The sequence below is a fragment of the Aquarana catesbeiana genome, linkage group LG06, assembly GCF_042186555.1.
Source record: "Aquarana catesbeiana isolate 2022-GZ linkage group LG06, ASM4218655v1, whole genome shotgun sequence".
Classification (NCBI taxonomy): domain Eukaryota; kingdom Metazoa; phylum Chordata; class Amphibia; order Anura; family Ranidae; genus Aquarana; species Aquarana catesbeiana.
In genome coordinates, this window is record NC_133329.1 from 184965014 (window position 1) to 185037102 (window position 72089).

Here is a 72089-nt window from a genome sequence, read left to right on the forward strand (position 1 = left end):
ACCAGGGCCTCCTTCCCACAACCCTGGGCTTTGGTTGTGGGGGTCTGTGGGCTTATTAGAATCTGGAAGCCCCCTTTAACAAGGGGATCCCCAGATCCCGCCCCCCCATGTGAATAAGTATGGGGTACATTGTATCAAAAAAGTGTGTCAAACAGAAATAACACACACACAGTTTTTGACAATTCCTTTATTAAAAATAAAAGGTGGCACTGCCCTATGTGACGTCACCATCCCAGCATGCGGATTGGTGACATCCATGGGGGTTCCACTAGGTGAGTTTGCCAGGTGGCTCTGTCCCTTACCTATTTAAGAACTGTCAGATGGCGGAGCAAACAGGCAGGCGGTTAGCCTTCCTGACGGACGGAGATTTTTTTTTCCGGGTCCAGGGCAGTGCAGCGGGTGTCGTGATTGACGATGAATCTAAATCAGGGAACATTGTTTTTTTATTTTTAATCAAGAAGTTGTCAAAAACTGTGTGTGTTTTTTATTTCTTTTTGACATTTTTTTGGTGAATTGGTAGGGGTACTATTTGCCCCATACCTATTCACATGGGGGGTTCTGTGGGCCCCCTTGTTAAAGGGAGATTCCAGATTCCGATAAGCTTGTGGTAAGATAAGGTTGACGGTAAGAGGCCTTTGGGGGGATTTTGGCGGGACCCCACGCAGTTTTTTTTAAACATTTTTCTATTGCCGGCAATGGCTTGCAGCTGGAAAAATTTATATGTAAAGAATTTTTTATTTTTTTTAATATATATGTCCATTTTGCTACAGCAGGTTCTATACATGGTCCAGATGCACAATTTTACAGGCAGACTAAGGGGACGCCCCAGGCACTATATTTAAAGGAAATTAAAAAGTAAATGTGCCGCGCCGTATATACCTAAATAAATGTTAAGCTACCTATAAATAGTAATTATGATTCCATTCATCAAAGTGCTTTAATTCATAATCATAATATAATGTGATCTATAAACCAATTTGCAAAGTGCATCAGCTGCCTATGAGTTAAAATTGTGCCAATACTTAAATAAAATCGACACAATATCATTAAATATATGTAAACTTATAATAGTTCATGAAAGTGCAGTCCCATCCGTGGTGGTGAATCAATAGTGCTGTGCTTGCATGCTTCTCTATATCCATATGCTTTTCTAAAGAGATGTTTAGGTGCTTCATACATGTGCTTACAAGCTACACTCATCCTCCCCCATCAGATGTGTGCTCATCTGATAATATGTGACCTTACATTTAAGTTTGGTCATATATCGCTTTTTAGTCCTTCCAGGACTAGAGCAGCTGATGTCTGCTTCTCTTTCCCACGGCTGCCGCTATGTCTCCTCAGCTCATACAGTATAACCCGAACCATGCATATAAGGAAAGGAACACCAATTGTGTTTATATTGTAAAATACAATTGCTTTTATTCCTCCAAAAATACTACTGACATTAGTCGGATGCTCCAGTGCACCTCCTTTTTACAGCATTTAAAAATCTCTATATCCGTGACAGTGCATCAGCCTGTGACCAGTTTGTTTCAAGTTTGAAAACCATCGTCCTGTTGCCTCTCCCCTACATGTTACACCATAGGGACACGTGGCTTCCTTAGGGGGATTCCTATTTGCAAGCCTGACACTCTTTGAATTTATCTATGAGGATCTCTGCCATCTTTTTGGGATCCTTTTCTGTGATCACCCTCTGTCTCACAGTTCAGGATTCCTTACCACGGTCTCGGCCAATTAGTTGTACATGTGTATTGATCAATGAACAGAATATTGAGTAAGTGGCTTTGCACAGTCATGAATACACTATGTAATTAAAATTACATTAAAATAATATTAAAAAAATATAAAAAAGTAAAAAAAAAAAACTTTAAAAATTGGTGATCAATAACTTGCTTGAAAAGCCTGCATATTTAAAAATAATCTCCTTTTCGACCCCCTAGATTAACCACTTCCGGACCAGTCGCCACAGTTTTACTGTGGCAGGTTGGCTCAGCTGGGCAAATCAACGTTCCCTTACGGCAGCCGCCCCAATCGGATTAGCTTCAGATCCGATCAGTCTCCAGGCCCAGGCCAATGATTTCTGGCCTGGACCTGCTGATCAGTTCTAATGAATGAAATCCTTCCCTGCCTGTAAACACAGACAGGGAAAGTGATGTCATCTCCCTTTCTGGAATTCTTTTCCGTTCCAGGGAGAGGAGAGAGAGGACATCCAAACGTGAGTTACACCAACACTACACTGACACAGTACACAGTACACATAGGCACATATTTCATCCCCTGATCGCCCCCTCGGTTAACCCCTTCACTCCCTGTCACTGTGTCACCCAGTGCAGTGTTCGAATTTTTCTTTGATCACTGTACTGGTGTCATTTGTGACACTAATCAGCATTAGGCTACTTAGTAGTAGCCCCAGATAGGTCTAGGGACCCCCCTGTAATGAGCCCCTTGCTCGCTCGGTTCCACTCTCCCGACACTCCTCTGCAGCTATTGAATCAGATTGCAACGTCTGATGGTTCGGTCATCCCATGCTCCGGGACTAGAACTATAGCTCTGTGCCGTTCTAGTCCAGTTGTGATAGCTCAGAACAAACACCAGGCATGCTGTATGTAAGTTCAAACAGGAATCTCTTTTATTGCAAAATACATGCTTTTATACACTAAAAGTGGAGGTGCAGACCTCCTGCTCATATTACTCTAACAATACAGCTGTAACCTAATTAACCTAATTAACATGAGCTAATTAACTAATCCCTTTAGACAGCCTAGATAACTCAGACATGACCGTTAGGCCAGACTGGCCGTCTTGTAGTTCAGAAAATCCAATCAACATTATCACAATCAACATAGACTCTTCTTCACACAATAGCAGAGTTAATTAACACAAATAACAATGGGGATCTAATGACTCTTAGATCCCATAGTAGACTTATTTACAATACACATTTTAGCAGACAATAGAGAGACAGGTGTTGGAATTTACATCAGCATCTCCTAACAGTATCTGTCCCAGCATTATGAATCAGCCACTATTCCAATATGGCAAATCCAGGGTCCCCAGAGTCTGTGTGTCCTGGGGGACCAGGACCCGAATCCACAGTGATACCACCTGAAGGGTCCCCAGGCATACAGCTCACAAAGAGCACTGTTCCCCCAAATGCAAGGGCCCCCGATCGATCGGCAATAGGCTAGCATACAGTCCCCTCCAAAAGTCTCTTTCCCGGCTAGGTCTGTCACACCCCCTAACCCCCTAATAAAGTTTTAACCCCTTGTTCACCCCCTGTCACCAGTGATCACCGTATTAGTGTCACAGGTGACGCTGGTTAGCTAGTTATTTTTTTATCGCATCAGGGCACCCACCGTATATTACCTAATAAAAGGTTTATCCCCCTGGCGGGTGATATCAGTTAGGTTTTATTGTCAGTTAGGGTCTGTGTCGCCCCAGGCAGCATCAGATCAGTGCCAGTAGTGCTAACACCCACGCACGCACCATACACCTCCCATAGTAGTATAGTGTCAGAACGGATCAATATCTGATCTGATCAGATCTATACTAGAGTCCCCTGTAGTTTAGGGTTCCCAAAAATGCAGTGTTAGCAGGATCAGCCCAGATACCTGCTAGCATCTGCATTTAGCCCCATCCCTGTGAACACTAACAGCTTTTTTGGTAACGTTTGAAGCAGTCGCTGACAGTCAGATACTTTTTTTCTGTGAGTCTCACTAGTGTACCAGTAAATTTAGAGGCCAAAATGTCCAATTGAAGGTACACTAGTGAAGAGGCCTACACATTTCTGAGCCTGACAGATGAGAGTGAAGATGAAGTCATCCAACTGTCTGATTCTGGCTCAGAATACGAACCAGTAGACAGTAGTGGCACCCTGACAGATAGCTCTGATAATGGAGTAGTGGTCCCTGCCAAGGTCAGGCGTACCCAATCCCGTTCTTCTGCTGCTGTTGAGGTGCAAGGACCACAGGGCTTCCGTATGGAGTAGAGAGCCAGTACTAGTGCCGCTCATCCTTCTGGTGAACTGGCAAGCACCAGCGGCCTAGTACATCCAGCACTGCAGTAACACCTGGTGACGTGGCGAGTCCCATAAGTACAGTTCAAGCTGGTGATGTGGCTAGCACAACTAGTGTCCCACAGCCACCAAGAAGACAAAGACAGGCCCATTGAGCCCATAGTGCCCTTCCTGCTGCATTTGCTGATCTGAATTGGGAGCCCACCACTTCTGCAGCACCCATACTTCCCCCATTCACTGGCCAACCCGGAATTCAGGTGGAAACAGTTAATTTTACGTCACTTGATTTTTGTTCGCTGTCTCTATAGATCTGTTGTGGACCAAAGCAATTTGTATGCTGGTCAATTCATCGCCGCTAATCCCTAGTTGCCCCTTGCTAGAGATTGGAGACCTATTACGGTCTCCGAATCTAAGACCTTCCTTGGCCTATCCTTACTCATGGGCGTAATTAAAAAAAGTGAGTTGCGGTCATATTGGTCCACTGACTCATTCACCATATGCCAGTGTTCTCTGCCTCCATGACCAGGATATGATATGAACAGATCTTGCGGTTCATGCATTTCAATGTAAATGAACTCTGTCGTCCTCAAGGGGACCCTGGATACGATCGGCTCCACAAAATTCGGCCCCTCATAAAACACTTCAACCAGCAGCCTTGTTTACTCCAGATCAAGTTGTCTGCGTTGATGAGTCCCTGATTAAGTTTTCTGGCTGCTTGTTTATTAAACAGTATCTACCCAGCAAGCGTGCCAGATATGGGGTCAAGATGTATAAGCTCTGTGACAAGGCAACAGGCTATACATATAGTTTTATGGTTTACGAGGGAATAGATAGTCACGTGGAGCCGGAGAACTGCCCAGACTACATAGGGAGCGCTGGTAAGATTGTTTGGGACTTGGTGTCACCCTTATTCGTAAAGGGGTACCACTTGTACCTAGACAATTATTACACAAGCGTGCCACTTTTTAATCACTTTTTGATTGTGGAATTAGCACACGTGGCACCGTGCAATCTAATCACTGGGGCTTCCCCCAACGGCTTGTAGAACAATGATTTAGATGGGGGAGAGACCCTGCTTGAAATGTAATAATTTGTTAGCAGTGAAGTGGAGGGATACACGGAATGTTTTCGTTGTGTCCTCCTTCACGCAGATACGACAGTCCAAATTCCTACGGTGACTGGTGTTGTGGAGAGACCCCTCTCTGTCCACGAATACAACCTTAACATGGGTGGGGGGAGACCTCAGCGACCAGTTGTTGGTACCGTACCTAATTTCCCATAAGGCCAGACGCTGGTATAAAAAAGTGTCTGTATATTTATTCCAGTTGGCTCTGCTGAATGCTTTTGTGCTATACAAAGCTTCAGGATGAACTGGATCCTTCCTAAAATTCCAGGAAGAGCTCATCACAGCCCTTCTGTTTCCAGACGGTGCTGTGGCCCACCTTCTCAATGCAAATACAGTGAGCTGGCTGCATGAGAGGCATTTTCCGTATGTCCTCACTAGTACCCCTACCCAAGGAAACCACCAAAGAAGATGTTGTGTCTGCAGAAAACACAGATATAGGTGTGACACCCGCTTTTATTGTCCCTCCTGTCCTGACCATCCTTGTCTCTGCATTGGTGACTGTTTCAAACGCTACTACACACTAGTGGAGTATTAGCGAAGGGTACAGCATTGCAGTCATAGGGCACACTTACACAGGGTCTTGAAAGATGAGATGGCCATCACATTTTGGGAGACCCTAATTTGGAATGTTTACAGTTTATAAAAATGCAAAAAAAAGGAAAAAAAAAACACTTATCAAAAAAATAAAAAATAAAAATAAAAAAGACAAAGAGTTGTCATTTTATTTTTTATTTTCTCTCGATTGTTCTCTGTCTAAAGTTTGCTCTCTATTGTAATGTTTTATTTGTACTGTGTTTTATTGTATTTGCTTTGCAGGTACGGTATGTCTTACTGTTGTACTGTAATGTTACTTTGTTTATTGTTAACCATCATTTGCTTAGCAGATACACTATTCAGCTGCAGCACAGGTTTATTTATTCTGACAGCAACAGTGTTTGCTCCCACGATACATAAAGCCATGACTCCAGCGCTGTAGGAGTTGATTTTACCACCACAGTTAAAAAAAGAGCATATATGCTAAAGCATGGGGGCAGGGGTGGAGGGGCCATTCAGCTGCAGCACTGATTTATATATCTTGACAGCAACAGCGTTTGCTCTCACAATACGTAAATCAGCGACTCCAGCGCTGTAGGAAGTGATTTCACCACCACAGTTAAAAAAAGAAAATGATACATGTATGCCCATCATTAGAAGTGGGTGAATGAAGGGCAGTATTCTAATGGGCATACCCACCGATCAATCTCTTTTTTTCGTTCAGCCCACAGGCTGCATGAAAAAAGAACACCACAATATATGCCCAACAAGGACCAGCAACGTGCTGGTATGTTGCTGGACTTTAAATGGTTATACCAGAATGATGCCTGCAGGTTTATGGTTCAATAAGTTTTTATTGTTTTTCAACAAATATTTAAAACATAGAAAACTGAGAAAAAGTATAGACAATGCCAGTAGCCTGACATCAGGTCTCCCGGTATAAAAATACAATTTATACAAAAGTTAGAATAGTGCAATTGAGTAGACGTGCAAATGTCACATTGAATAAAGCTTTATATTAAACCCGTAAACGTGTGTCTATTGACTTGTAGGAGTTATTTACCCTGGTCCTGGGTGCCCCATTGGGAACCTTCTGCACCCAAGGGCTCAGGGAGTCTGGAGAGTTAAACTAGAACAAATAATTGTCAGAAGTAGTTTCTATAACAAGGTTCCATAAAATTTAACGTGTAAGGGGTAAAAAAAAACCCTATGGAGGAAGGGCAAACTTGTAGGGTGGATTGCATTGAAGGGAGATCATAGGAGACATAGAAAAAGAAGTTAAGAATAAGAGAAAAGCAGGGAAGAAGAAAAGTATAGGGTAGTTCATAGAAGGACAGTAGGGAGGGGGAGGGAGCGGGGAGACATCGAACCTCGGTCTATAAATATGACCATAGCCCCAGGCCGTGGTCTTGCGGAAAGGCCATTTATAGCGCTTAGGTGGAATTCGTCCCCACCTTGATAAGAGTTTATAATTTTTTTCCTACGTATAGCTCGAAATGGAGGTCTTATTCGTGAAAAGAAAGGCTTTACTCCACTCTGCCTCAGTTATTTCTTTCCCAACCTCCGCTGACCATTTTGTAGTATAGTTAGGTAGGACTCCGTGGGTATGCTCTAGGATTAGTTTGTATATAAGTGATAAGGTGTGTCGTGGAGTCTCAGGGAGTATGCATAGTTGTTCAAACCCTGTCAGGGGCCTATGATGTTGTTTAGAGTCATGGATTTTTTTGCAATAAGAATTCAGGTGTCTATGAGTGAGCCAAGTCACTCTGGAAGTAACATCTGTTGGGGTAGATGTGAAAATGCTTAAGGTGATGTCGACAAATGGCCATGCCGTGGGCCATAAGTCTCTATTGTAGTTGTCTATGGAGTGGGTTGAGTGGCCTTCCGGAAAATTCGGGTTGTCAAACAAAGGGGTGAAGGGGCTAGGTTCAGATGATAGTGAATAGTTATCTCTCCTACGGTACCAGACCACCAGGGCGTCCCTAGTAAGGGGGGACAATGTTGAAAGTGATTTAAACGACTGATCGTAGCCGCAGAGAAGCGCTCGTAGGTCATGTGTAGATAGATCTTGCTCCACGAACGTGGTAGCTTTGGTCATGGGGCGGGGGAACCACTCATGGATACGGGAAATAACCGCCGATGTATGATATAGCTCAAAGTCAGGTAGGCCTAACCCGCCTTTTGTAATAGGAGACCATAATGGTTTGTGTCTCAGCCTCGGGTGGCTACCCCTCCATACGAATCAAATAGCCATAGATCGAAGGGAGCGGAAGAAGGCCGAAGGGAGGGCGATGGGAAGGGCCTGGAATAAGTATAGTAGCTTGGGGAGTATATCCATTTTTAATGTGTTAATACGTCCTACCCAGGACACAGATAAGTCCAGTCGTTCTTCCGTCAGGTGTCTAAGTTTTTGGAGTAGAGGGCTAAAGTTCAGGGGATAAATATCCGAGGTTTGTTTCGGTATGGCCGTACCTAGATAAGAGATAGAGTTTGGTTGCCATTGAAATGAAAAGTTGGATTGGAGAGAAGAGAGTGTAGATTGTGATAGAGAAAGGTTTAGGGCCTCCGTTTTAGAGATGTTTAATTTGTAATTACTAAAATGACCGAATCTGTCTATCTCTGCCAGTATAGAGGGTATGGTAATGTGAGGTTTGGTTACGTACAGGAGTAGATTGTCTGCGTATAGGGAGAGTTTACAATGAGATGAGGGGGTCTGTATGCTCTGTACTTTAGGATTCGATCTGATGGCTTGGGCCAGATGTTCAATTTCCAGGGTAAACAGGAGAGGGGAGAGGGGACAATCCTGCCTGGTGCCATTAGTGATCGTAAATTTTTGTGATTGAGTACCATTTACTAGAACCGTGGCAGAGGGTGCGGAGTAGAGTGACATAATACATGTCAACATTCTCGGACCTAGACCTAGCTGGGAAAGTGTGGATTGGAGAAAAGACCAGCTGACCCTATCAAAGGCCTTCTCTGCATCACAAGAGAGGAGGCAGGCTGGTATATGATGGCGTTGAGCATAGGTGATTAAGTTTATGGTCTTGGTGGTGTTGTCTCTGGCCTCTCAACCAGGAACAAAACCTACCTGGTCTTTGTGTATTATTTTCGGTAGCAAAGGGGAGACACAGCGAGGATCTTAGCGTATAATTTTAGATCGATATTTAGAAGGGATATCGGTCTGTAATTGGGACAGGTGGACGGGTCTTTTCCGGATTTGGGAATGACTACAATTTGGGCTTGATGTATGGAAGAGGAAAGGGCGATGTTCTCATCAATTGCATTAAAAGCCTTCGCTCGCAATGGGGAGAGTTGTGGTGCAAAAAGTTTGTAAAAACGGGAAGAGAACCCATCTGGGCCTGGGCTCTTGCCATTTTTGAGATTTTTTTATGGTGGTTAGGAATTCCGTTTCAGACAGAGAGGCCTCCAAGATTCTCCGTATCAGATAATGGGAGAGGTGGAAGTGCCGTCTCCTGAATATAGGAGGGTAGGTCTTGCGAGGTAGGTATAGTTGACGGGGTCTGAGGGGTGAGATTGTATACGGTAGAGTAATACTGGCGGAATTCTTCGGCAATCGCCGAATTCTGCCTGATTTTACCTTTGGTGGGGGAGTTTATAAACGGGATAGGCCGTCTGGTTTGGCAGGGCTGGAGGGTATTTGCAAGGTGTCTGCCACATTTGTTAGCTTGGGAGTAATAAGTAAATCGGCCTTTGTCTCGGGCTATTAGAGATCTCTCAGCAAAGATAAGCAGGAGGTCTTTTCTCGCATTGGTGAGTTCTAGAAGAGTCGAGTTAATGGGGTTTTTTTTATGTGATTCTTCTAGGTTGGTAATGGTGGCGAGAAGTACGCATTTGAGTGCTTCCCATTTCGTAAACGGGTTAGTGGCATCTTGGGCATGGTCCAAAACAAAGTGTTTAATGGTCTGTGTAATGTCCTGAGAGCATACCGAGTCAGTTAATAGGTTATCGTTTAGTCTCCAAGAAGAGTTTCGATTATGTGTAGGAGTACGTCCTAAGCTCATGTGTATAGCGGCCTGGTCTGACCAAAGAGTGAGACCAATGGAAGCGGAAGGTGAAAAATCTAATAGAGATTGGAAAATAAAGAGGTAATCCAGTCTGCTGTAAGAGGTATGTGCGGGGGAATAAAAAGTGTAGTCCTTGGTATTAGGATTTAGCATCCTCCATACATCCACAAGGGATAAGTCAGATAGGAGTGTTCTCATTTTGGTCAGGGAGGTTGGGGAAATCGAGGACTTACCAGTCAAGATGAGGTATCAAGGTGGCATTAAGGTCCCCTCCTAGGATCATGTTGATTGTGCAGAATCTTTTCAAACGAGAGATCACAGAAGAGAGGAATTGTTGTTGGTTCTGGTTAGGAGAGTATACGTTAATAACAGTGTAAATTACATTCAGGTAAGACAATTTAATAAAGATATACCTGCCTAACGGGTCAATATAAGTATCAAGGACATCTGGAGTAAAAGATGTGTGGAATGCTATAGAGACCCCTTTAGATTTTGCAGAGGGATTGGTACTATGAAACCAAACGGGGTATTGTTTATGAAGGAATTGTGGGAGTTTATCTGATCTAAAATGGGTTTCTTGTAAGAGAAGGATTTGTGTCCGCAGTTTGTGAAAATGATATAGTATTTGCCGTCTCTTCTCTGGGACGTTGATACCCTTGCAGTTTAATGAGGAGACTTTTAAGGCGGTTTGTGCTGCCATATGAAAACAAATTTATTTGGCATATGTGAATAGACAAAGGGGAGGTTCGCTGTCTCAAAGGGATAGGTGGAGGGGAAGAAGGAGTGAGAGGAGGGACATTTAGTGGTGAAATGAAAGAAGAAAAGTAAGTGAAGTAATGAGAAAAGAAAAACAGAAGTGGAGAAGAGAGAACAAGGCTGGAACAGCCTCACTACTAGTGTTGTGAACAACATTTCAGCTAAAACCTCTAAGGGTGCTGAAGAACCTAAGTGGGGGAACAGCGGTCAATGCCATCTGTCTCAATGGAAAAGTCCGACTTGGACCGTTTATTCTTCTTCGCTTCTGCTATCCTGGTGCGGCTTTGAAGCCAGGGGTGGCTGCATGAAGTGGCCAATCTGGAATGGAGATCTGTGGCAGTTCAAAAGTTCCAAGGAACTTGGGGAGATCGCTTAGTATGCGAAACGTCGCCAACTTTCCTTCATGAGATGCAAACAGGTTAAAGGGGAAACCCCAGCGGTATTTGATCTGTTTTGCTTGGAGGGCTCCGGACAGGGGTTTTAGAGCCCGCTGCATGTCCAGAGTCAATTTGGAGATGTCAGGAAGAAGAGACACGGGGTGCCGTTGAAGTATATGGCTGATTGAGAATGTGCAGCTTGCATGATGGCGTCTTTAACCGCATAGAAGTGCACTCTGCAGATCACATCTCTGGGGTGTTCTAGGTTCGGGTTCTTGGGGCCAAGAGCTCTGTGGACTCGGTCGAGTTCCAGTGGGGCATCTTTATCTTTCTGGAGCAATTAGTTGAACATGGTAGTGACTGCCGGTACTAGGTCTTTGGTTTCAATAGATTCAGGGAGACCGCATATGCGTATGTTGTTACTTCTGGCTCTGTTTTCCTGGTCGTCCTGATGGTACAACAATTGCTGAATCTGGAGGGTGTGTTCGTGCAAAATAGTGTCATGCACTTGCAAGGTGGATGCAGTCTCCTCCATATTATGTTCCACCTCCTCAATTTTATTAGTGATATCCCTGCGCAGTTCAGTCATCTTTTGTTTATATGAGCGCTCTAAACATTGCACACAGGCCTCAAAATCATGTCTGGTAGGGAGTGCTTTAATGTATGCTTCCATGTCCCATTTACTATAGGATTTGTGGGATTCAGGGGAATGGCATGCAGAGCGGACCGATCCTGTTTCTGAATCAGGGGGAGACCGGTGTCTTTGTCTGGTCTTCATATGCGGTGTGGAGCGTTGAGTAACAGCTCCCTGTGAGGCAGCATGTGTGCCTGGGGTCCGGGCGGGCGTCATCTTGGACGGGGGGGCTGGAGCGATTGTGGCCCAAATGAGTAAAGAAATGGTCTATGTCCCCTTCTGGATGTGGATCGGGGGTTCGGTGCCTGTCTCCCCCACCGCTTCTCCCCATAACAGACCTGGATTGCGGTGCTGGGAAGTGCTGAGAGCTTCAAATGGTCTGGCGTGTGCAGGAGCTCCAGGAGAGAGCGTCTTACTCCTCCATGCGCCAAGCCATGCCCCATGCCTGCAGGTTTAGGAATCATCTTGGTATCATTCTTTTCAGCCAGCCGTCAGCTTTCATGTAAAAGCAATCCTAGTGGCTAATTCGCCTCTAGACTTCTTCTACAAGCAGTGGGAGGGAGCATCCCCCCTCCTGCCGTCTTCCATGGTTTTCTCTGGCTCTCCTGTCCCACCAGGGAACCCGAGAATGCAGCCGGTTGTTCCGTCAGCTGATCATAGAGCTGATTGGAGACCAGAACGGCTCCAAGCATCTCTATGGCCTAAGTAACCAGAAGCTACAAGCATTTCATGACTTAGGTTTCACCGGATATAAACAGTGCCATTGGGAAATTGGAAAAGCATTTTATCACACCGATCTTGGTGTGGTCAGATGCTTTGAGGGCAGAGGAGAGATCTAGGTTCTAATAGACCCCAATTTTTTCAAAAAAGAGTACCTGTCACTACCTATTGCTATCATAGGGATATTTACATTTCCTGAGATAACAATAAAAATGATTAAAAAGAAAATTAAGGAACAGTTTAAAAATAAAAAAAAGCAAAAATAAAAGCACCCCTGTCCCCCTGTGCTGACACGCAAAGGCGAATGCAAGCGTCGGTCTCGTGTTGTATGTAAACAACAATTTCAACATGCATGTGAGGTATCACCATGAATGTCAGATTGAGGGCAGTAATTTTAGCAGTAGACCTCCTCTGTAAATCTAAAGTGGTAACCTGTAAAGGCTTTTAAAAATGTATGTAGTTTGTCGCCGCTGCACGTTTGTGCACAATTTTAAAGCAGGTCATTTTTGGTATCCATGTACTCGGCATAAGATCATCTTTTTTATTTCATCAAACATTTGGGCAATATAGTGTGTTTTACTGCATTGAAATTCAGCAGTAGACCTCCTCTGTAAATCTAAAGTGGTAACCTGTAAAGGCTTTTAAAAATGTATGTAGTTTGTCGCCGCTGCACGTTTGTGCACAATTTTAAAGCAGGTCGTTTTTGGTATCCATGTACTCGGCATAAGATCATCTTTTTTATTTCATCAAACATTTGGGCAATATAGTGTGTTTTAGTGCATTAAAGTTCAAAAAAGTGTTTCTTTTTCCAAAAAAATTGCATTTGAAAAACAGATACTGTGCAGATACAGATACTTTTTTTTAATATTAGTATGGACTGATTTATTAACATCACTACATTGGCATACCGCCTTTGATGTGTAAGTGGTGAACACATTTTTTTTTTCATTTAAAGTTTTATTGAAATGAATAACATAGAATCACACTATACAATGCAAACTTCGTAGATGCAACTGCGTATTTTTCACTTAAACAATTTGTTCCAATAATTATATCTAACATGGGAAAATCAGTTGGCTTTAAGCTTTGGGTACTCCCAAATGTCAGTGTATTCCCATTTAAACTTTGTTTTAACAATAAATGCTGTATCAACCTATAGAAAAACTACGTAATCCATAGGGTATGAATAGTTTAGTGTTCGCTTTGAACATATATTATTGTCATTGTATGTTAAGTCTATTTTGAGTAATCCAAAGCAGAAATTTCTCATAACTTGGTGAGAAGTACAAATAGCATAAAGATAGTCCAGTGAGAGAAATGAAAGTAGAAGGTCAAGATAAAGAGGGGGGGAGACAGACATCACCCACCCAGGGTTGCAACGCTCTTTCTTTTGTGGATTAAATGGGAAAGTCTTGTGAGTATTTAAACATCAGCCACGGTTGTCACATTTTGTGGAATCGTTCAACATTGCCTTTCTCTTGAGCCAATGTATCCTCCATTTCATAAACTTCTCCAATTTTAGTCACCCAAGCGCCCACAGACGGGATCAAAGTCGTTTTCCAATGCATGGGTATTAAAGATTTAGCTGCATTAAGCAGATGTTTCGTTAATGAATGTTTGTAGCGCTTGAGAGAAAAATTGGATACGTGTAGAAGGCAGCATGCTGAAGTTAGTTCAATTTTAGTCTCAGTGATTTTTTTTATCAGGGTGCGTACTTCATTCCAAAATGGTTCAATTTTAGAGCAGTACCACCAGATATGAGCTAGTGAGCCCCTCTCTGAGAGACATCTCCAACATACATCTGAATTTTGTGTGTTCCATTTATGTAGTTTGACAGGTGAATTGTACCAGTATGTCAGTAGTTTGTAGTTTGTCTCCTGCATTTTTGTACTGATAGAGCATTTGTGAGCTAGTATACAAGCAAACCTCCATTGCCTGTCCGTTATCTCCACATCGAGCTCCTCCGACCACCTCCTCCTGTGTCCATTCGTTCCCTTCACTCTCATGCGGCTTAACCACAAATAGGCGACTGAGGTTGCCTTATCAAGTGGGTTCCCGTCACGGTAAACCGATTCCAGAGCTGTCAAGGGTCTATGCAATTGTTGAGGGTTCTTAAATTTGCCAAGGTAACTTCTTATCTGGAAATAGGTCCAATGTCTCATATGAGGCAGGTTTTTTTTCCCTCTTAAGGGTGGACCAGTCTCTGAATTTGTCTTCTGTGTAGCAGTCCCCAGCCAACAAGGGGACGTCTTGGGGTGACGTTTTGAGTGCCGGATTGTGCATACCTGGTATGAAGTCAGGATTGTCTGTTACTGGTGTCAGGGGACTAGGGGAGGTAGTAAGCTCTCCCTGTTTGGCCAATGTGTTAATAATTTTCAATGTCGTGCCAGTGATCAGATGTGTGCGGATGTTGTGAGGGTAGCTACTTTTGTTTGCCGAAGGTGAGTACTTAAGTGTAAGAGTAGCTATAGCTGACTCTAGGTTGACCCAGTCTTTTACTGAATCGTGACAGTGCCAGTCAATGACTCTGGCTATATGTGAGGCATAATAGTAATGTTGAAAATTTGGAAAATTAATTCCTCCTAGGTCTTTGGGTTTGGCCAGAGAAGTTAATTTGATTCTGGGTTTTTTGTGTTGCCAGAGAAACTTCGTGACTATCGAGTTGAGGTCTTTGAAAAATTTCTGCGGTATCTCAATCGGTAGTGAGCGGGTTAAGTACAAAAATTTGGGTAAAATAACCATCTTTACTATTGCCGCTCTACCAAACCATGAGAAGAACCTCTCGTTCCAACTAGTGAGGTCATCTTTACATGTTTTAAGGAAGGTCACAAAGTTTCTCTCTAAGGCAGATTGTATATTTGGCGTGAGCCATATCCCCAGGTATTTCAACTTAATCTTATCCCACCTGAATGCAGAGTTGGTTTGTGTCAAGGAGAGCAGCCTATCTGGCAGGGAAATGTTTAACGCTTCTGATTTTGTGTAGTTGATTTTTAAATTGGAGACAAAACCATATTGTGCAAACTCTTGCAACAGGTTGGGCAGCGTTATGGTTGGGTCAGTTAGGAAGAATAATAAATCGTCTGCGTACGCTGCTATCTTATATTCTCTGTCTGCAATCTGAAAGCCCTGAATTGCGCCGTTATTTTGAACTGTTCTAATGAAGGGTTCCAAAGTAAGGATAAATAGAAGGGGTGACAGGGGGCAGCCCTGTCTAGTCCCATTTTTTATGTGTACTTTTTCCGAAAGGATGCCATTAATTTTTAGTTCTGCAGACGGATTTTGGTAAAGTGCAGTGATCCAGGCCAGAATATGCGGGCCTAGGCCCACATTTCTACATACTGTCATCATAAAATCCCATGCTACTCGATCGAAGGCCTTCTCCGCATCCGTCGAGAGGAGAAAACCTTCGATCTTTCGCTGCCTCGCCGCATGAGTCAGCAAGAGTGCCTTGGTTACGTTGTCTTTGGCCTCTCTGTTTGGCATAAAGCTCACCTGTTACAGGACAATTACATTTGCGAGCAACTGACCCATCCTCATAGCTAAAATCTTTGCAAATAATTTGACATCTAAATTCAGCAAAGATATGGGGCGGTAGCTAGCACAATCCTCAGGGTCTTTGCCGGCTTTCGGTATAACCGTGATATGTGCTGAAAGTAAGCCCGGGGTTACCGTTCTCGGCGTGGACAGCGAGTTTAGAGCATCTCTCAGGGGGTTAGTTAAGATATCCGGAAAGGATTTATAGTAGGTGGCCGAGTACCCATCTGGCCCTGGACTTTTGCCTGTCTTGAGTAATTTAATGGCCTGTTTGAATTCAGCTGATGAAATGGGAGTTTCTAATAGTTCAGTATCCAATTTTGGCAGAACTGGAAGTCCGCTTTTCGTTATGTAATCCTGTATGATTTGTGCTCTGTCTCCCACCATTTGTGGCTGTTTGTGTTGTGGTGGCAGGTTGTATAACTTCGAATAGAAGGTATGGAAATGTTTAGCTATCGCCTCCGAAGCCACGTCTAACTTCCCTTCCTTGGTTCTGATACCGGCTATGTTGTTTACCGAGGTAAGGTCTCTCAGAGCTCTCGCCAAAAACCTGCCCGCTTTATCACCTGACTCATAATAGATTCTTTTTTAAAAAATAACACCCGTTTGGCTTTGGCATTGAGTAATTGTTGCAATTCCTTCCTCGCCTCTAGGAGGTTTTTGGCTGAGGCTACCGAGAGAGATTGTTTGTGTAATAACTCCAGAGAGCCAATTTGAGTGAGCAGTTTCCTCATAAGGGCATCTCTTTCTTTTTTACGTCTGGAACCTAGGTCTATCAGGATTCCCCGGATAGTGCATTTGTGTGCTTCCTAGACCATTAGTGGGTCCACCCCAGGTGTGTTATTGTGTTTAAAAAATTCTGTTAGGTTACTTGTGATGGTAGGTAAGAGTGTTTGATCTGTCAAAAGTGACGTATTTAACCGCCACGTCGATTGCTGCTTTGCTATATTTTGTAAGTCTAGAGATATTGATATAGGAGCGTGATCCAAGATCGTCTGAGCTCCTATATGTGTATTGGTAAGCTTTGGTAGATCTCTTTGGGAGATGAATAGGTAATCTAGATGTGCGTACCTATTATGCGGGGTTGAAAAATGTGTGTAATCCCTTCCCTCCGGATTGAGGAAGCGCCAGGAGTCAACCAACTGCAACTTTTGTAAGAGTGACTTAAGTTTTTTTAAGATTTTGTAAGTAATGCAGGTCTTGCCATTGGAAGTGTCCTGCAGAGGGTTTAGGGGAACATTAAAATCCCCTCCTAGTATAAGACAGCCATTAGCAAACTCCTGGAGCCTCCCCACAATATATTGACAGAAGGTAATATGTGCCTTATTTGGAAAGTACACATTGGCTAAGGTTATGGGTAAGTCTTTATATGTGCCTTTCAAAAACACAAAACGTCCGTCAGGGTCACAGATTTGTTCAGTCAATTGAAAGGGTACATCTTTTCCACTAAGAATTGTAACACCCTTTGATTTGGAATCAGCAGCCGTGGCATGGAAAGCTCTCAGGAATTGTGGGCTTGTGATCTTTGGGACATGATGTGTTTTAAAATGGGTTTCTTGTAGGAACACGAACTGAGGCTTACCTTTATTAAGTTCCCTCAGAAGAGTGGAGCGATGTTCAGGGATGTTTAGTCCTCTGATATTATGTGAGATCACAAGGAGTCGGTGCCCCAATGATGAATAGACCATAGCGGCGGTGGAGCAGGAGGTGCTCGGAGCTCAAACCTGCGGAGACAAAACTACAAACCAGAGGTTAGTATCTGAAATTTTGTTCGTAGGCTGTGGACCTAAAACTCTCTGAGTGGGTGCTTCCTCAAAATAAAATATAAAAAGATCTCAAAGGGGGAGAAGGAATAAAAGAAAAGAGAAAAAAAAAAAAAAAGAAAAAGCGAGAAATCGATTTATCAAGAGAGTGTTACAATGGTGGTTTTCTCTCCAGAAACAGCTTCAACACCCCCAGGGGAGAAGTACCACCAGACATAGTGTAAGTGCTGCCCCTATCCCCCTCGGGAGTCAGGGAAGCTGTGTGGGGTCGCTGGGAGGCGACAACAGCCGGGTAACAACCCACTCTCCAAGTATTTGAGGTGTAAATTTAACAACGTTAGATTAGCCTCGTAGAGGCACACATGGCTGGTTCAAATAACCAAAGAAGAAAATGGTATATGGTTTACACCCGACCAAGGTATAGTGTGCAAAGTGGGACAGATAAGTAGGAGAGAAGGGAGAAGAAAGAAAAGAAAGATAGGGGGAAAAAGAAAAAATCCTCCCCCATCCTTCCCCTCCCCCCCTCCCCTCCCACATTTTGATGACAGAGATAACACAGATATTAATACACTAAATGAGTCAAGTAACTGTTAATTTAACTCATGAACAGTAACCAACACCACCAAGCGTGCCCATTTTCAAAAATTGGAGGCATATGTGAATTTAAGTATACCCAGAAGAACTGGGAACACCCGAACCAAGAGGGGAAAAAAAAAAAAAAAAAGAAATATTCCCCTTGGTTCAGGCCAAAACAGTATCCCCTGGTGTCATCCTTATATGTCTTGAGTACATCTTTCTGCAAGAATATTACTGACGGATTGCCTGATAGTATGGGATCATGGCCATCTCAAGAACAATCCTGCTAAGAGAGGAGGCAATCACTGGAATGGAAGTGAGCCACGTCCTGGGCAAATCCACGTTGTGAGATTACCATCACACACTGTGAGCAATTAATGTTCCCAAGGTTTGAGAAGTCTATACATGTCAGGGCTGATCACTTAAAAGCTGCCAGATAAGTTCTGCGTGACATGCGGCTAATACTCTGGAATTAAAGTCTCCATGTAATATTCACATCTTTTAGGGATGACATACTTTCCTTTAAATGTTTGTGTGATACTGCTCCCTGTATGCCATAAAGCCACGGCACTTGTTGCTTGTTGGAGTTGTGGTATAGCAGTGGTGTGGTAATTCTATTCGCACTCCTGGGCTCTAGACGGGCCGGCCATTCTTCTCGGTGTGTCCGCAAAGGAGTTGTTGCCTCTGTTCTGTTTGTGCTTTTTCGCTTGCCTCTTGTCTGGGGATGAGAAAGGTGAAGAGGGTGGGCTTCTAATCAGTGGTGGCTGTAGAAAGTCTGCATACCATTCTGGGAGCTTTATTTGTCCCAGATCTAGCGTCTCACAAAAATCCGGGAGATCAGCCTGTGTTCGTAGAATGTATTGGTGTCCATTCTGTGTTACTGTAAGGACGAAAGGAAATCGCCATGAGTATCGCAGATCCTTTGCTCTCAGTTTCTCCAGAAGAGGGCGTAATGCTCGCCTGTTCCTCAGTGTGATCTGCGAAAGATCTTGGAATAACATAATCATGGCGCCATTAAAGATAATTTGGTCATTTCGTCTTGCTTTACGCATGATCTCCTCTTTGGTAGCAAAGCTTTGCAAACAGCAAATTATGTCCCGAGGTGGTGCTGTTTCAGATCCTCTGGGCCTAAGGGCTCTGTGAGCTCTCACGAAGTCAATCTCTGTGTCTTCCTGCCTTTCAAGTAGGCTGTTGAAGACTCTCCGGAGTGCTGGGACAATCTGTTCTTGTTCCACCAACTCGGGGATCCCTCTCACCCTAATGTTGCACCTCCTCCCTCTGTTATCGAGGTCCTCAATGTGACGGTTCATGTCAATAAAGTGCTGCATATGAGTTGTTGTTGCAGCCTCCAATTTGTGAATCGCCTTATCTCTGTATCTGCCTGCGTTTTCGGCCGCCGCCATTTTCTCATTAATCACCATCATGCTAGTCTTCAAATTTGTTATAGCAGCTGAAAATGTGGCTTTAATGTCCGCTGCGAACACTGACATGTCTGCAAAGGTCAGCGGGTGATCCGATCTGGACTTACCCCTGCCAGTGTCTTCCGTAGCTGACATGGAGTCCTCACTCTCTCCCTCATCCTGAGGCGTCGGCGCCATCTTGCTGCTCGTGGTTCTGTTACAGGCCGCCGATTTGTGTTTGAAGATATCTGCTATGTTAGCGTTAGCAGATGCTGCCGAATTGCGGCGTGATCTGGAGCGGGGAGTCCAATGGAGCTTTCTGCCCGGCATCTGTGTGCTGTAGGCTGGGTGTAGGGCTGAGTTTGTCTCAGAGCTCTCTCAGTATGCTGTTATCTCTGCTGCGCGCCAAGCCACGCCCCTGGTGAACACATTTATGTCCATCATGCTCAGTAAAATTGCAGCACCCACCATTTTAATCTGTAGGGCCTTTGCTTTAAAAAAATATATAATGTTTGGGGGTTCAAAGTAATTTTCTAGCAAAGAAAAAAAATTTTTCTCAAGTCGTCTTCCAGGACGGCACCCTGAGAGATGACTGGTCCACCTGACAGGAAACACAATCAATCAAAGAGGTTAAAAGCCCCCACCCCTCCCCATGCACCTCAGTTTTTGATAGGGTTTCCCCACAGGAAACCGTTTGTTATTTTATCTATAGACCCGAGCCTGGGGCTGGTGGTCTCCCCCTGGGAGCCGGACCAAATGCCTGGGTGGCCTCTGGGTCCGGCCGGATATTTTATCCTTCCTAGTTGGGGTTTCCCCTATCTTTTCCTCAGGGGGGGCAACACAAACTGAAGAACCCCCCCTGAGAGCTGAAGGCCCCTGGGTACAGTGGTGTACCCAGAACGTCAGTGGCCTATCTTCCTGCCTCCTCTCCTTACCTGTGCGGTGGTCATGCAGAAAGGGAGCCTGGTTTCTCCTCCCTTCAGGACTGGTGAGTTTGTCTTTATCTTTGTTGGATCCCCTAGTGCAGAGGTGCTGGTCAGGATGGGCCTTTGATCAGCAGGGGGATGGGAGGGTGAGCTGACTTGATGTCCCACGGTGTCAATTCCCCCACCGCCCGCCCCCCTCGTGCTCGAGCAGTTTCTCTCCCCTTAGCTGGCAGCATGTAAGCTGAGGGAGTGTGCCTGCATTGCTCAGCATCTTGTGGGCGTTTGGCGCCATTTTGCTGAAGATAGGGGAGGAATGGTGGTGTAATACATCACTTTCTCCACTGCACCGGAAGTGAGCTCAGCGCGGCCCGCGTCATTTCCGGTCTACGGCAAAATGGCGGCGGTGTCAGCGCGGTGGAGGGGTAAAGGCACAGCTGCTCTTATAAGAAGGAGATATAAATCCAGCTGGAGCAGGCGCCCATTTCTCCTATGGACCAGGCTAATTGCGCAGCATGGAACATGAGGAGAGACCCGCAGGGTCCACGGCTATAGAGGAGACCACAGGGGGCGAGTCTGACCTGCCGCCAGAGGTTTAGATGGTAGAGGGTACCCCAATTTTTCTCCTCTGGGTACTACAGTGCTATGTTTATGCCTGTGTATTTTGTTTCAGGGGACAATGCCACTGCCCGTGAGGTTGCCAGCCGTCCCGTTAAAGCTACCCGTTCTAAAAGATGCGGGAACTGTAACGATAGGTTACCCCCAAATCATCCTAAGCCTTTCTGTTTTAAATGTATACAGAAACTAACAGGGAAGGAGACATCTCAGATCATGAAGGATTTCCTCACAGTTCAAACTGAGATGCTGTCCACTCTAAAGTCTTTTCAATCCTCCTTTTAGTCTAGGGAGTCAGAGGCCCATGCCAGTAAGGACGCCTCCTCCCAGGAGGGCTCCGCTTCCTGTAGAGGTTCTAAACGTGTCAGGAGAGAGGATTGGGATAACCCAAAGTACTCCCTTTCTCAGGATTCAGAGGAGGAACTAGAATCCGAATCTCTTGAGCAGAGATCTTTGGATGAAGGGGTAGCGGACAGACAGGAGGAGGAGGAGGGGGAGGACTTCAGGTCTAGTAGGCATATTTTTTCAGCCGACGACATGGAGGGCCTCTTGAGAGCCATTTATACTTCAGAAGAGATTCAGGAGCCCACTGAGCAGGTCTCTGCCCAGGATAAAATGTATAGAGGCTTAATTAAGCCACAAGCTCGGGTTCTTCCGGTACATTCTGTCCTTAAAGATGTTATCTTGAGGGAGTGGAAGGAACCAGAGAAGAGGCTCCTGAAATACAAAACATGGAAGCGTAGATGCCCCTTCATGGAAGAAAATGGGGAAAAGTTTTTTAAGACCCCTAGATTAGACGCCTCCTTAGCTCAGGTGTCTAAACAGTCCGATCTCTCCTTTGAAGATATGGGCAATATAAAGGACCAAATGGATCGGTAGACAGAAACCAATTTACGCAGGGCCTGGGATGCTAACACTGTGGCTATGAGCCCCGCGTTGGCCTCAGCTTGCATCGCAAGAAATGCGGACATGTGGGTATGTAAACTGATGGACCATGTGTCCTGAACCTCAAAATCTAATGAGGTCTTAGATTCATTGGGGGTCATAGGTAGTGCAGTTGCATACCTAGCTGATGCTGTGGTTGAGACAGTGCGTGCCACCGCTAAGTCTGGTGCCTTATTGAACTCAGCCAGGTGAGCCCTCTGGGTTAAGACCCAGGATGGGGATAGTTCATTGAAGACCCGGCTTTGTGGCCTCCCCTTTGAGGGTTCACTCCTTTTTGGTACTGGCTTAGATCAAGCGCTGGCTAGGTCTACCGAAAAGGGGAAGAAATTCCCCGTTAAACCGAGAAGAGACAGGAAGAGGTTTTTTCATGGCCCCCAAGCAAAGAACCGCTTCTCTGAGAAAAAGGTCTCCCCTAATAGGCGTTGGGGAGCTGGAAAGGACAAGCAAAAATCAGTAATTCTCTTTTCCAGCCAGAAGGCGGGCGACAAGTCCTCCAAATGACTTGCCAGTAGGGGGAAGACTTTCCCACTTTGTCCCTCAGTGGGAAAGAGTCACACAGAGCCCCCACATTCTCCAGATAGTAAGAGAGGGTTACAAGTTAGAGTTTCTCTCCCCGCCTCCCCCCAAGTTTCTTTTGACCCACCTTCCCAAGGAGGTCATAGTGCCGGTCCCAGAGGACCAACAGGGTCGGGGGTTTTACTCCCACATTTTTGTGGTGCCCAAGCCCTCAGGAAAGTATTGTCTAATAATAATAATAATAATAATATTGTCTAATAATAAATTTAAGGAACCTCAATGTTTTCTTGCGGTACGAAAAGTTCCACATGGAGAGTGTGTATTCCCTCAGAAGACACCTCCTCAAGGATGTGTTCATGGTAACCTTAGATTTAAAGGACGCTTACCTCCACGTCCCTATATTTCAGGGTCATCAGATTTTCCTGAGATTCGCAATTGCCTCCCCACAGGGAATTCAGCATTGGCAGTTTGCGGCAATCCCCTTTGGACTGGCATCCAGTCCAAGGGTCTTCACGAAAGTGCTGGCAGAAGTAGTGGCCTTCCTACATCTCCAGGAAATAAAATTGATCCCTTATTTAGATGACATTCTGATTTACAATCAGAATCGGGACCAGCTGCTTCTGAATCTAGCCAAGGTGATGGAGACCTTAGAATCTTTGGGATGGCCCAAACAAAAATGTACCTAGGATTCCTGGTGGATTCATCAGAACAAAGGTTAATTCTTCCTCAGAGCAAGGTAGAGGCCCTAATTGCAGCCGCCACTTCTCTGCAAGAAGCAAGGACGGCCTCATACAGGGATATTATGAGAGTTTTGGGCCTAATGACTGCATCTATCCCTGCAGTTCCTTGGGCACAACTTCATTCCAAGACCCTCCAGCACTTCCTCCTATCCTCTTGGGACAAGCAAAGGAGTTCTCTAGACCTAAAAGTCGTCATTCCGGTCGAAGTGAAAGAATCTCTTCACTGGTGGCTTCTTCCTCAGAGGCTTCAGGGGGGTCTCCTTTGGAGTCAGCTTCAGCCTCTCAGAATAACGACAGACGCAAGTTCCTGGGGGTGGGGGGCACACCTAGAGGATCTAAAAGCCCTGGGGTCCTGGGATTCAAGACAGAGAGGGTCCTCCTCCAACTTTCGAGAGCTTTTGGCAGTCGGAGAAGCGTTAAAAGCGTTCGAGGGAAGAATCAAGAACCAGGAAGTTCAGATCCTTTCAGACAATGCCACAGCAGTGGCTTTTCTGAATCATCAAGGGGGCACCAAATCCACGTCTCTCCTGACCCTGTCACTAGAGATCCTGGGTTAGGTGGAGCACAGGGTTCTCTCTATTTTCGCAGTTCACATAAAGGGAACTCTGAATATAGAGGCCGATTATCTCAGTCGCAAGCCAATTCTGCAGGGAGAATGGATGCTGAATGCAGAGGTTTTATCCTTGGTTTGCCAGCAATTCGGCGTTCCAGAGGTAGATCTCTTTGCCCGCAGGGAGAACAGAAGGGTAAAGAGATTCTTTTCCCTTGCTCGAAAAATGGGCGCGGAGGGGATAGATGCATTGGCCCAGGTTTGGAGGTTCCGGTTGGCTTATGCTTTTCCTCCCCTGGGGCTTATCCCGAGAGTTCTGCCAAAGTAATTTCTCTCAGAGGGCAATCTAATTCTGATAGCCCCTTGGTGGCCCAAGAGAGCTTGGTTTCCAACTTTACAGCGTTGGTCTATAGCCCCGCCTCTTCACCTTCCTGTTCGGCGCAACCTTCTCCTTCGGGGTCCAGTCTGCCACCCAGACCCCAGCTTCTTCAGGCTGACGGCCTGGCTCTTGAAAGGAGGAGCCTGCAGGAAAAGGGCCTGTCGGACAGAGTAGTGGATACTCTTCTTCTTAGCAGGAAGCAGGTCACAAGGCGTATTTACGCTAAGACTTGGGGGGGGTTTCTCTCGCTGGTGTCAAGCGAGAGGAACTTCTCAAAAAGAGATCCCTGCCATTCTGGAATTTCTCCAGGATGGAGCAGATCAGGGTTTAGCAACCAAGATGTTTAAAGTACAGGTCGCAGCCCTATCCTGTTTTTTGGAAAGACGCTTGGCATTGGACCCCCTGATCAAGAGATTCCTTTTGGTCAGAGAGAGGTTGTCCCCAGTCAAGATGTCTAGCTTTCCACCTTGGGATCTTACCTTGGTTTGGAAAGTCTAACTAAGGCTCCCTTTGAACCTATAGCTCAAATTCACCTTAGGATCCTCACCTTTAAGTTGACTTTTCTACTAGCAATCACATCTGCCAGGAGAGTAGGTGAGATTCAGGCCTTCTCGATTAAAGAGCCATTTTTTCGTTTATTAGAAGACAGGGTGATACTTAGGCAGGACCCCCTGTACCACCTTAAGGTAGCATCTAAGTTCCACAGAACTCAGGAAGTAGTGCTGCCTTCCTTTTGCAACAATCCCAAAAATGAAAGGGAAGTTTCTTTTCACTGTCTGGACGTCAGGCATTGTTTATTATCCTACTTAGAAAAAGTTAAGGAGTTTAGAAGGTCCAGCCATCTTTTAGTTAACTTTTCCAAACAAAAGAAGGGCCAACAAGCAAGTAAAGCATCCATAGCTGGATGGATTAAGCACACTATTTCCTTGGCCTATGAGCATTCCGGTAAGGCAGCCCCTAAGAACCTCAAGGCACATTCCACGCGATCTCTGGCAACCTCTTGGGCGGAAAGGGCCGGAGCTTGAGGTGGAGCAGATATGTAAAGCCGCTACTTGGACAAGCCAGAACACCTTCCTTAAGCATTACAGGGTGGAGTTACTGTCTCCTCAAGATCTGTTTTTTGGCAGGAAGGTCCTGTAAGCTGTTGTCCCGCCCTAAGGTAGGCCTGAGCTACTTGCTCCTCTCTCAGGGTGCCGCCCTGGAAGACGACTTGAGAAAATGACCAGTTACTTACCGGTAACTGTGTTTCTGGGAAGTCTTCCAGGACGGCAGGCCTACTTCCCACCCGTTCTGTTTAGGTATATCTAATATATAGAGGGTGGTGGTGTTAGTCTTTTTTCTTCACTCTCGTGCACTGGTGTGGGTCAATACTTTGTCACAACTGAGGCGCACGGGGAGGGGCGGGGGCTTTTAACCTCTTTGATTGATTGTGTCTCCTGTCAGGTGGACCAGTCATCTCTCAGGGTGCCGTCCTGGAAGACTTCCCAGAAACACAGTTACCGGTAAGTAACTGGTCATTTTTCATGTAAACAAAAAGTGTCAGAAAGGGGTTTGTCTTCAAGTGGTTAGAAGAGTGGGTGATATGTGACATAAGCTTCTAATGTTGTGCATAAAATGCCAGGACAGTTCAAACCCCCCCAAATGACCCCTTTTTGGAAAGTAGACACCCCAAGCTTTTTGCTGATAGGCATGTTGAGTCCATGAAATATTTTATATTTTGCCACAAGTTTTGAGAAAATTACAAAGAGGGGATATGATTTCAATTTACAAATACTGTACTGGTGACCCCACAATAGGGATAAAACTTTTTCGCAGAAGAGAGTTTAGTAAGACTCGTGGCCACTCATTACAATTAGAAGAAAAGAGGTTTAACCTTAAACTACGTAGAGGGTTCTTTACTGTAAGAGCGGCAAGGATGTGGAATTCCCTTCCACAGGCGGTGGTCTCAGTGGGGAGCATTGATAGCTTCAAGAAACTATTAGATAATCACCTGAATGACCGCAATATACAGGGATATGTAATGTAATACTGACACATAATCACACACATAGGTTGGACTTGATGGACTTGTGTCTTTTTTCAACCTCACCTACTATGTAACTATGTAACTATGTAACAAACTTTTTTTTTTTTTTTTTAAAGAAAAATGTATTTTTTTTCTTTTTTCAATTTTCAAAACTTTATGAAAAAAAGCGAGATCTGCAAAATACTCAACATGCCTCTCAGAAAATAGCTTGGGGTGTCCAAAATGGGGTCATTTGCGGGCATTTCATGGCTTCCAAAACTGTGATAGGCAGTGAGGAGTGAAATAAAAAATTTACACCCTTATGCCTCATACACACGATCGCACATTCTGACAACAAAATCCATGGATTTTTTTCTAACGGATGTTGGCTCAAACTTGTCTTGAATACACACGGTCACACAAAGTTGGTTGGAAATTCCGATCGCCAAGAATGTGGTGACGTACAACACGTACGACGGGACAAGAAATAGGAAGTTCAATAGCCAGTGCGCCACCCTTTGTGCTCCTTCTGCTAATCTTGTGTTTATCTCATGTTTATCTTGTGTTTATCTTGTGTTAGTAGAAGTTTGGTGAGATACAATTGGCGCTTTTCAAACTCCTGCTTGTCCAGTTGTTACTGCTCTTCAGTTTGTGCTTGTGGGTTTGTATCTGGTTTTCAGAGCGTGTAGTCCGTTTGCATTTGTTTGTCAGTGCGTATTATTATTATGGTACGTATTTGATCCCCAGTGTGTTCTTGTCCGCTCGTTTCTGATTTTCAGCTCGCTCTTCTCAGGCCTTGCTGTTTTTCAGTGCTTTCTGTTTAGTTCGTTCTGACCAGCTGACCGTTTTGGTTACGTGCTTATCGTAGAGTTCGTGCTGTGCAGGGGCTTGGTGTTGGGGTTCTTACTTTGACCCAAGCCCAGTCCATGAACATGGTGGGGAGGAGTTCATGGACCAAGAATTGGTTGCTCCAGCGTGACCAATTCTCTCATATGCCTTTGTTGCTGCAGATCCAGGAGAATAACCCTGATTATTTAAGGAATTATCTCCGGATGATGGACCCAGTTTTTCACAGTTTGTTGGCTTTGCTGTCCCCTTATATTATGAAGCAGTACACCTGCATGTGGCAAGCCATCATTCCCGAGCAGAGGCTAGTCGTCACGTTGCGGTACTTGGCGACAGGGAGAAGTCTGTAGGACATCAAATTCTCAACAGGCATCTCCCCCCAGGCTCTGGGGATCATTATTCCAGAGACCTGTTCTACCATCATACAGGTCCTGCAGAAGGACTATATTAAGGTAAGTTTTCTCCTTTAACATCACATTCTATGTATTTAACGTTTGCTAATGCATCGTATTTCTTTCATTATTCCCTAATTACCATGATTGTAATATGCTGTGAATGTCCTCATGCATGCTGGAAGTTTTTAATGTCCTTCATGCATATTTGCCTTCACTTACCTTCCCAGCATGCTATCCTGGGCTCATACCCACCTAGCCTAGTCACTTAACAATGTATTTTGTCAGCTCCATAGTAGTGCTTTGCCCTAAACCCCCCTAAAATGTGTACAAATGTTACTTGTGTCCTTAAATTCGTGCAGAGTGCCAGAGGCTTTTTTTTGGTTACCAAAATAATTTGTAACCCTCCCTCCCCCTGACGGCTAAGTCAACTGATACCAATCCTCTATCTGCTGACTTTGCCAAACCAATACACACTATACCCACCTCTTTTGTGGTCATATTTATGGATGAATTCCCCAAAGCATGTAGTGAAAGGGCCTGCCTGAATACTTTCAAATGGTACTGTTTAAAGTATTTTTTATCCTATTATCTTGATAGGTAATTGCAGAATGTAAAAATGTGCTTCAATTAGGACAGTGTGTATTTCTATTTTTGTATTATGACACTTCTTACCTGTCCAGTGGTCTGCCAATAGCGTAAGTAAGGAGGGACTGGCCAAAGTAAAACACATTATTTATGCATTCAGCTCTCAATGAAGTGGAGAGTGTTACCAGTCCAAAACATCTCCCCACTAAAAAAAATAATAAATAAATAAGTAGACCTTTATACTTTTGTCTTTAAATTCTCCTTTAAATAAACGTTAATACTGATGTAGGCCAAGAATGTTTGTGTCTAATCTGCTTGCAATGTTTATGTGCAAAATGACTAATTGTTTTTTTCTTGTTTGACTCCACAGTTTCCTTCAATGCCACAGGAATGACGGACTGTGTCATCTCACTTTGCTTATCGTTGGGACTTTTCCAACTGGAGGGCCAATTGATGGGAAACACGTCCACATAGTCCCACTCCCCAACTCGGGGTCATGCTATTATAACTATAGGGGGTTTAATAGTATTGTGATGTTGGCGGTGGTGTCGGCGACATATGAGTTCCTCTATGTGGATGTGGAGAAGAATGGTCGGATGTTGGATGGTGAAGTCATCGCCCAGACTGAGTTCTACAGGCGTCTCCAGAGTGGTGGCTTGGGATTGCCACCTCCACAAGAGAACGTGGAAGGACTCCAGTTTTTTGTTTGTTGCTGATGAAGCATTTGGTCTGGGTGAACACCTGATGTGGCCGTTCCTGATAAGGACCCTCACCCCGGACCAGAGGGTTTTTAATTACCAGCTGGCCAGAGCCAGAAGAGTGGTGGAGAAGGCTTTCGGGATAATATCCAGCCGGTTCTGCCTATTCCTTACTGCAATTAACATGGCGGAATATAAACTTAATCACATAATTCTTGGCTGCTGCATTTTACATAACTTTTTGCGCAAAAATGCAGCAAACTATGTGGCCTCAGTTGGGCCTGAGGCCAGATTCTTACAGGATCCAACACTGACGGCTCTTGAAGCTGGCCGTCCTGGCTTGCCCCCCCAAAGCACCCGTGAAGTTTGCCAAAAGTATCTAGAGTACTTTGCAGGTAGGGGGGCCATTGATATGCCACCAAATGTCTGAGACATTTTTTAAATAAATATCTTTTTGAAACAGAACTAATATTTCATTAGATTTGCTGCTTGGGTTTCTTTTAGCTGTCTCTTAGGTTTTCCAATTGGCTTTTTTTGGCCTTTTTCTTCAATAGTGCAAACATAATTTATTTGATATGAGGTGACAATCTCCTCTTCAGTGAACTATTATGTTGTCAGTCTGCTACACACACACACCTTGTTTTTTTTGTTAATGTCTGTAATCCTGTAGCCTCCCTGGTGGTTTTCCCGAGTGTGGCTCGGGGTTAAAATTCAGTCCCATTAGCGGTAACCCCGAGCCACACTCGGGATCGCATTGCAGGATCCTGGGGTGGCGTTACTTACCTTGTCCCCGGGATCCTGTGATGTCCCCCGCAGTGTCCGAGGGCTCCGTCCTCCTCCGAAGCCTCTCTGTGCCAGGCTCCGTTCCCTGCGAGTGGCACAACGCACGGGGGCGGAGCCTGGCGGCAAATTAAAAAAAAAAAGTAAAAATCATAACACATACAGTACTGTAATCTTACAGATTACAGTACTGTATGAAATGATTTCACATCCCTTTTGTCCCCAGTGCTTTGTCCTATGCCCTGCATGCAGTTTTACATGATATACACTGTTCTTTCTGCCTGGAAACTGGAGATTGTCCATAGCAACCAAAAAGTGTCCCTTTACGTCAAAAGTGGCTTTAGACCAGCTAGAAAACAGCGATAGTAAATTAGAACACTTGCAGAATTGAGCGATAGTGAATTGTGGGGAAATTTATTTTATTACTATTTTTTTTAATTTTTTTTAATTATTTATTTTTATTTATTATATTATAATTTATGTTTTTGTGTTTCAAACTTTATCATACCCGGGATATCTACTAGACTCTGGTTTGGACAGATTTAAGTGTGTTATTGTTAAGATTTACAGACCTACAATATAAAACGCCAAATTTCCATGCAAAATAATTGTACCGCTTTCAGCACCTAAAATCCGAAATAATCATACCGCCAGGGAGGTTAATGCTAAAAATATTCATTTTCAGCACCATGAATGAGATTTGTGGATTCAAGAAAATGGGCTGATTGTGGCCATTTATAAACCACTGTGGGTGTTATTTACTAAAGGCAAATCCACTTTGCAATACAAGTGCACTGGAAACTGCACTGAAAGTGCACTTGTAGTGCAAAGTGGATTTGCCTTTAGTAAATAACCCCCATTGCCACTGTAAGCACCAACTTACTCCAAAAACTGCTATTGAGCATTGAAAGAAGAAGCCACACATTCTTGAGTATCAAACATTTTACTGAAACACATTCACATGTGCATTAGAAAAGGGTTTTTAAACAAACCAACATCTTTGGTATTTAACATTTTTTTTTTTGTTCACATTAGAAATAGCTTTTTTTGGTTAAACAGGCATGTTTCAAAACATAACATACACAACTCAGGAACTTACAAAGTTCAACTTTGATAAAGTGAAGGCAATATCAGACATTAGAATGTCCAAATTGTATTGATATTTCCTTCATCAGATGGGGTGATGTCACCTCTGTAAAAGCCAAATTTTGAAGATGCACACAAATTGGGATTCAAACTGGGGATTTCCCTCCTGATCCCATGTCAGCATGTGCTAGCTCCTATCATAGGGGATCAATGGACGTGTTTTGGGGGTGCAAACCCTTCCTCTCACCTAATTGAGTTGGGAGGAAGGGGTTGCACCCACAAAACGTGTACATTGATATCCCGTGATGGCAGATAGCACATGTTGACACACTGTGCGCATCTTCAAAATTTGTCTTTTAAAATACTTTTTAAAAATATATAAAATACACATAAAACGGTACAATTTTGTGGTTTTTTATATACTGCCTAAAACATCAGTGATGTTCTTCATTTTTTGTTGAACATGATTGATGTTTTGCTTTATATTTTCTAAATCCCTATTGCACCCCATTATCTCCCTGATGAGGATCTGGGCACTTTCACTGGTGAAATGAGATTCTTCTTCCACAACATCCACATCACCTAAAAGAAAAAAAAAACATGTATTATAAATATGCAGGCATACATCTCTTACCTGAAGCTGTGGTCTCAGACACTCACCTGTTGTGACAATTTCGCCCACTTCATAAACATCTCCCTCCTCATCCTCTGCTTGGGTTTTGGTGACTTCCCCTTCTTTAGGAGGTGGGGGGTCCCTGGTGTCCTCAGATGTCCTGCGTCTTTTCTCCCCTATGTGAATAAAAAAACTATACTTAACACACAGATATTGGAGGGCAGAAATAGGAATCTGAAACATTGCTTGGAAGTGTCGTATAATTGTCTTTTTGGGCAGAGTTCTAAGCTGAAGACATTTTTTTTCCCTTTCTAAAGCTGGAATAATTATCTTTTTTGTACAATTTTCACACATGGAGACACCCCTAGTATCAACTGGAGCACCTATGTGGGACACCCTAAAAAGTTTGTTCTGGTGTCCCACACTAGTGCTCATGTGTCCAGATGTGTAAACAGCTGCTGAGTGTCCTCTCCTTACACGGAATCAAGTTTGCATTTCATTCCAGTTACAAATCCATGTAGACAACAATGTCATAAACTTCTTTGAATACAAATAGGCATGAACAAATGTAGTTAACCTGCATCTGCCAAAAACATCGTATTAATGGGCAAACAAACAATGTTTCCTATGAAAGTTGCCATTTTAAACAGTATAACAGTAAAGAAAAGCACATGGAGCAGCATGCAAGAAATACTAATAATAGAAACACACTACTTACTTTTTTGAAGCAGTTTCCGGATCTTTCTATACTGATCGTGCTCCCTCAATTTCAGGTCTGACCAGCGTTTCCTCAGTTGATCAATGGATCGTCGTACCCCAAAATTATTTTGCAGACTTTTCACAACTTTAGTCATGATCTTGGCCTTTCTCACATTTGGGTTTAGGTAAGGTTCATACTTCCCACCATAGTAGGCCCTCTTCAAGATGTCCACCATCTCCACCATCTCTATAAAGGACATATTTGAGGCCTTCAATTTCTTCTGGGATTGGGACATTCGTGGTTCCTCGTTGCTGCTCTCTACATGCACCTGCTGTGTCTCCGCCATGTTCTCTACCCACTGCGCCAAAAGAGAAGGGGAGGAGAATACACTAGAATAAACGTCAAGGGCAGGTGGAGTTTCATGCATGCGCAGTGTATATAAAGCGTAACACGTGTGAGTCGTATGTACAATCTGTGAGCGGAAGACGGAAATATCGGAAGCAACGATAGTTATAACGAAGGTACAATTTTAACTTGGTGCATCAGTGGCCTATACTGCTTATAGATTGAGGCCTATATTGGGTCAAGATTAGGAGACTTTCGCCTGACATTTGGGTTTGTCTTGTGTTGTGTCTTGCAGAGAAAATGGATGGGTTCAAAGACCACAGCTTCCTCTCAATATTCATAGATAAATACAGGGAGCTGCCTTGTCTGTGGCAGGTAAAACACCCACAATATAATAACAAAATAGAGGCATGCAACGATGGAGAAACTGCTGAAATTGGTGAAGACACAGGTCCCCTGGCACACATCAACTATTTATAAAAAAATTTTTTAGTGGCCAGAGGAGCACATATAATCATGAGCGTACTAAGGTCCAGAAATCCATGAGATCAGGAACTGCAGCAGATGATATTTCTGTCCCCAGGCTGTGGTACTATGACAGACTGCATTTTCTGGCAGACCAGACTGAAGTCAGGGAATCCCTCTCAACCCTACCTTCAATGCTTCCTGCCACCCCAGCTGAGGCTTCTGACACCCACCCTGGGCCTTTCACCCAGGAAGGAGTGGAGGAGCCCAGCTTGAGCCAGGTATAGCATTGTTCAACACATTTATTGTTGTAAAATAAATTATGTGAAATAGATGTTATTATTGATCACTAATTGCTGATTTAATAAAGTGTTTTACATATCAATAGACAGTAGTAGCCAAAAAGGTTTGGGACAAGAATGACAAATGCTGGGGTCAGAATGATAGTCTTTATTTTGTTATGACCCAGAATAAATGTATATTTCTTTTTAATAAATACTTACCTATGTGTTTTACTTCAAAAAGGACAGTTTGCTAGTAGGCAGGTACATTTCCAAAATACAATGTCAAATTAACAAGGGACACCAACACCAAACAACCTCCTTGAGATTAAAAAATACAAGATAATAATGGTGTTGTGGTAACGTGACACACAAAGTGAGAAAAAATATTATGGAGATCACTAAAAAAAAAAAACAAAAAAAAAAAACAGGAGATCTGGATTAAAAAAAAACAAAAAATTATATCACTATAAAAACAAAAACAAAAAATTATTCTGGAGATCTGACGAAACCAAAATATTATATTCTGGAGATCACGAGAAATAATACAGAAGTCAGTTTGTGAGAACTCTGTGTGAATATGAGCTGTTTTATCAGACTGAGCGCTTCCGTCTCATAATTTATTCTGAGCATGCGTGGTACTTTGTGCATCGGAATTGTCTACACACGATCTGAATTTATGCAAACGGATTTTGTTGTCGGAAAATTTGAGAACCAGATCTCAAATTTTGTGCAACGTAAATTCTGATGAAAACTGTCCGATGGAGCCTACACACGGTCGGAATTTCTGACAAAAGGCTCCCATCGAACACTTTCCGTTGGAAAATCTGACCATGTGTACGAGGCATTAGAAAGCCTGAAGGCAGTGATTGGTTTTCGGGGAACTGTACGCGGTTAGACTGCCAAAAAGTTCTAATATGTGGTGTCCCCATACTCAGGAGATTTAACAGGATGTATTTTGGGATGTAATTCCACATATAACCATGTCATGTTTGAACAATATATCATTTAGTGACAACTTTGTGAAAAAAAAAAAAAAATTTCCTGACACTTGTGGCAAAATATAAAATATTCCGTGGACACAACATGTCTCTCATCGAATAGCTTGAAGTGTGTTCTTTCCAGAATGGTGCCATTTTGGGGTGTTTTGTGCTATCTTGACATTTCATGGCCTCTGAAATTGTGATAGGTAGTGAGGAAGGGAAATCACCATCTTACGCCCTTAGAAAGCCTGAAGGCGGTGACTGGCTTTCGGGGTCCTATACACGGGTAGGCTCCCAAAAAGTCTCACACATGTGGTATCCCTGTACTCAGGAGAAGCAGCAGAATGTATTTTGGGGTGTAATTTCACATATGCTCATGGCATGTTTGAGCAATATATAATTTAGTGACAACTTTGTGCAAAAAAAAAAGTTTGTAATTTCCCTGAAACTTTCCTTTTTTTGTCATTTTTCAATCACTTGTGACAAAAAATAAAATATTCAATGGGCTCACCGTGCCTCTCAGCAATTTCCTTGGGGTGTCTACTTTCCAAAATGGGGTCATTTGGGGGGGGGGGGTTGTACTGCCCTGCCATTTTAGCACCTCAAGAAATGATGAAATAGGCAGTCATAAACTAAAAGCTGCGTAAATTCCAGAAAATGTACCCTAGTTTGTAGACGATATAACTTTTGCGCAAACCAATAAATATACGCTTATTGACTTTTTTTTTACCAAAGACATGTGGCTGAATACATTTTGGCCTAAAGGTATGACTAAAATTGAGTTTATTGGATTTTTCTTATAACAAAAAGTAGAAAATATCATTTTTTTCTAAATTTACTGTCTTTTTCCATTTATATCTCAAAAAATAAAAATCACAGAGGCAATCAAATACCATCAAAAGAAAACTCTATTTATGGGAAAAAAAACGACGCAAATTTAGTTTGGGTACAGCATTGCATGACCTCGCAATTACCAGTTAACGCAGCCCAGTGCCAAATTTTAAAAAGTGCTCTGGTCATTGAGCAGCCAAATCTTCCGGGGGTTAGGGTATTCAAATATTAATATACTAAAAAGTTATATAAAATATATATAGTCTCTGTATCAAATTGCATATCTCCATAGTTGTAACCCTATCCTTTCTAATACCTGCACGCTACCTTTACATTCAACGTTACCCTCTAAATTTAATAGTTACTCAAAAAAAAAAACACAAATCAAATTCTTTATTTAAATCCCTAGGCCAGGGGTAGACAACTGTTTTGAAACTACAAGTCCCACAAGACCCTGACAATCACAGGCATGACTCCTAGAGGCAGAGGCATGATGGGATTTGTAGTTTTACCACAGCTGAAGGGCCGAGGTTGCCTACCCCTGGCCTAGGTGCTAAAGCTGTTAATTCGTAAATCCACCATGATTCCTATTTGCTAAGTTTTCTCACAAAATTGCCTCCTCTCCAATGCTGTTTTAGGGTCTCTATGCCCTAATACTGTAATCCCCTATAATCTTTATTATTAACATTCTTAAAATGCACTGTTAGGTGGTGCATAGATAAATTCATAGATCATCAGGCCGGCCAATAGGAATCCCCCTGAGGAAGCCACATGTCCCCGTGGCATAACATATAGGGAAGGGGCAAAAGGATGGCACAGCACTCAAACTTGGAAAAAAAACTGATCACAAGCTGATGCGATTTTTAAATGCTGTAAAAATGAGACGCACTGGAGCACCTGACTAATGTGAGTAGTATTTTTTGAGAAATAAAAGCCATTGAATTTTACGATATAAGCAATATTGGCATTCTTTTCCTTATATGCATGGTTCGTCTTATACTCTATGAGCTGAGGAGACATAGCGGCGGCAGTGAGAAAGAGAAGCAGACATCTGCTGCTCTAGTCCTGGAAGGACTAAAAAGCAATATATGACCAAACTTAAATGTAAGGTCACATATGAGGTGTGTGTTCCAGATTGAAATGCACTCATGTCTCCACCACGTCACTTTTGGGTCTAGCAGTCTGGCAGTCTGCCAGCCCTTGGGTGTATGGCTGCGCTCTGGGGTGTGCTTCAGTTTGGAATGCACTCTGAGCTTTACGGCCTCATGGTGCCTCAGGCAGGGCAGCCACTATGGGCACTTATTGGCCAGGCTGGCCATCCCATCTGCTGGGCGTTCTCTTTATTTGGATAACACCAGTGATTAATACAAATGTGCGTGGCATCCCACCAATGGGGAGAGGATCCACCCAGCCCCCATGAGGCCCATCCCCTTTCATATTTAGGTGGCTGGCCCTGGTGGGAAAATTCTATGAGTTTTGGGTCCTCGGGAGGCAAGAGGATTCCTGGGTAGATGGCACTTGGCAGATATCTGGGAGCACCCTTTGTATGGTGATTATACTACTGGGATCTTTTTTGTATGCAAATCAACATTGATGGTAAGTCTGACTACCAATCTATGGAGGGGAAATGTTTTTTGGAGAAATGTGTTGGACAATGTGTTATCTGCCCAGTATGTAGCATTCCCCTTTCTTATACTGGGCTGTTCTTGGCTGTTTTTCTATCATAGCTCTGTTTGGATTGATTACTAATACTGTCAGACCATGATGGGAACGTTGGAATAGCCATCCACCTTCAGTTACAATATTTCTACATTTGGAGGTTAGTATGGCTGACTAGATTTTTTTACTACTAGTATGGACTGATTAACATCACTACATTGGCAATACCGCCTTTGATGTGTAAGTGGTGAACACATTTATGTCCATCATGCTCAGTAACCCCTTTATAGGTGTCTATATACCTCTATACAGAACCACATATGGTCAGTGGAATTTTCCAATCTTTTCCTTGGTATGCTTCATCTATGCTGGGCGTTTTTGCTGCCTTTGGTTCCACTTTTTGCCTTCCCATAGACCAAGCTGTCACATTGAACCCACCCAGTATGTATTTCTCCTTCTGGGGTTATCTGTGTTGACTGCTGTTGTTTTTTTTTTCTTCCTTTGTGGATTTCCCCCTTTGTCCTATGGGATATGGGGGTATGGTTTGTATGCACCTAACATGCATTTGTATGTTATGTTTTGTACCTAAATTGTCGATATTAGGCATCTTCTTAGATGAGGAGATTTCAAACCCTGAGGAATTGGCTGTGACCACGAAATGCGTAGAAAATATTTAAAAGTTTCTCTGATCACTGCCTTAATGGTTTTATTTGTTACTTTATGAAAATGTGTGTCTATTATTTGTAAAATGTTTTCTAATTAAAGATATGAATTTTTTTACTATACACATGTCATTTATTTTAAGAAAAACACTAAGAGGCCATCTTTGAACACCCACAACTTTTTGTCGAGTGCAGTAATTTACTTGCGTGTTTACTTGTTTTGGCCCCTTGCACACGGACGTCATAAGTATAAATGAGAGTATTACAATACTGGCAATGAAGAAGAATTTTACTCGTCTATACTCGTTTATATGCTTACACAGCTTTACGCGCCTATACTTGCTTATACTCAACATTACTCAGGTCTTTACCCACAGTTTTTGACCCCTTTCACACAGGCATCACAAGTTCCTGAGTAAACATTGGTAAATTATGATGCCAGTGTTCAAGGGACCTAAATCATATCATGTTTTATTGCAAATGTGAACTGCAGAATTAAATAACACATTTATAATCATGTATTTGTTTTTGTTGTTTTTTTGCACATGGATTTCATTTTTTGCTAGACAATATCATCAAAAGACAGCCTTGTACAGCAAGTCCTTAAAAAAATTAAAATAAAAAAGCAACAAAGGTATTGTATATCTACTGTACATTACTTGTTATCAATACATAATGAGGAAGTTATTTCCGTAGCTGTAGGCCCATAGCAGAATTGTAAAAATTGCTCTGGCCCTGGCCAGGTACAGATGTGAAGTGAGAGCTGATTTGGTTAAATATGTACTGCCTATTTGATTATTGCAGATTCACATTGATTGTATTGAAGCAGTGGCATTTATTTCTTATTCAGCTTCACAGAATAAAAAAAAGCAAAATCCATAGCTACAAAAAATAAATAATTTGCCTGAAGATAAGGACATCATCATTACAAAAAATAGAATGTTTATTATATTATGAATTATAAATTATATCTTTTAAGGGGATGTCAACCTCAGAGTTGCAAAACTGCATTTTTAAATGTCACATTAACTTTTACTGAGTGGTTCCTTTTTGGGGGGGGGGTTCCAGCACAACATTAAAAAAAAAAAGGCATGCTCACTGTCTCGGACTATAATACACACATTTATTCTTCATTCCGTTTTCTTTGTTATTTCTGATGTCATACTAAATTGTACACCATTGTAAGGTCCACAAAAAATGTAATTTGAGGAAGTAGATGAGTTTTACTGAATGTAATAGATTTACCTAACTTGCACATTGATGTGCTCATTTATGTATATCTTATATTTAGCATTTATTAACTGAATTTACTTGTGGTTGTCATTACGATCTAGAGATTAAGATTACATTTTGAGCATGGTTTATTTTCAATCTGGACATTAATGTAAAAGGTTGATCGGATTTGGTAAATCTTAGCATCATCTCTGATGCAGCTACTGTTGCTAAAAGGGAACTACTCGCACTAGCTATAGCAGTCATCCTCTGGTTTACTTTATCAACATGCCAGACTTCAAAAATGATTCTCGATTGGTCAATTTCATGCTATCATGCTATATATTGGGTATGACAAGAGGTGTTAAACAACATCTTTCACAAATTACTAAGCTGTCAAATTATTTTTCTTTAATTATTCATTTATCATGTTTGACCCTCAGTTTGTTGGTATATCATTTTGAATAGCAGCAGCAAATCCAACAAAGAATGGATTTACATTTCTCACCAAGAATAACAGTGAGCAAGAAATTGGGCCTTGTTCATTTGGATTGTGTTACTGCTTGGAATCATAGCTGCTTTTGACTTAGACAATGTAATATGTGAATGTCAGAAAAAAAGAGAATATTCCCTTTTCTGTAGAGAAAATGGAGCAATCAATGAACAATAACTGATACTTCCCAAAATGTTGGAAATTTCGGTGTGTAATATTGAGTACCATCAATCCTTGCAAGTCCTGCATGGCCAAATGATTGCAATGTTTATTCAAATACAAATATGTTGGAATGTGTAATGCTGGCCAAAGCAGGGCTGCCTTAATCTTCATAGCAAATGAAGGCTGTGCACCAGACTCACCAGCCAAGAGGAGCTCCTTAAAGCTATAAAATATTACTTGTAACCTTGCCAGGCTGATACAATTAAGAGCCATTAAATTCTGCATTGTCTTCCACTACAAAATCAATGCTGGATACAAAATGTAGCTGCACAGCAATTTTCTCCCGATTAGCTCTGTGACATTCATTTTATACTCAATGGAGTGCTTATGTGACTAATGCCTGTCATTTTCTATTGCATCATGTCAATTGAAAGCCATAAAAAATAGTTCCTCAAGTAGGCAGCCCATCAAATGGTAGAACAAAAAGCATAGTGCTGCGGAGGAGGATGTAGCTGAACAATTTTATCAACATAATAAATAACTTTGTGCAAAATTAATTATCAACGTATAATTACTACAAAGATGCTATATGGCTGGGATGATGGGCTGATTTCTGTGCATCTTCCATCACCCACAAAAGTGAAGTCCTGATTGCTAAAAACAACATTGCACTGAAAGTGATCTACAGCAGTTGGCATCTCTATTGTTAGAGTTGCTTGTTTGACAAGATCTCACTATAATGGCAATCACTCAGATCACTTTATGGTTAGCATAGGTAGGGTTCTCACAGACAGCACAGTTCACAGAACCGTACAATACAAAAAGTACCTCAGAACATTTACATGCTCATCAGCAAATAAGCAACATGTAAATTGCTCTAAACATTTAAAAAAAAAAAAAACGAGTTTTTAAGTCCAACAAGGTCGCTTCTGATGTAGCGAATTATAGACCAATATCTATAATAAAAAACCCTTGCACTAATAAAGGCCTTTGAGAAAGCCTCTGACTAGGCTAGAGGTGATGGCATCACGGTGGGTGGAGTTTAGGCGCCATTTATTGGAACTACTTATGTGACATGCCTGTTTATATCTACTGAAATGTGAGTAAATTTTACTTACTTTTTAATAAAAGTGTAAGAACTATATGTGTCTTTCTGCTTCCTACATATTATCCTGTCACTGAGATGTGGTCATTGATGAAAGAGTAGGACTGGAGAGGAGCAACATTTTGTATATGTAAATAAAGAGCAGTTGGCCTCCTTTTACAGTGGGGGTCCAACAGAGAAGGTGAGCAGACACCCATATAATGGGAAGAAGGGCACCTGGGTGTGCATGGTGTGGAAACTTAAAGTGCTACTAAACCCACAACAGTAAAATCAGTCTGCATATGCAGTAAAGCATGCTTGTTATATTTACTCTGAAACCTAAGGGGTTAATTCTCTGCATTGTGTAAAAAGGCTGTTTTATCCTGTCTCCTCTGATCCTCTCCTCTTTCCACTGTCCCAAAAATGTTTCCTTATAATACAGAACCAGGGGACAGGCTGCATATGCTCAGGTTGGTGTGTGTTGCTAGAGAGTAGGGATGAGCCGAACACCCCCCGATTCGGTTCGCACCAGAACCTGCGAATGGACCAAAAGGTTGCGCAAACTTTAGAACCCCGTTAAAGTCTATGGGACTCGAACGTTCAAAATCAAAAGTGCTAATTTTAAAGGCTAATATGGAAGTTATTGTCCTAAAAGGGTTTGGGGACCCAGGTCCTGCCCCAGGGGACATGTATCAATGCAAAAAAGCTTCAAAAATGGCCGTTTTTTTCAGGAGCAGTGATTTTAATGATGCTTAAAGAGAAAAAAAAGTGAAATAGTCCTTTAAATATCGTACCTGGGGGGTGTCTATAGTATGCCTGTAAAGTGGCGCATGTTTCCCGTGCTTAGGACAGTCCCTGCACAAAATGACATTTGTAAAGGAATAAAAGTCATTTAAAACTGCTTGCGGCTTTAATGTAATGTCGGGTCCCGGCAATATAGATGAAAATCAATGAGACAAACGCCATGGGTAAACCCCCCCAGTCCATTACCAGGCCCTTTGGGTCTTGTATGGATATTAACAGGAACCCCGCACCCAAATTAAAAAAAGGAAAGGCGTGGGGCCCCTAGGCCCTATATACTCTGAACAGCAGTATACAGACAGTGCAAACAAGACGGGGACTGTGGGTTTGTTAAGTAGAATCTGTGTGTAATTTTGAACTGGTACATTTTTAAAGTGTAGCTCCAGCCAAAAAATCTATTTTTAAGCTTTTTGGAAAACATAGGGAAGAGTTATCACCCCTGTAACATTTGTTTTGCTGTCTGTGCACCTCTTCAGAAGTTTCCACCTCACTTTCTGTCCCAATGACAAATGTTTTTTGAAAATTTGGGGTTTTTAGTGAAACAAGGATTGGTGATAAAGCATCAGTGGAGCGGAGACATGTTTTTCCCATATTAACTCTTACAGAAGAGAATTTCCCTTCCTAGGGGTAGATTTCATCTCACTTCTTGTTGTCTCCTTCCGTTTGCAAGTAGGATTCATTTGTAAGTTGGATGTTTGAAAGTAGGGGCCTGCCCTATGTACTCTGCAGAAGTCAGGGCCTTAGGAGTTGGTGTTGCCACAACACTGTAAGTCCTCACAGTTACTCTTGCTGGGCGCTGAAACGGGCCCTGCTGTGAAATATTATATCAAGAATTGTAATTACATGCACCTGTTAAACAGGGGCAGAAAAATTGGGCCTTAGGCACTGGTGCCACAACACTTCAACCCCTCACAGATGCTATAGTTGGAGCGCAGGAATGAGCCCTGCTGCAAAGTATTGCATCAAAAATTGTAATTGTAGGCCCCTGTTAAGGGGCAGAAAAATCGGGCCTTAGGCACTGGTGCTGGTGCCACAACACTGCAACCCCTCACAGATACTATAGTTGGAGCGCAGGAATGAGCCCTGCTGCAAAGTATTGCATCAAAAGTTGTAATTACACGTCCCTGTTAAACATGGGCAGAAAAATTGGGCCTTAGCTACTGGTGGCGGTGCTCAGAACCAAAAATGTTCTTACAAGCTATCAGCATGAAAATTGAGGAAGAGGATTGTTACTCAGCATAACAGGATAGTCACTCAGCATGAGCATAGGCAGTTTTGAAAGGATCTCACATTTAAACAAAAATTATTCGATTACATCAGCATCAGGTGCTTGGTAGATGGTGATCCAAGATTGATTCATTTTTATGTAGGTTAGCCGATCGACCGATTCCGTGGACAGGCGCACCCTGTGATCGGTTACAAAGCCTCCAGCAGCACTGAATGTGCATTCCAAAAGAACGCTGGATGCAGGACAGGCCAGTAGCTCAATTGCATACTGTGCAAGCTCTGGCCAGTGATCCATCCTCAAGACCCAGTAACCCAGAGGATTTTCAGTGGGAAAGGTGTCCAAGTCTGATCTTGCCCCTAGGTAATCCTGCACCATGTGAATCAGACGCTGGCGATGGTTGCTGGAACCGATCATACCTTGGGGCTGCGGACTAAAAAATTGTCCTAACGCATCGGTCAGATGGTCACCTTCTCCACCGCTCCTTCTGTGACTGACCGAAGCCTCAGCAACACGTTGTCCAGGAGGACCAGGATATTGGAACCTCCCAGGCTCTGGAAACACGTTGCACAATCCTTTCTGCGAGGCCTCCCGAAGATGTTTCATTCTCTGTTCCCTCTGGGACGGCAATATAATGTCTGCAACCTTACCCTTGTAACGTGGATCAAGGAGGGTTGCCAGCCAGTAATGATCCCTCCCCTTGATACCACTAATAGGAGGATCCTTCTGCAGGCTTTGCATGATCAGGGAGGCCATGCAGCGTAGATTTTCTGAGTCATTCGGTCCAGAGTCCTCTGGGTCACTAAGGACGACATGATTCACAGCCACCTCCTCCCAGCCACGTACAAGTCCATGGGTTTCTTCGGACTGTAAATGATCCTTTGAAGACTGCTGCTGATGCTGAGTGCCAGGCTCCACCTCCATGCAGGCACAATCCTCCTCCACGTCCTCTTCCTGTGTGATCGGCGGGTACGCAGGAACACTGTCTGGATAAAAGGGGCCTTGAGAGGTAAGGAATTCCTCCTCTTCCTCCCTCTGTTCTGCCTCAAGTGCCCTGTCCATTATTCCACACAGCATGTGCTCCAACAGTTGAACAAGAGGGACAGTGTTACTGATGCATGCACTTTCACTGCTCACCATCCTCGTGGCATCCTCAAATGGTGACAGGACAGTGCATGCATCCTTGATCATAGCCCACTGGCATGGGGAAAAAACCCAAGCTCCCCTGACCCTGTCCTGGTGCAATAGTTGCATAGGTACTCATTGATGACCCTCTGCTGCGTGTGCAGCCGCTGCAGCATTGCCAACATTGAGTTCCACCTGGTGGGCATGTCACAGATTAAGCGGTTCTTGGGCAGGTTAAATTCCTTTTGGAGGTCAGCCAGCCGAGCACTGGCATTATATGACCTGCGGAAATGCACACAGACTTTCCTGGCCTGCCTCAGGACATCCTGTAAGCCCAGGTACCTGCTCAAGAACAGCTGCACCACCAAGTTAAGAACATGAGCCAAACAGGGCACTGTCGGAGGGTGGAGAGGAGGTTGGTGCCATTGTCGCAAACCACCATTCCTGGCTTAAGCTGGTGTGGCTTCAACCACCTCTGAACCTACCCCTGCAGAGCTGACAGAATCTCTGCCCCAGTGTGGCTCCTGTCCCCCAAGCACACCAGCTCAAGCACCGCATGGCATCTTTTTGCCTGCCTGCTTGCATAGCCCCTTGAACGCCTATGGAGCACCGCTGGTTCCAAGGACAAATCAGCACAGGAAGAGGCCATGGAGGAAGAAGAAGAGGAGGGGGTGGAGGAGAGAGGTGTGGCAGAATCACCACTAGTAGAATTTTGGAGGCGTGGTGGCGGAACAACCTTCAACACTACTGCATCCTTCCCAGCTGCCAGAAGAGTCACCCAGTGTGCGGTGAAAGATAGGTAACATCCCTGTCCATGCCTGCTGGACCATGAGCAGTAGGGATAAGCTTCAAACTCATGTTCGACTCGAACATCGGCTGTTCGCCACAATTTGGGGTGTTTGTGGCAAATTCAAAAGCTGCAGAACACCCTTTAAAATTCTATGGGAGAAATCAAAAGTGCTAATTTTAAAGGCTTATATGCATGGTATTATCATAAAAAGTGTTTGTGGACCTGGGTCCTGCCCCAGGGGACATGGATCAATGTAAAAAAAAGTTTTAAAGGCCATTTTTTCAGGAGCAGTGATTTTAATAATGCTTAAAGTGAAACAAAAAAAGGGTATTATTCCTTTAAATTTCATACCTGGGGGGTGTCTATAGTATGCCTGTAAAGGGGCGCATGTTTCCCGTGTTTAGAACAGTCTTACAGCAAAATGACATTTCAAAGAAAAAAAAGTAATTTAAAACTACTCGCGGCTATTAATGAATTGTCGGTCCGGCAATACACATAAAAGTTCATTGATAAAAACGGCATGGGATTTCCCCACAGGGGAACCCCGAACCAAAATTTTTAAAAAGAATGGCATGGGGTCCCCTCAAAATCCATACCAGACCCTGCAGGTCTGGTATGGATTTTAAAGGAAACCCCGTGCCAAAATAAAAAAAAATGGCGTGAGGTCCCACCAAAAATTCATACCAGACCCTTATCTGAGCACGCAACCTTGCAGGCCGCGGGAAAAGAGGGGGGGATGAGAGAGCACCCCCCCTGAACCATACCAGGCCACATGCCCTCAACATTGGGAGTGTGCTTTGGGGTCCCCCCCAAAGCACCTTGTTCCCATGTTGATGGGGACAAGGGCCTCATCCCCACAACCCTTGCCTGGTGGTTGTGGGGGTCTGCGGGCAGGGGGGCTTATCGGAATCTGGAATCCCCCTTTAACAAGGGGACCCCCAGATACCAGCCCCCCGTGTGAAATGGTAAGGGGGTACAAAAGTACCCCTACCATTTCACAAAAAGTGTAAAAAATGTTAAAAAGGACAAGACAGTTTTTAACAATTTCTTTATTTAAAGTCTTCTTCTTTCCATCTTCTTTCTTCTATCTTCTTTCTTCTCTCTTCCTTCGGTTTCTTCCTCCATCTTCTTCTTCCTCTGGTTCTTCCTTCGATCCTCTGCTTCCTGCTCCGGTGTTCTCGTCCGGCATCTTCCTCCGTGGTATCTTCTTCCCTTCTTTGTTCTCGAGCCGCTCCGCATCCATGATGGGAGGCTCCTACTGTGTGACGCTTCTCGTCTTCTGACGCTTCTTGAATAACAGAGGGCGGGGCCACCCAGTGACCCCTCCCCCTCTGACGGACAGGGAAACCCATAGGGAAGTCCCTGTGCGTCAGAGGGGGGCATGTCACCTGGTGGCCCCGCCCTCAGACTGTTCTAAATACAGCCATACTATAGACACCCCCCAGGTACGAAATTTAAAGGAATATTACACTTTTATTGTTTCACTTTAAGCATTATTAAAATCTGAAAAACGCAGTTTTTAAAACTTTTTTTTGCATTGATCCATGTCCCCTGGGGCAGGACCCAGGTCCCCAAACACTTTTTATGACAATAACTTGCATATAAGCCTTTAAAATGAGCACTTCATGTTCGAGTCCCATAGACTTTAACGGTGTTCACGTGTTCAAACAAATTTTATGCCTGTTCGCATGTTCTGGTGCGAACTGAACGGGGGTGTTCAGCTCATCCCTAGTCAGTGGTAATATGCACCATACCGCTGACAGCCCTGTCCAGCGAGACCAAGACATTGCCTTCCACATGCCGGTAGAGAGCCGGAATCGCCTTTCATGAGAAAAAGTGGCATTTGGGAACCTGCCACTGAGGAACCACACATTCCACAAACTTACGTAAGGGGCAGAGTCTACCAACTGAAAAGGCAGCATGTGAAGTGCTAGCAATTTAGCCAAGCTAGCATTCAACCGCTGGGCATGTGGACAGCTGGGAGTGAACTTCTTTCGGTGGTGCAGTAGCTGGGGCAGGGAAATTTGCCTGGTACAATCTGACGTCGGTGTACTGAAAGCAGATTGCCCACAAGTACTTGGCTGTGGCACACCTAATTCTACACCTTCATTCCTCTCAGTGCAGGTTTCAGAGAGGACTGAAGGTATAATGGGGTTGGAGATCCCGGCTGATGAGGAGCAAGGAGAGGTCTGCTTTGTTCTTTTGTGTGGGTCTTTTAGGTACGCTTGCCAACGAATTGCATGGCAGGTCAACATATGCCTGGTCAAGCATCCCCTCCCTCCTCATCACTGGAGCAAAGCTGGCAGTATGCTGCAGCTGGGGGAACATGACTGCCAGATTGCTGTCCTTCTTGGGCACCCCCTCTCTCTGGGCTCACATTACTGCCTTCCTCTAGCTGGGTACCATCATCGGAGCCTTCAAAATGCTGGGCATCCTCCTGGAGCGTGTACCCAACACTGTGGTCAAACAGTTCGGGGGACTCCTCAGGTGGACATGGTGGGGCTAGGGAAGGAGTGACTGATGCCATTGAGCCGAGGGAAGAGGCCGCGTTGGCAGCTGCTTTTCCAAAGTACCGTGAGCCTGGGTGAGAGAGGATGAGGAGGATGAGGAGGGCTTGGTCATCCACTCTATTAAGTCTTCCGCATGTTGCGGCTCAACATGGCCAGCTGCCGAAAAAAAAGGGCAAGCATGTCCCACGGCCACGTGCTGATGGGGATGCACCGTGTCCACGACCAGCACTGTTGCCTCTAGACACAGAGCCTTCTTGCCCTCTTTTATTGGCTTGTGACTGTCTGCCTCTCCTTGTTGGCCTTCCAGACATACTAATAACCTGCAGTGAGATGTAGCTGCACAAAGCTGGGATGTATATATATATATATATATATATATACTGATTATACTGCAGCTAGCAGAATCAACTGCCTGCCTGTGGTATTATTAGGATCAGAACACCAGCAATTGTCTTCAGGTAGCTTTAGGTGCACACTGTGCAGAGGACACAGTACACTGACTGTAAATAGTGCAACTGCCTGCCTGTGGTATTAATAGGATCAGAACACCAGCAAATGTCTTAAGGTAGCTTTAGATGCACACTGTGCAGAGGATGCAGTACACTAACTGTAAATACTGCAGCTGCCTGTGGTACTAATAGGATCAGAAGAACACCAGCAATTGTCTTCAGGTAGCTTTAGGTGCACTCTGTGCAGAGGACACAGTACACTAACTGTAAATACTGCAGCTTCCTGCCTGTGGTATTAATAGAATCAGAACACCAGCAATTGTTTTCAGGCAGCTTTAGGTGCACCCTCTGCAGAGGACACAGTACACTAAATGTAAATACTGCAGCTGCCTGTGGTATTAATAGGATCAGAACACCAGCAATTGTCTTCAGGTAGCTTTAGGTGCACACTGTGCAGAGGACACAGTACGCTAACTGTAAATAGTGCAGTTGCCTGCCTGTGGTATTAATAGGATCAGAACACCAGCAATTGTCTTAAGGTAGCTTTAGGTGCACACTGTGCAGAGGACACAGTACACTAACTGTAAATACTGCAGCTGCCTGCCTGTGGTATTAATAGGATCAAAAGAACACCAGCAATTGTCTTCAGGTAGCTTTAGGTGCACACTGTGCAGAGGACACAGTACACTAACTGTAAATACTGCAGCTTCCTGCCTGTGGTATTAATAGGATCAAAAGAACACTAGCAATTGTCTTCAGGTAGCTTTAGGTGCACACTGTGCAGAGGACACAGTACACTAACTGTAAATACTGTAGCTGCCTGCCTGTAGTATCAATAGAATCAGAACACCAGAAATTGCCTTCAGGTAGCTTTAGGTGCACCCTGTGCAGAGGACACAGTACACTAACTGTAAATACTGCAGCTGCCTGTCTGTGGTATTAATAGGATCAAAAGAACACCAGCAATTGTGCAGAGGACACTCGAATTTGGCGCAAAAGGCCCATAACGTTCGCAATTCGAACAATCGAACAGGCCATGTTCGAGTCGAGCATGGGTTGGACTCGAAGCTCATCCCTACTACAGAGTTCTGTTTTTTTATTCTTGTGAGGGTGCATGTGATCAGCTCAGGGTCAATCAGCACTGTCCAGATAGAGAGTCAGTGGTCCTGCATCCTGATAGGACAGTCAGTGCAGAATGAAAACTCCTCCCACAAGCCTTAACCAGGCACTCATAGAAGTCACAAGACCGCTATATACTGCTGATGAGAAAAGGTATTTAGCAGTTTATATTTACTAAAATAATTGCATTTCCATGTTCTGTGTACTGTGGGAGACCAGATATAGTGAATGCAGGGTCCTGGGTTTAGTAACACTTAGTTTTTATCATGGTTTGAAGATCGTCATAATTGCAATAGGAGATTGCACAGAAATTGAATGGTGTATGGGACTCACTTTGTCTATGGACTTTATATCTTTTTACTTTTTTATATAAATTGTTTTTTGGTATGGTTTTAGGGAGTGAATATATTATAATATCACTTTTGTATATAGATTGATTTTAATATGGTTGCATATAAAATTATGAAGTGATTACACGATTAATTGCACATTTATATGTTTAATTTTGTTGTATTTATGATTGCTTGATTTATTTTTGTATATATATTTTTTATTTTTTTATTTATTGTTATACTACATGGATGTGGGGGTTATACACTGAAAGTGCTTCACTCTTTGTATAGTATATAGACCAATATTGTTAATAAATTGCAACTTTTGCCATTTGCCGATCACAATACATATATACACTATATTGTCAAAAATATTGGGATACCTGTTTTTACGCACACGTGATCTTTAATGGCCACTCTAATGCCGCGTACACACGATCGCACATTCCGACAACAAAATCCATGTTTTTTTTCCGATGGATGTTGGCTCAAACTTGTCTTGCATACACACGGTCACACAAAGTTGGTCGGAAGTTGCGAACGTCAAGAATGCGGTGACATACAACACGTACGACGGCACTAGAAAGAGGAAGTTCAATACCAAGTGCGCCACCCTTTGGGTTCCTTCCGCTAATCTTGTGTTTGACAGACGATTCGCGTTTTTCAGCCTTGTGCTTTTCCAATCATTACTGCTCTTCAGTTTGTGCTTGTGGGTTCATATTTATATTACGTTTTTGATTATCAGTGCGTTCTTGTCTGCTAGTTTCTGATTTTCAGCTCCGGCCTTCACCCTGGACCAGAGGGTTTATAACTACCGTCTGGCCAGAGCCAGAAGAGTGGTGAAGAAGGCTTTCGGGATAATGGGCAGCCAGTTCCGCCTATTCTTATGCCAGTCAACATGGCGGAATATAAACTTAACCATATAATCCTTGCATTCTGCATTCTACACAACTTTTTAGGGAGAAATTCAATGAACTATGAGGCCAGACTTCAAGAAGAAACCCTTACGGCGCTTGAAGCTGGCCTTCCTGGCTTGCCTCCCCAAAGCGCCCGCAAAGTAAGACAGAAGTATGTTAAGTACTTTGCGGGTAGGGGGTGCCCATTGTTATGCCAGAAACTATTTAAGAAACATTTTATCAACAATTTTTGAACTTAAACTGAAAGATTTCTTTTGATTTACTGCCTGGGTTTTTTAGCTTTCTCCTAGGTTCTCCAATGGGCTTTTCTTTTTGGCCATTTTCTACAATAATGCAAACGTAATTTATTTGATACATGAGGTGACAATCTCTTCTTCAGCTAATAATTATTATGTTGTGGGTCTGCTACACACACCTTGTTTTTGTTAATGTATGTAATGCATTACTGAGAAAAATATTCATAATTTTTAGCACCATGAATTAATTTTGTGGAGTCATGAAAATGGCGTGATTGTGGCAAATTATAAAGCACTGTGGGTGTTATTTACTAAAGGAAATTCCACTTTGCACTCCAAGTGCACTGCAAAAGTGCACATGAAACTGCACTGAAACTACATTTGTAGTGCAAAGTGGATTTGCTTTTAGTAAATAACCCCCATTGCCACTGTAAAAACTAACTTACTACAAAAATTGCTATTGAGCATTGAAAGAAGAAGCCGCACATTGTTGAGTAGAAAACATTTTACTCAAAGCACATTCACATGTGCGATAAAGGGTTTTTAAACAAACTAACATCTTTGGTGTATAATTTTTTTTTCACATTGTAAAGATCCTTTGAAACAGGCATGTTTCAAAGCATAACATACACAACTCAGGAACTTACAAAGTTCAACTTTGATAAATTGAAGGTAATATCAAACATTAATATGTCCAAACAGTGTTAATATTGCCTTCATTAAATGAGGTGATGTCACCCCTGTAAAAGCCAAATTTTGAAGATGCACACAAATTGGGATTCAAACTGGGGATTTCCCTTCTGATCCCATGCCTAATGTCAACATGTGCTTGCTCCCATCATGGGGGATCAATGGACATGTTTTGGGGGTGCAACCCCTTCCTTTCATCTATTTGAGTTGCGAGGAAGGGGTTGTACCCACAAAACGCATACATTGATATCCCCTGATGGCAGATAGCACACGTTGACACACTGTGCATCTTCAAAATTTGGCTTTTAAAAAAATTACATTTTTTTTTTAAAAGCAAAAATACACGAGAAAACGGTACAATTGTTGTGCGTTTTATATTCTGCCTAAAACATCAATGATGTTCTTCATTTTTTGTTGAACATCATTGATGTTTTCCTTTATATTTTCTAAATCACGATTCTACCCCATTCTCTCCCCAATGAGGATCTGGGCACTTTCACTTGTGAAATGAGATCTTCTTCCACAACATCCACATCACCTAAAAGAAAAAAACACACCATGTATTATAAATATGCAGGCATCCATCTATTACCTGAAGCTGTGGTCTCAGACACTAACCTGTTGTGACAATTCATAAAGGTCTCCCTCCTCATCCTCTGCTTGTGGTTTTTGGATATCCCCTTCTTTAGGAGGTGGGGGGTCCCTGGTGTCCTCAGATGTCCCGAGTCTTTTCTCCCCTATTAGAATAAAAAATCGGTATACTTAGCACACAGATATTTGGGGGCAGAAATAGGAAAATGAAACATTGCTTGGAAGTGTCGTACAATTTGTGAGTTCCAAGCTGAAGAACATTTTATTTCCTTTCTAAAGCTGGAATATTTCCCCTTTTTGTTAAAGTTTCACACATGTAGAGACCCCTAGTATCCACTGGAGCACCTATGTGGGACACCCTAAAAAGTTTGTTCTGGTGTCCCACACTAGATATGTAAACAGCTGGTAAGTTTCCTCTCCTTACACTGAATCAAGTTTGCATTTCATTCTAGTTACAAACCCATCTAGAAAACAAACTTATTTTAATACAAATAGGCCTGAACAAATGTAGTTAACTTGCATCTGCCAAAAACATCTTTTAAGTGGGCGAACGAACGATGTTTCCTATGACCGATTACTGTGCCCACAAACATGAAAGTTGCCATTTTAAACTGTACAACAGTTAAGAAAAGCACATGGAGCAGCACGCAAGTAATAATAATAATAGGAACACACAACAAGTACTTAATTTTTAGAAGCAGTTTCCTGATCTTTCTGTACTGATCCTGCTCCCTCAATTTGAGGTCTGATCATTGTTTCCTCAGTTGATCCTTGGATCGTCGTACCCCAAAATTCCTGTGTAGACTCTTCACAAGTTTAGTCATGATCTTTTGCCTTTCTCACATTTGGGTTTGGGTAAGGTCCATACTTTCCGTCATAGTCGGCACTTGTCAAGATGTCCGCCATCTCTATAAATGACATATATGAGGCCTTAAATCTCTTCCGGGATCGGTACGTTCATGGCTCTGGCCTTTCGTCGTTGCTGCTCTCCTCTGCATGCACCTGTTGTCTCTCCGCCATGTGCTCTCCCACTGCGCCCAAAGAGAAGGGGCGGGCAATATACTAGAAAGAACGCCAGGGGTGGGCGGAGTTTCACGCATGCGCAGTGTATATAAAGCAGAAGGCGCGTGCGTCGTACGTACGATCTGTGAGCGGAGGACGGAGTAACGTAAGCGACGATCGTTATAGCGAAGGTACAATTTTAACTTGGTGCATCAGTGGCCTATACTGCTTATAGATTGAGGCCTATATTGGGTCAAGATTAGGAGAGTTTGGCCTGATATTAGGGTTTGTCTTGTGTTGTGTCTTGCAAAGGCTTCGCAAATTTCACCAGTTTCTCCAGCATTGCCTTCCTCTTTATTTTGTTATGACCCAGAATAAATGGCTATTTCTTTTTCAGAAATGCTTGGCTATGTGTTTTACTTCAAAAAGGACAGTTTGTGAGTAGGCAGGTACATTTAAAAAATACAAGGTTAAATTAACAAGGGACACCAACACCAACCAACCTCCTTGAGGTTAAAAAATACAAGATAATAATGGTGTTGTAACTTGACACACAAAATGAGAGATAATATTATGGAGAGCACTAGAAAAAAAATTAAAAATGCAGATCTTGATAAAAAAAAAAAAAACAAACAAAAAAAATTATAAACATTATTATGGAGATCTGATGAAAAACAAATTAATATTATTCATGAGATCACGAGAAATAATAAGGAAATCAGTTTGTCAGAACTCTGTGAATATCAGCAGCAAAACAACTTCATAATTCTAGCATTATAAAGAAGAAGAGAATGCACTGCATTAAACTAAAAAAAAAAAAAAAAAAGAAAAAAATCATTATTACGAACGGTAGTTTTACTAGACCGAACTCTTCTGTCTTGTAATTTATTCTTAGCATGCGTGGCACTTTGTGTGTCAGAATTGTGTACACATGATCGGATTTTACGCAAATGGATTTTGTTGTTGGAAAATTTGAGAACCAGATCTCAAATTTTGTGCGACAGAAATTCCGATGGAAAATGTCCGATGGAGCCTACACACGGTTGGAATTTCCGACAAAAGGCTCCCATCGAACATTTTCCGTGGGAAAATCCGACCGTGTGTATGGGGCATTAGTCTGTAGGGTTCAATGTCCAGTTGGACCACCGATTGCAGCTATAACAGCTTCAATTCTACTTGGAGGGCTTTCCACAAGGTTTAGGCGTGTTTCTATGGGAATATGTGACCATTCTTCCAGAACCGCATTTGTAAGGTCAGGCACTGATATTGGACAAGAAGGCCTGGCTCACAGTCTCCGCTCTAATTCATCCCAAGGGTGTTCTATCGGGTTGAGGTCAGGACTCTGTGCAGGCCAGTCAAGTTCCTCCACCCCAAACTCGCTCGTCCATGTCTTTTATGGACCTTGCTTTGTGCACTGGTGCTCAGTCAAGTTGCTGTAAAAATGTATAATGTTTGGGTGTTCTAAGTAACTCAACAAAAAAGAAAAACTTTTAAACAAAAAGTGCTAGAAAAAGCCTATAGTTAAAACACTAGCCTTTGCTTTGAGGCTCTCTCCATGTCTGTGAAGAACAGGTCCACACATGGGAAAAGACCTCTGAGTGGACCATTGCTTAAATTTGTGAATTGTTCATCGCTTTGAGGAATGAGCTTGAGTTACTCGGCTGTCCTCCTCTTTGCCCATTCTTACCACTGAGTAATCCTCTAGAACCCTGTCCTGGGGCATCCGTAGTGCCAAGAGGCATGCCAGATTCATTATCAGAACTTCCTGCACCATCCATTAGCACCTGTACACATCTCTCTTTACTAGCAGAGACTCCTGTGCCTTCCTCAGGTGTTTATATACCTCTCTCTACATCTGCTGACATGGCATCAGGACAGAAATCGGATTCAGGCACACTGGATTGCACGGAACTGCAAGCAATTCTTGCCACTTTGCCAACAAAACAGGACCTGGACCTCAGGAGCTCAGCTGTTGGCTAATTACCAGCTCCTTTCTCTCCACAGGTACTCAGCTGTTGATGATATCCTGCTTGTCAGTCCAGCCTACTTAAGCCGTCCAGCCTAGAGGATCTATGCCTTCGCCTTAGTCAACATCAGAGACACTCTCCTGCATTCCTGTTAAAAGACTTGCTTGGCTGACATCCCTTCTGGCTCCAGATCCTGCTTGCTGTTTCGCTATGCTCATCTCCAGCTCCCTGACGTTTGGCTTGTCTGACTATCCGTTCTGGTTCCTGAAGTCTGGCTATGCTTTGACTATGTTTGTTCTATTTATTTTTATCATTAACCACTTAATAACCGTCCCATAGCCAAATGACGGCTAAAGGGCGGTTTGTTTACTCTGGGAGGGCGTACAGTGGTGTCCTCCCGGAGAATCATTCCCGCGTGCCCGCTGGGGTGCGCACACGGGAACATCCGTGCTCGCCGGGTTCACGGGACCCGGCGCTACATGGATGGTGGTAAAGGCCCAATGACAGCGGCCCTTTACCACGTGATCGCTCCTTCCAATGACAGAGCAATCACAAATGTCAACAAAGACTGTCAAACGGGGGTCATTACAAGTTCACAGCTCTCCTCTCCTCACACCGATGCAGCGTTAGAGGAGAGGAGAGGAGAGCAAATCGAGTGCCATACTGTGAGTTTTTGTATTCTAGCAGTGCCCAACAGTGCACAATAGTGCCACAACAGTGCCACAATGGTGCCATCTGTCATCTGTACCACCAGTGTCATCTCTGTGCCACCTCTGTGCCACACCAGTGCCACCAGAGCCACATCAGTGCCACTACAGTGCACACCAGTGCCACACCAGTGCCACCTGTACACACCAGTGCCACCTGTGCCACCTGTGCCCACCAGTGCCACCACAGTGCTCTGCAGCTCATTAGCCACCAGTATGGCAAAAAATATTTTCCATTCTGATTCGGCCTATGAACCCGTTATAAGCAGTGGTTCTGATACAGAATCAGAAGAGGAATGTGTGCCCGTGAAAAGAAGGTGTTCTGGCGTGGAGCAGCAGCCTACTACCAGCAGCGTGGGGCCATCCACCTCGAGAGCAGTGCTGTCCACCTCTAGAGCAGTGCCGTCCACCTCGAGAGCAGAGCCACTACAACAAAGGCCAGGCACCAGTAGGGTGTCATCTCAGCCCCAAAGGGATAGGGGCCATGCCAGCCTTCCCTATGCCTTTCAAAACCCCCTGTGGCTTCCCCCTAATTCCGGAGCAGCAAATATCCCCCTCTTTCACTGCCCAGCCAGGTGTCCAGGTGAACACCGATTGATTTTGCCATGCTTGATTTTTTTCATTTGATTTTCACCAAAGACTTACTATCGTCCATTGTGGCCCAGTGCAACCTCTATGCACAGCAGCGCATAGTAAGCAACCCTGGCTCTAGTTACGCCCTATGAGTGGGTAGAACTAACCGTAGAGGAATTCAACATTTTCTTAGGCCTAACTTTTACAATGGGACTCACAAAAAAAAAATTGTACTCCTATTGGTCTACCAAACCCATCCACCACATGTCACTCTTCTCATCCCTCATGCCAAGATCCAGATACCTAATGATTATGCGGTTCCTCCACTACAATGACAACACCCAGTGTCCTCCCCGAAATGACCCAGCTTTTGAAAAACTATTTAAAATTCGGCCACTCCTAAATTATTTATCTGAAAAATTTCCCCAGTTATATACCCCTGAACAGAATATTTCCGTGGATGAGTCCCTTGTAAAATTCTCAGGCAGGCTGGGCATCAAACAATTTATCCTCAGCAAAAGGGCCCGATATGGGGTAAAAATGTACAAACTTTGCGACCAAGCCACAGGGTACATCTACGCCTTCCTGGTGTACGAAGGGAAGGACTCCCAACTGCATCCCCCTGAATGCCCAGAGTACATCGGAGCCAGTGGAAGAGTGGTCTGGGAGCTTGTCTATCCACTCCTTGGAAAGGGATACCATCTTTATGTGGATAATTTTTATACTAGCTTGCCCCTCCTCCTCAATCTTCACCGGAGAGACACCCCAGCATGTGGTACAGTAAGAGCCAATAGAAAGGGCTTCCCGCAAAAACTCATCAATGAAAGGCTATGACGAGGGGTGACAGCATCTTTGCGGAGCCAGGAGCTATTGGCTGTCAAGTGGAGGGACAGACGAAACGTCCACATGCTGACAACAATTCATAATGACACCTACGTGGAAGTCCCAAGAAGAAACGGCCCAGTCCAGAAACCTGCTTGTATTTACGATTATAATTTGTTTATGGGGGAAGTGGACTTCAACGATCAGATGATTGAACCCTACTTTCCCACAAGAAAATCCCGCCACTGGTATAAAAAAGTTTCCATCAATTTTTTCAGTTTGGCCATGTATAACACTTAAGTTATTTACCAAAAATCTACAGAGAACCCCCGTATCCTATCTGCACTACCAAGAAGAAGTTATTTCTGCCCTTTTGTACCCTGAAAGCCCACCAGAAACTATTCATTCTGATTCCGTGAGCAGACTCCACGAGCGCCATTTTCCTGACAAAATCCCCCCCCCCGTGAATCAGGCCACAGACATCAGAAGAAATGCCGGGTGTGCTCCAGTGGAGGACTTAGAAGAGACACCACCTATTATTGTCCCCAATGTCCTTCCCAACCAGGCCTCTGTATAGGTGAATGTTTCCGCCGTTACCATACTTCTCTACATTATTAGGGAAGTATGGTAAACGTAATTCTCATTTCCTGTCCTTTTCCTCCACACCCCTTATGCCACTGCACTGAAATGTACATACCTCTGCCTTCTCCGGAACCGACCCTGGCCTGTTATACGACCAAGCTTCTGCCTAACGCTAAACATACTTCTGCCTTCTCCGGAACTGACCCTGGCCTGTTATACGACCACGCTTCTGCCTAATGCTAAACTGTACCTACCTCTGCCTGCTCTGGAACTGACCCTGGCCTGTTATACGACCACGCTTCTGCCTAACGCTAAACTGTACCTACCTCTGCCTGCTCTGGAACTGACCCTGGACTGTTTGACCACGTTTTTTGCCTGCCTCTTGGATTGATCTTTTACCCTGCTATGCTAGTGGGAACACAGGGGTCTCACATATGTGAGGGGTTCCAGAATTGTTTTTCTGGATGAAGAAAACTAATTTTTTAGTTTTCTCATTCCCGGATTGGTGTCTGGAGACTCTGAGGCTTCAAAGAGATTTGGGTGGGAGAAGCCTCTACCCCTGTCCCCATTCTTTCCTGGCCTGCTACTTGGACCGTGTTCCTGCTTACTACCAGGACCAATATTTTGGCACTGCTGGCAACGTCTCTACTTGCACTGACCCTGGACTGTATATGGACAGTATCACTGCCTGTACTGACTATGGACAATATTCCTGCCTGCTGCCTAGACAATTCCATTCACTGTCGCTGACCACGTCCCTGCCTGCTGCCTGGATCAGGGCTCTCCTCCTGTGGACAATTGCACTACTAAAACAACAGGTAATCTTTTGTTGATCCTTTACTCAACAGAATGTATTTTAGGGTGCAATTCTTGGTATGTACATGCTGTGTTAGAAATATGAAGGGCCTTCAAAAATGTGATAGATTTTAAGGAAATTGGATGTGTAATTTATGTCCCTAGAACACCTGATGGTGCTTCTTGGATGTTGGGCCTCTATGTGGCCAGGCTGTGTACACATGTGGTATCGCCATACTCAGGAGGAATATCAGAATATATTTTGGGGTGTCATTTTTGCTATGTACATGCTATGTGTTGGAAATATCTTATAAATGGACAACTTTGTGTAAAAAAAAATGCGTTTTTATTTTTTTCCACATTTTCCAAAAACTTCTGGGAAAAAAATGAACCTTTCAAAAGACTCATAATGCCTCATAGATTATAGTTGGGGTGTTTGCTTTTCAAAATGGGGTCACTTTGTGGGCATTTCCATTGTCCTAGTGCTCCAGGGCCTTCAAAAGTGTAATAGGTGGTTGAGAGATTAGATGTGTAATTTATGCTCCTAGAACGCCTGAAGTTGTACTTTAATGTTGGGACTCTGTCTGTGGCTAGGCTGTGTAAAAGTCCCACACATGTGGTATCGCCATACTCAGGAGGAGTAGCAGAATACATTTTGTGGTGTCATTTTTACTATGTACATGCTATGTGTTGGAAATATCTTATAAATGGACAACTTTGTGTAAAAAAAAAAAAAAAATGCGTTTTCATTTTTTTTCCACATTTTCCAAAAACTTCTGGGAAAAAATGAACTGTTCCAAAGACTCATTATGCCTCATAGATTATACATTGGGGTGTTTGCTTTCCAAAATGGGGTCACTTTGTGGGCGTTTCCATTGTCCTGGTGCTCCAGGGCCTTCAAAAGTGTAATAGGTGGTTGAGAAATTAGATGTGTAGTTTATGCTCCTAGAACGCCTGAAGGGGCTACTTCAATGCTGGGCCTCTGTATGTGGCCAGGCTGTGTAAAAGTCTCACACATGTGGTATCGCCATACTCAGGAGGAGTAGCAGAATATATTTTGGGGTTTCATTTGTGGACTGTACATGCCATGTGAGAGAAATAACCTGTTGTTATGACAATTATGTGTGAAAAAAAATAAAAATAAAAAAAAATCTTCATTTTGCAAAGAATTGTGGGAAAAAATGACAACTTCAAAAAACTAACTGTGTCTCGTACTAACTACCTTGGAATGTCTATTTTCCAAAAAGGGGTCATTTGGGGGGTATTTGTACTTTACTGGCTTGTTAGGGTCTCAAGAAATGAGGCTGTCAGTACATCAGGTTTGATCAAATTGATACATTTTCAGTGATTGGCACCATAGCTCGTAGACCCTATAACTTTCACACAGACTAAATAATATCCACTAATTTGGGTTATTTTTTACCAAAGATATGTAGCAGTATACATTTTTGACCAAATTTATGAAGAAAAATTACTTATTTGCAAAAATTTTTAATAGAAATGAAGAAAAATGCATTTTTTTTACAAAATTTTCGGTCTTTTTTCATTTATAACACAAAAAATAAAAAACCCAGAGGTGATCAAATACCACCAAAAGAAAGATCTATTTGTGTGAAAAAAAGGACGAACATTTCATATGGGTACAGTGTTGCATGACTGAGTAATTGTCATTCAAATTGTGAGCGCACCGAAAGCTAAAAATTGGTCTGGTTATTAAGGGGGTTTAAGTGCCCAGTGGTCAAGTGGTTAAAGAATTGTGATTTAACTGTACTTCTGTCTCAGTCTGATTTCATGGTTTCTGACAGTAGGCGAAGGCCATGAATTCAGAAGATACGGTCAATCCACTTGTTGGTAATATTTTTTCCAGATTGGATGAGCAGAATCACCGCTTGGATCAGTTTGCCATGGCGTTATCAATGCTCCTGAGTCACACGGCTCACCTGGAATCTCCCACTGTGGCTGCTCCGGTACAACCTGAGTTGCAGGCTGTCCCGGCTGCTGCGCCAGTCTCTGTGCAAGCACCCGCCTCGAGTATTACCTCTATAAGAGCTATGTCTGGTTGTGCTCTGCTTCCCCAGCGATTTGGGGGCGACCCAGTTCAATGCAGAGGGTTTCTTAACCAGGTTGAGATATACTTTGAGATGCTGCCCCAGGTGTTTCCTACAGGCAGAAGCAAAGTAGGTTTCGTGATATCTTTGCTTTCTGAGAGAGCCTTGGCCTGGGCAAACCCTCTATGGGAGACACAAAAACCTGTTGTCTTGAGTTACCCTGAGTTTGTGCCTCCTTTGAAAGGGAATTTGACATTCCCACACGCTCCGCTTCTGCTGCCAAGTGCCTCATGTCCATCAGAGTACGAGAACTGTTGTTGACTACGCCATTGAATTCCATACTTTGGCAGCAGAGGTTGCTTGGAACAATGGAGCCCTCATGGCTGCTTTTTCTCATTGTCTCTCAGATTCCATCAAGGATGAGATAGCAGCCTGAGATATACCCACTGAGCTGGAGAAGTTGACCATGTTTGCCACTCACGTTTGATCACTCTCTTTCAAGGAGCGCTCCTGTATGTTTGCCTCTGAGCTTTGCAGTCCCATTCGTGCCTCCCTCACCTCCCATGCCTCCTGGTACTAAGTCGGTCAGTGAAGTTGAATGCATCCACTTGGGCTTCACACAACTCTCTGCGGATGAGACAACCTTTAGAAGGAGCGAGAGATTGTGCCTTTATTGTGGCCAGGCAGATCACTTTTTGAAGTCTTGTCCTATCCGTCCAGGGAACACTGGAACCTTGAGGTCCTGTCACGGCCAGACCTTAGGTGGCGTTGTTTCATCTCCAGTTATCCAGAAGGATAAGCCCCTGGTTTCGGTCACCCTTTCTTGGGCTGAGTCGTCCATCAATATACAGGCTCTAATCAACTCTGGGGCTGCAGGCATGTTCATTGATGCTGCCTTTGTATCTAAGCACTCGATTCCGCTGCAGCTGCGTGACACTCCACTTGCCATTGAGGCTCTTAATGGGAGACCCCTACAGCCTGCCCATGTGACTCATGAGACGGTTCCATTATCCATGGCCGTAGAGACTCTTCACCATGAGATAATCCAATTCCAAGTCATTTCCTCACCTACGTTTCCGTTGGTTATTGGTTATCCTTGGTTACAGAGGCACAACCCCTCTTTTTATTGGCTCCATGCTGAGGTTCTCTCCTGGTCACCACAATGCAGTAAGACAATGCTTCCAGAAGGTAGCCAAGGTCCTGTGTACCTCTTCACTCTCCTCCCTGCTGAAGGAGTACAGCGATTTTAGCAATGTCTTTGACAAAGGTCAAGCCAGTAGTTTGCCTCCACACCAGCCGTATGATTGCGCAATTGACCTTCAACCTGGTGCCAGGTTTACCCTCTGTCGGTCTTAGAGGATAAGGCCATGGAGGAGTATGTTGCAGATGCACTTCCTCAAGGTTTCATCCGCAAATCCTCGTCTCCTGCTGGTGCTGGTTTCTTCTTCGTGAAGAAGAAGAATAGTGGTGAACTGAGACCAGTTGTATTGATTATAGGGGTCGCAATCATTTCACAATTAAGAATGCCTATCAGATTCCGTTGATTACAGAGTTATTTGACCACATCAAGGGAGCAACAGTTTTCATGAAGCTTGATTTGAGAGGGGCATACAATCTTGTGAGGAGTGAGGATTAAGGAGGGCGACGAGTGGAAAACTGCGTTTAATACTGGAACAGGCCATTATGAGTACCTCGTAATGCCTTTTCGCGTTTGTAACACCCCGGCAGTTTTCCAGGAATTCATTAGTGATGTCCTCTGAGATTTGTTGCAGTTATGTGTGGTAATTTATCTCGATGATATCCTCATATTTTCCAAGTCCCTGGAGAGCCACCACACAGATGTCTGTCGTGTGCTTCAGAAACTGATGCCGCGTACACACGGACTTTACGGCAGACTTGGTCCGGCGTACTGGATTTCGTCAGACAATTCGATCGTGTGTGGGCTCCAGTGGACTTTGTTTGCTCCAAAGTTGGACGGACTTAGATTTGAAACAAGTTTTAAATCTATCCGACGGACTCTTCTTTCTAGCGGACAATCCGGTTGTCTGTGTGCTAGTCCGACGAACTCAAACTGACGCATGCTCTGAAGCAATTACAAGACGGAAGCGCTCGGTCTGGTAAAACTAGCCTTCGTATTGAAGCTAGCACATTCCTCTTCTGTGATCTTCTAATACAGCGCTTTTTTTTTAATTTATAATGCGAGAGGAATGAAGTTGTTTTTCTGCTTTATATTCACACAGAGTTCTCACAAACTACTTTCTTCATGATTTATCCTCATGCCATGACTAATATGATATTTGTAAAAAGCCAAATCTCCATAAAGTTTTAAATTAGATTTTGGACTCATCTTTATTTTTTTTATTGATTTCAACACTTATCTATTTTACAATGTGTGTTAAATTATACCAACATTTTTTTTTTTTGTGTGGATTTTCAAGTTACCACAATAACCTTAATATTTTGTGTTGTTTTAATGAATCTTAATGAGGTTGGTGTCCCTTGTTAATTAGACATAGGGGGGTGTATTTTCCAAAGGCAAATTCATTTTTCACTACAAGTGCAAATTCTACTTGGAATTGCACAGAAAGAGCATTTTGAAGTGCCTTCGCTGTGGATCCGAGGGGCACATGCAAGGAACCCCAAAAAAAAACAAAAAAAACTTTTATTGCACATGATTGTATTATAAAATCAGCAGAGCTTCATTTCATTTCAGCTCTTCCCCTCAGATTTACAGCGACTGCACTTCCAACAAGTGCACTTGCTGTGCAATTTCTAAAGTGAACTTTTCACTAGTACTTTTCACTTGATTTTAGAAATGATTTAGCCTTTTGGCAAAAACACACATAGGGGTTGATTTACTAAAGGGAAAAAGACTGTGCACTTTGCAAACTGCAGTTGCCCTCTGCAAGAGCAGTTGCTCCAGAGCTTAGTAAATGAGCAGAAGCTCTGCTGACTTCCATCATCCAATCATGTGCAAGCAAAAATGCTGTTTTTCTATTTTCCTTGCACAGGATTAGGTACTCTTTGCAAAGTCAAGCCTTACCTCATTTCTGTAGCTCTGGAGCAATTGCACTTGCAGAGGGCAACTGCCCTCTGCAAAGTGCACAGTCTATTTGCTTTTCTTAAATCAACCCCATAGTCTTTTTGACCTGTACCTGCCTACTCCCAAACAAAATGGCGTTTTTCAAAACACATAGTCAATAATGTAAGGTAACAAAAAAATCCATTTATTTTGGTCAAAAAAAAATTAGGAAGGCAACACTGGAGACACTTTTAGAATCTGTGAAGCCTTTTGTCCCCCAGGACACACATCAAGTTTTAGGACAAGAAAATTGGTATCTTGTGATTAGGGAGCACAGGGAGCACAGTCAGACCAGACAAAAACCAGGCAATCACTTTCAACTCTTCCGTGGAGCCTTCCCTGCACGTTTTTCTGCAGCCTTCCCTCCACGCTTCTCTGCAGCCTTCCTTGGAGGTTGGGCCTCTGGTGGTGTACTTGGGGCAGGAGGAGGAGGAGGAGGGGCTTCATCTGCCAGATACGTGGTAGCAGTAAGCTCCCCTCTCAAGCCCTTCTGATATGCCTGAAAAATCAAACCCTCACAGAGGAGGCGTTGGCCCTTTTCCAACTCCAGCAATCTGCTGGCTATATAGGTGCCATACTCTTCCTCTGCATTGGGGTGGTGTACTCAGGATTTGGCTTGCTTTACGTATGAGGGCTAGGGATTCCTGCTCAGTTTGTGTCATTCTCCTGGGCCTTTTGGTGAGAATGCGAAGGGGAGGTACCTGACACTCTGTGCGGCTTCTACTTGGCCCAGCCACAGCCTCCTCCTCTCTCCCACTGGGCAAGGCCTCCTCCTGGCTGAGGTCATCCTGTGTCAAAAAAAGGGACATAGTTGTAATTTTGTGTTATGCAATCACACACAATTTTCAGCTCATGACTTGCAAATATAATTCTCAAAAAATAGTAAAGGCTATCTATTTGACATCACCATTATTTCAGGTGATCAACAATATCTGAGAAGTATATTTTTGGCCACTACTGTCTAGTGATATGTCTACATATTAATATTTGTGATGAAGTCATTTTTTATGAAGCACTTAAAAAATGAATACGTTAACATCATTAATAACATTTACACAATCACAAATTCCACAAAAAAGGATACCTGGCTGAAGCTGGGCGCATCAACTTCATCAATGATGAAAAGGCCCAGTTCTTCCTGGGACTCCTCAGCTGGGGTGGATGGAAGGCTGGAGGGAAGAGTGGATGGAAGGCTGGAGGGAAGAGTGGAGGGAAGGCTGGAGGGAAGGCTGGAGGGAAGGGTGGGGGGAAAGGGTTGAAAGTGATTGCCTGGCTTCGGTCTGGTCATCCAGGAATCACATTTTGTGGTAGTACCACAACTTGGGTACATATACTTGGTCAGCTGCTGCACCGGATCTGAGCGACTCCTGGATTTTATTGTGTTCCCGCTTGTACATGTTTCGCAAGATACCAATTTTCTTTTCCACAAACTTGAGGTCTGCCTGGGGGACTCGAGTCTTCACAAATTCTAAAAGTGTGCCCAGTGTTGCCTTCCTTACATCTCTATTGTAATATAGTGGGTGTTTGACCTCCCACAGGTTTTTCTTTTCCTGATATAGCTCAATAAATTGGGACAAAAATTCTTCCTCTTTAAAGGGATTCATTGTTTCTGAAAGACAAGACAAAAGATCCAAACGAATGTCAGTCACAAATCACAGGATTATTTGGGTTTGGAATCTAGGACACACACACACACACAGCAAACACACACACCGTCACCCGCCCCTGACGTTCTTTAGTACGATTTGTCCCCGCCCCTTCACTCTTCGTTGCGCAGTGGGAGTAGATAGATAAAGATGGCGGAGAGAATCAGTGGAAGTAGCGCGGAGGAAAGCCGGAGCCACAACCATCCACATCCCGGAGGAGATATAAGGCCACCAACATGGCTTTTGAAGAGATGGTGGAGATGGTGTCCATATTGAGAAGGGAGGACTACGATGGCAAAAAAGGACCGTACACACGACCGAATATGCATAAGGACAAAATAATGTCCTCAGTTGTCACCGCTCTAGAAGCAAAATTTGGCACTAAATGGTCAAAAGAACATTTGAGGAAGCGGTGGTCTGACATCAAAAGTCAGGAGCAAGAACAATATTGGCGAATAAAGAAGCTGCTTAAAAAAATGAAGTACTTGTTGTGTTTTCCTATTGAGATACTTTAACTTGCATGCTGATCCATATTTCTTTACTTTATACAGCATCGTTCGTAAAGACCGTTCTTTGTAAAATACATATGATAGTTTAGAAAATGACGTTATTTTTTTCGCCAAATACGATGGTACAGGGTTGGACATACTTTTATGTCTTGATAATTTGTCGTATTCCCACAATTTGTTGATGTGGTGTAGATGTGTTTGAAAATATAATGCTTCTTCAAAAATGATTCAGTGTAATGTAAGGACAGGACACAGCAGCTGTTTACACATCTGGACTCACGAGCACTATAGTGTACTATGTGACCATAAATACATTTTAGAGGGGTAATACACATAGGAGATCATTGAGGTGTCTGCATCTGTGAAACTTGCCTGAAAATGTGCATTATTTAAAATTGTTGTTCAGAGGGAATGTTCATCCTGTCTTCTAAATTTTTGAGGACAAAAAAAGGCAATTGTCCACAACTCCTAACCAATGTTTCATATTATTTGATAAAATCTAAAATATCACTGTGTTTTAACTATACCTTTTGTTCAATTATCATAGGGGAGAAAAGACTCAGACAACAGTCCAAGGATCCCAGGACCTCCCCAAGTCACCAGCCTGAGGCAGAAGATACCCCAAGCCCCAGCCCAAGACCACGCCCACCCGACGACCTGGAGGAAGGAGAGGTGGAGGAAGTGTGTGAGGTTTCAACCCCACCAAGTGAGTGACTGACACCCCAGCTTAAGGTGATGTATTTTGGCGTGCATATTGTAACCCTTGTTTTTATTCACTCATTTTAGGTGAGCTTCTGGTTGTGGAAGGCCAAGCGGCAGAGCCATTCAGCACAGACAGTGCCCAAAGACTGATTGGCCAGATAATGCTGTGGAATGATAAAATGCCTGACCAAATTCACAGCATGCAACTTCGCCTAGACTCCATGCAACAGGAAATGAAGAACATGATTGATGTTTTGGGCAGAATATAATAACTTTTTTCCTAAAAACATCAATCGTGTTCTTTATTTCCTTGTGAAGTTTGTTTCTTCTAGAAATTTGTTTGTAATTATTTTTTGGATCCCCAAATTTTGTTTATGATGCACACGGTGTGTCATCATGTGCTATCTTCCATCATGGGTTATCAATGTACTTGTTTTGTGTTTGCAACCCCTTCATCCTCAAAATTATTTAGTGGTGATAGGAACAAAGGGATTGCATACACAAAAAAGTACATTGCTCACCCATGATGGGAGATAGCACATGTTGACTTGACCCTTTTGTAATGCTCAATTTTGAGCATATTCAAAATTAACGATTTACAAGGGTGACATCACATCACAACAGCACCGTTCTTTAAATGTTGAACTTTGTAAGTTCTTTAATGTGTTGGTATGTTTTTCAAAACACTGTTGTGAATTTAAATATTTTAAACAAGGTCTATTTTTGTAAAAATATGCCTTTAATAACGATAAAAAAAAAAAATATTTTTACCCCCCCCAAAAAAATAAAAAAAAAAAAAATATTAAAAAATGCACCTTTCAATGTGCACACAGTAAAAAGTTTTTACTAATACAATGTGTGTGGCTGATTATTTCTCAAAAACATTTTTTTTTTTTGGGTGGTTACAGTGACAAAGGGCCTTATTAACTAAAGGTAAATGCACTTGCCACTACTACAAGTGCACTAGGAGACAGACCAAACCAAATGCAAACAAGAATAAAACAAGATATTTTTGATCAATTATTTATTGTATTTTTTGGAAAACTTAAAGCTTTTGCTGAATAGCAATGGCCCGCCAACCATTAAAATAATTCACATATCGCTCACGCACTTGACGTGCGGTTTGGGGGGCCAAGCCAATTTCTAGGCCTGTCATTGTTTGATCTTGTTCCAGTCCAGCCTCAGGCCCAACAGAAGAAATATGTGTCACAGAATGTCTCCGTAAAAAGTTATGTAGTATGCAGCAAGCAAGTATGACGTAATTTAGTTTATAGTCCACCAGATTTATTGCTGAAAGGAACAAACGGAACCGGCTGGCCAGAATCCCAAAGGCATTCTCCACAACTCTTCTTGCTCTGGCCAGCCGGTAATTAAATACCATCCTCTCAGGGGTGAGGGTCCTTTGGGGTAACGGCCTCATCAAGTGCTCACCGAGAGCAAACGCTTCATCCGCGATAAAAACTGAGGGGAGTCCATTAACATTCTGGTCATCAGGTGGCAATCCCAGGCCACCAGTCTGGAGACGCTGGCACAGCTCGGTCTGTGCAAAGACTCCTCCATCAGACATCCGGCCGTTCTTCCCCACATCCACAAACAGAAAGTCCAAATGTGCCGAGACCACCGCCATCAAAACTACACTAAGGAACCCCTTATAGTTGTAGAAATAAGACCCCGAATGCGGTGGTGGCACAATGCGGACATGCTTCCCGTCAATCGCCCCAACACAGTTGGGAAAGTCCCAACGGTCAGCGAACTGGGAGGCTACAGTCTGCCATTCCTGTGTACTGGAAGGAAACTGTGGAGTGAAAAAACAAACATTAAGATAAGGACTTTTAAACATAACTTGGATATCAAATTACACAAAAACATTAGTGAACAACAGCAGTCAAACATTATTAATATGTGTGTGTGTAATTTAAATTGTAAAAAACATAAGGCCCACTTATAAGATTAATCACCCCCTCTGATGGCCCATTGATCCATTTGAATGTGGGGGGAGGGGTTCTAATTAGGTTAACAAACACACCTGACTGTTTTAAACATTTGTGGGGTGGGGGGGTTCTCATTAGGGTCCAAAACACACCTGACTGTTTTAAACATTTGTGGGGTGGGGGAGGGGTTCTCATTAGGGTCCAAAACACACCTGACTGTTTTAAACATTTGTGGGGTGGGGGAGGGGTTCTCATTAGGGTCCAAAACACACCTGACTGTTTTAAACATTTGTGGGGTGGGGGAGGGGATCTCATTAGGGTCCAAAACACACCTGACTGTTTTAAACATTTGTGTGGTGGGGGAGGGGTTCTCATTAGGTTAACAAACACACCTGACTGTTTTAAACATTTGTGGGGTGGGGGGTTCTCATTAAGGTCCAAAACACACCTGACTGTTTTAAACATTTGTGGGGTGGGGGAGGGGTTCTCATTAGGGTCCAAAACACACCTGACTGTTTTAAACATTTGTGGGGTGGGGGAGGGGTTCTCATTAGGGTCCAAAACACACCTGACTGTTTTAAACATTTGTGGGGTGGGGGAGGGGTTCTCATTAGGTTAACAAACACACCTGACTGTTTTAAACATTTGTGGGGTGGGGGAGGGGCAAACCAGACAATGGAGCAGACAATAAACATTGTTCAAGGGACTATAGGCTAGAGATATAAATAGACCCATGATTGCATGGTGGAGAGGTTATTGAAGGTAAATATGCATGTAGGGCAATAAATAATTAATGTCCAAAAACAGGCATGCATAAAGATAAAGGGGACATTCACAGCATATTGAAAGCATGGTAATTAGGTAAGGAGGACATTTATACAATAAATTAGCAAACATTAAATACATATCATGTAATGTTAAAGTAGAAAACTTACCTTCATATAGTCCTTCTGCAGGACCTGAATGATGGCAGAACAGGTTTCTGGGATTATTATCCCCAGAGCCTGGGGGGAGATGCCTGTCGAGAACTTCAAGTCCTGAAGTCTTCTCCCAGTCGCCAAGTAATGTAACTTGGCAACTAGCCTCTGCTCTGCACTGATGGCTTGCCTCATGCAGGTATCCTGCCTGCTGATATAGGGGGTCAGCATAGCCAGCAGACGCTCAAAAACGGGGTCCGTCATCCGTAGATAATTCCTGAAATCCTCAGGATTATTCTCACGGATCTCACGGAGCAAAGGCATGTGCGAGAATTGGTCACGCTGGCGCAACCAATTCTTCATCCATGAACTCCTCCTCGCCCTGTTCATGGACTGGACTCGGGTCAAAGTATTAACCCCAACACCGAGTCTCCACGCAGCACGAACTCGAAAATGAGTACGTCCATGCGACATGGCTTCAAAACGGTCGGCTGGTCAAACAAACAAACTTATAACAAACGCACTGAAGAACAGCAAGGCCTATGAAGAACGACTTGAAAATCAGGAACGAGCGGACCAGAACTGCCTGCAAGGCAGGTTACGAACTGACCAACACGCACTGAAAAGCAGATACAAACCTCACAAGCACAAACTGAACCGCAGAAAACGATCGAAATAAGCTGAAGTGTGAAAAGCGCGAATCGTCTCTAACCAAACTTCTACTAACACGAGATAAACACGAGATTAGCAGAAGGAGCCCAAAGGGTGCCGTAGTGGGGCTTGAACTTCCTTTTTATAGTCCCGTCGTACGTGCTGTATGTCACCGCTAGGGATGAGCCGAACACCCCCCGGTTCGGTTCGCACCAGAACCCGCGAACGGACCGAAAGTTCGCACGAACGTTAGAACCCCATTGACGTCTATGGGACTCGAACGTTCGAAATCAAAAGTGCTCATTTTAAAGGCTAATTTGCATGGTATTGTCCTAAAAAGGGTTTGGGGACCCGGGTCCTACCCCAGGGGACATGTATCAATGCAAAAAAAACTTTTAAAAACGGCCGTTTTTTCGGGAGCAGTGATTTTAATGATGCTTAAAGTAAAAAAAAAAAAGTGAAATATTCCTTTAAATATCGTACCTGGGGGGTGTCTATAGTATGCCTGTAAAGTGACGCGTGTTTCCCATGTTTAGAACAGTCCCTGCACCAAATGTCATTTTTAAAGGAAAAAAACTCATTTAAAACTGCTTGCGGGTTTAATGTCATGTCGGGTCATGGCAATATGGATGAAAATCAGTGAGACAAACGGCATGGGTACCCCCCAGTCCATTACCAGGCCCTTTGGGTCTTGTATGGATATTAAGGGGAACCCCGCACCCAAATTAAAATAAGGAAAGGTGTGGGGCCACCAGGCCCTATATACTCTGAACAGCAGTATACAGGCGGTGCAAACAAGACAGGGACTGTAGGTTTGTTGTTAAGTAGAATCTGTTTGTAATTTTGAACATTTTTAACGTGTTTAGCTCCAGCCAAAAAATCTTTTCTAAGCTTTTTGGAAAACATAGGGAAGGGTTATCACCCCTGTGACATTTGTTTTGCTGTCTTTCCTCCTCTTCAGAAGATTTCACCTCACTTTTTTGTCCCAATGAAAAATGTTTTTTGAAAATTTGGGTTTTTTTGTGGAACAAGGATTGGAAAGCATCAGTGGAAAGGAGAAATTGTTTTCCCATATTAACTCTTACAGGAGAGAATTTCCCTTCCTAGGGGTAGATTTCATCTCACTTCCTGTTGTCTCCTTCCGTTTGCAAGTAGGAGTCGTTTGTAAGTTAGATGTTTGAAAGTAGGGTCCTGCCCTATATACTCAGCAGAAATTTGGGCCTTAGGTGTTGCTGTGGCCACAACACTGTAAGCCCTCACAGGGCCCTGCTGTGAAATATTAGATCAAGAATTGTAATTACATGCCCCTGTTGAACAGGAGCTGAAAAATTAGGCCTTAGGCACTGGTGCTGGTGCCACAACACTGCAACCCCTCACAGACACTCTAGTTGGAACGCAGGAACGAGCCCTGCTGCAAAGTATTGCTTCAAAAATTGTAATTACACGCCCCTGTTAGACAGGGGCAGAAAAATTGGGCCTTAGGCACTGGTGCTGGTGCCACAACACTGCAACCCCTCACAGACACTCTAGTTGGAACGCAGGAACGAGCCCTGCTGCAAAGTATTGCATCAAAAATTGTAATTACATGCCCCTGTTAGACAGGGGCAGAAAAATTGGGCCTTAGGCACTGGTGCTGGTGCCACAACACTGCAACCCCTCACAGACACTCTAGTTGGAATGCAGGAACGAGCCCTGCTGCAAAGTATTACATCAAAAATTGTAATTACACGCCCCTGTTAAACAGGGGCTGAAAAATTGTGCCTTAGGCACTGGTGGTGGCGCCCAGAACCAAAAATGTTCTTACAAGCTATCAGCGTGATGATTGAGGAGGAAGAGGATAATTACTCAGGGATAGTCACTCAGCATCAGCATAGGCAGTCTTTGAAGGGATCTGAGATTTCAAAAAAAATTATTCGGTTACATCAGCATCAGGTGCTTGGTAGCTGGTGGTGATCCAAGACTCATTCATTTTTATGAAGGTCAGCCGATCGACCGAGTCGGTGGACAGACGCACCCTGTGATCGGTTACCACGCCTCCAGCAGCACTGAATGTGCGTTCCGAAAGAACGCTGGATGCAGGACAGGCCAGTAGCTCAATTGCATACTGTGCAAGCTCTGGCCAGTGATCCATCCTCAAGACCCAGTAACCCAGAGGATTTTCGGTGGGAAAGGTGTCCAAGTCTGATCTTGCCCCTAGGTATTCCTGCACCATGTAAAACAGACGCTGGCGATGGTTGCTGGAACCGATCATACCTTGGGGCTGCGGACCAAAAAATTGTCTGAACGCATCGGTCAGACGGCCACCTTCTCCACCGCTCCTTCTTTGACTGACCGAAGCCTCAGCAACACGTTGTCCAGAAACAGGAGTTTGTAACCTCCCAGTCTCTGGGAACGCGTTGCACAGACCTTTCTGCAAGGCCTCCCGAAGATGTTTCATCCTCTGCTCCCTCTGCGATGGCAAGATAAGGTCCGCAACCTTACCCTTGTAACGTGGATCAAGGAGGGTTGCCAGCCAGTATTGGTCCTTCTCCTTGATACCACGAATACGAGGATCCTTACGCAGGCTTTGCAGGATCAGGGAGGCCATGCAGCGTAGGTTTGCTGAGGCATTCGGTCCGGAGTCCTCTGGGTCACTAAGAACGACATGGTCCGCAGCCACCTCCTCCCAGCCACGTACAAGTCCATGTGTTTCTTGGGACTGATCCCTTAAAGACTGCTGCTGATGCTGAGTGCCAGGCTCCACCTCCATACTGACACAATCTTCCTCCTCCTCCTCTTCCTCCTCGTCCTCTTCCTGTGTGATCGGCGGGCACGCAGGAACACTGTCTGGATAAAGGGGGCCTTGAGAGCTAAGGAAGTCCTCCTCTTCCTGCCTCTGTTCTGCCTCAAGTGCCCTGTCCATTATTCCGCGCAGCGTGTGCTCCAACAGGTGGACAAGGGGGACAGTGTCACTGATGCATGCACTGTCACTGCTCACCATCCTCGTGGCCTCCTCGAATGGTGACAGGACAGTGCATGCATCCCTGACCATGGCCCACTGGCGTGGGGAAAAAAAACCAAGCTCCCCTGACCCTGTCCTGGTGCCATAGTCGCACAGGTACTCATTGATGGCCCTCTGCTGCGTGTGCAGCTGCTGCAGCATGGCCAACGTTGAGTTCCACCTGGTGGGCATGTCACAGATTAGGCGGTTCTTGGGCAGGTTAAACTCCTTTTGGAGGTCCGTCAGCCGAGCACTGGCATTATATGACCGGCGGAAATGCACACAGACTTTCCTGGCCTGCCTCAGGACATCCTGTAAGCCCGGGTACCTGCCCAAGAACCGCTGCACCACCAAGTTAAGGACGTGAGCCAAACAGG